The 72,089-nt window shown below is 39.0% G+C and overlaps 3 protein-coding genes and 1 non-coding gene across 4 annotated transcripts in view; 1 reads left to right on the top strand and 3 right to left on the bottom strand.

The window, feature by feature from the left end:
- The window catches only part of LOC149833919 (phosphatidylinositol/phosphatidylcholine transfer protein SFH6-like), a 13,450-nt gene extending 9,018 nt beyond the window's left edge, over positions 1-4,432 (top strand). The window contains exons 13-15 of the mRNA XM_090011102.1: positions 3,344-3,747; positions 3,949-4,023; positions 4,237-4,432. Of these exons, the coding sequence (XP_089867228.1) occupies positions 3,344-3,747; positions 3,949-4,023; positions 4,237-4,257 (500 nt within the window). The 3' untranslated portion in view covers positions 4,258-4,432. The remainder of the gene's footprint in view (positions 1-3,343; positions 3,748-3,948; positions 4,024-4,236) is intronic.
- A 10,832-nt stretch (positions 4,433-15,264) lies between these two features.
- LOC149833918 (small nucleolar RNA Z195/SNORD33/SNORD32 family) lies at positions 15,265-15,345 on the bottom strand. The gene has a single exon (XR_016432911.1). It is a non-coding gene; the product is annotated as a small nucleolar RNA Z195/SNORD33/SNORD32 family (small nucleolar RNA).
- A 1,640-nt stretch (positions 15,346-16,985) lies between these two features.
- On the bottom strand, positions 16,986-29,761 carry LOC149833917 (ras-related protein RABB1c-like). Its single transcript, XM_090011101.1, has 7 exons — positions 29,628-29,761; positions 28,203-28,302; positions 27,144-27,283; positions 19,085-19,167; positions 18,770-18,974; positions 18,553-18,621; positions 16,986-17,396 (listed from the first exon to the last, which is right to left on the bottom strand). The coding sequence occupies exons 2-7, from the start codon at positions 28,246-28,248 to the stop codon at positions 17,307-17,309; spliced, it is 633 nt and encodes a 210-aa protein (XP_089867227.1). The 5' UTR covers positions 28,249-28,302; positions 29,628-29,761; the 3' UTR covers positions 16,986-17,306.
- Positions 29,762-42,382: 12,621 nt separating this feature from the next.
- LOC149833916 (phosphatidylinositol/phosphatidylcholine transfer protein SFH12-like) lies at positions 42,383-63,990 on the bottom strand. Its single transcript, XM_090009233.1, has 13 exons — positions 63,850-63,990; positions 63,721-63,808; positions 62,997-63,288; positions 57,902-58,001; positions 48,877-49,143; positions 48,712-48,789; positions 48,502-48,603; positions 48,364-48,413; positions 45,629-45,728; positions 45,428-45,523; positions 44,250-44,379; positions 43,071-43,456; positions 42,383-42,484 (listed from the first exon to the last, which is right to left on the bottom strand). The coding sequence occupies exons 1-13, from the start codon at positions 63,988-63,990 to the stop codon at positions 42,383-42,385; spliced, it is 1,932 nt and encodes a 643-aa protein (XP_089865359.1).
- Positions 63,991-72,089: the final 8,099 nt, after the last annotated feature.

The raw sequence follows: 72,089 nt of genomic DNA, 5'->3' as shown, positions 1-72,089 counted from the left end.
ATTCATAAATTATTGATATGCTGCCTTATTGGACCTTTGGTTCTCAAGTACTCTGGCCTTTCAGTGTTTGTTTCCCAAAATGGCTTCACTGACTTGAGGAGATGATATGTGATGAAATTGCTTGATGAGTCCCCACTCTGCAACTGGGAAATGTTGCAATGCCTGACATCAAGTCTCTTCTGTATACCCTTGATGTGAATAACATCCTGCAACCCAAATAGTTACTCTATTTTCATTACCAAGTGTAATTTTCTTAGACATGGCTGAAGTGGCATCATTTCACGATTACAAAAGCCAGATATCTGTGATGTGTTCAGAATATAATTCAATTAATAGCCTCTAGCTGTGTACCTAAACACTGATACTGCCATCGATGTTGGGTATGGGTACAAATGATAAACACTTGGTTTAGGAAGAGGGAGTGTCACCTAGTAACATTTAAAAGTGGGGTTAATACGAGTCAGATAGATTTTTTCCTACTTAGAAAGAGAGATAGGGGTTGTTGCATCGATTGTAAGGTTATACCGGGAGAAAGTGTAGCTACACAACATAGAGTCTTAATTTTAGATCTTAGAATTAAACAATACCGCAAAAGGGATAGACATATGATAGATCCTAGAATTAAGTGGTGGGCACTAAAAAAAGCTAAACAAGGAATGTTTGTAGAGCGGGTAGTTAAGAAAGTTGATTGGTGTCTCGAGGAGGATTCGGAATCTATGTGGAATAAGATAGCGGGTGGCATGAGAAAGGTGACTAAGGAGGTATTGGGTGAGTCTAAAGGCGGTGCACCGCTAGGTAAGGATACATCGTGGTGGAACAAGGATGTCAAATTAGCTATTAAGGTTAAAAGAGAGTGTTATAGAAATCTAAGTAAAAATCGTGATAATGAGAATTTGGAGAAGTATGTGATAGCAAAGAAGGAAGCTAAAAAAGTAGTTCGGAACGCGAGGGATAAGGTATATAAGGAGGTTTATGACAAGTTGGATACCAAAGAGGGTGAGAAGGATATTTATAGGCTTGCAAAGATGAGAGATAGGAAATCGAGGGATCTGAGTATGGTTAGATGTATCAAAGATGAAACGCAAAGGGTTTTAGTCAAAGATGAGGAGATTAAAGAGAGATGGAAAGATTATTTTGATAAGCTATTTAATGAAAGTCATGCTCAGGATCTTGGAGACTTTTCAATTCCTTTTCATGAGATGAATCGTGACTTCATGCGCAAGATTCAAAAGAAAGAAATTGCAGAGGCTTTGAAGAAAATGAAATCAAGAAGGGCAGTTGGCCCGGATGGTATACCTATCGAGGCTTGGAAATGCTTGGGAGAGAAAGGTTTAGAATGGTTGACAAATCTTTTTAACAAGATTTGGCAGACAAATAAGATGTCTAATGAGTGGAGGAAGAGTACTTTGGTGCCTCTATATAAGAATAAGGGTGATATACAAGATTGCACAAACTATCGTGGCATAAAACTCATGAGTGATACTATGAAACTTTGGGAGAGGGTGATTGAGTCTAGGTTGAGGAAGATTGTCATGATATCGGAGAATCAATTTGGTTTTATGCCTGGAAGATCAACTATGGAAGCTATATATCTTCTTAGACAACTTATTGAGAGAAATAGAGAGAGGAACAAAGATTTGCATATGGTTTTTATTGATTTGGAGAAGGCTTACGATAGAGTACCTAGGGACGTTCTCTGGTGGACAATGATGAAGAAAGGTGTTTCTCTCAAGTACATTAGTATAATTAAAGATATGTATGAAGGAGTAGTAACCAATGTCCGCACTTGTGGAGGGGTGACAACCAATTTTCCTATAACGGTTGGGTTACATCAAGGATCTGCTTTAAGCCCTTTCCTATTTGCTATAGTGATGGATGAGCTTACGAGATCAATTCAAGAAAATGTGCCGTGGTGTATGTTGTTTGCTGATGATATTGTTTTGATTGATGAGTCTAGAGCTGGGGTTAATGCTAAGTTAGAATTATGGAGACAAACATTGGAAGCAAGAGGTTTTAAGTTGAGTAAGAGTAAGACAGAATACATGGAATGTCGTTTTAGTAAGCAACGAAGTAGTGATGGGAGTGTAGTGAAGTTTGGTGAGCACGAAATACCGGTGGATGATTCTTTCAAATATTTGGGATCTATCATTCAAAAGTATGGAGAAATTGATGTAGATGTAAATCATAGGATAAAGGTTGGGTGGATGAAATGGAAGAGTGCAACTGGAGTGTTGTGCGATCGTAGAATGCCATTGCGGTTGAAGGGAAAGTTTTATAGGACGACTATTAGGCCCGCTTTACTATATAGTACGGAATGTTGGGCTGCCAAGAGACATCATATTCAAAAAATGAGTGTAGCTGAGATGCGTATGCTGAGATGGATGTGTGGAAATACAATAAAAGATAAGATTCAGAACGAGGAGATACGTAAGAAGGTAGGCGTTGCACCCATTGAAAATAAGATGAGAGAGAATCATTTACGGTGGTTTGGACATATTCGATGAAGGCCTAATGATGCTCCAGTTAGAAGGATGGAGAAATGGGAAAATATATTAGTTAAAAGAGGTCGGGGTAGGCCTAGGAAGACATGGATGGAGGTGATAAGAAAGGATATGAATGCTTTGAACCTCACCGAGGACATGGCATTGGATAGAAATGAATGGAGGAGAAGGATTCATGTGGAAGACCCATAATGATTTTCTTTGTTGGTTCATATCGCCGACCCCAATTGTTTTGGGATGAAGGCGTAGTTGTTGTTGTTGTGTGTATATATATATATATATATATATATATATATATATATATATATATATATATATATATATATATATATATATATAGCATTTCTTGATTGAAAAGTAATGGAAAACGGGTATTTTTAAATTCCTTGGAATTTATATGGAAAATGTCTTGCCTTTTTTGAAAAACAAAACTCGAGTTCTTTTGGTGCTAGATGGTCATCCATGGTATATAATTGGAACTTTGAGAAACGATAAAAATGTCATCTACAAAGTATTGATCACTTGCTTAACATCCATAAACTACACATGGAGCATCTGATACTTTACACTATACATGTCCAGTCTGGCATGTCCAACAGTGTCAGATACTTTGAACATTGAAACAACCATGCCATCACGAGGAGTGACGATGTCAATGTTGGAGACACCAATATGCTGGACCTTTAATAGCGTCCAGGTATTGAGATATCAATCATATTTGAAACTTTTTACCGTCTCACAGATTCAGTTATTTCAATTTTAGCATTTCATATGTAACTTGCTTTTATTATGGCTTTCTGGGTATACACTCAAGTAGAATCTAATAATTCCAATAATTCCAGGTATCCTTCCTCTGACTGATACAAACAAGCCTGCAACCAGGATCCATGGTCAAGTTTTTGCTTGGATCATGGCCGTCCTCATGATGTTTATTTCTCTGATCCGATCTGTCACCTGCCAAATGACCAAGAAGCTTCCAAACAGAAGAATGGAACAGGATGACCATGACGTTTTTATCCCGCTCGACCTGTTGCCAAAGGCAGAATTCTGTCCCCCTTCATCATCTCGAGGATTCACAGAGAATGACCTCATGACCTCTGTATTGAAGCGGCTTGGAGAGCTTGAGGAAAAGGTTGATGCATTGCAAGCAAAGCCTTCTGAAATGCCACCTGAAAAAGAGGAGTTGCTGAATGCTGCGGTCTGCCGTGTGGAAGCATTGGAGGCGGAGCTGATTGCCACAAAAAAGGTACTAAAAAAATAGACAAAAAGTAACATTTTCCAAATATTAGATCTCAAAGCATGAATTTCTTTCAAAGGCGATTGCAAACCAGTATATGGAGATACCTCGTCTGGTTGCTAATGCTAAATAGAGATGGATGGGACAAAACATAGTAATTGAACTAAACTAGTCACAAGATTCTGAATTTATTTGTTATTTCTTGATCAGGCTTTGTATGAAGCTCTGATAAAGCAAGAGGAGCTACTTGCTTACATGGACCATCAAATGGAGGCTAAATTTCGGGTAGATCTTTTCTCCTCACTCATTCCAAGTTTTTGTTGTCATTATGCTGATTTTGAAAGCAGGGACTTGGGCCAGAACCTAATTGAGTCACTGACGAGCTCGGGTTCCTTGGCTCACCTATTCTTTTGCAAGCAAGCTGCATTTGACAAGTTGCTGGTTTCTTTGTCCTTTATTTGCAAACTTACAAAATATTTCCTATTTTTGTCTTTGCAGAAAAAGTCGTTCTGTTGGTAAAATGGAGAGCCTCTTCAATAGGATTTTTCAATACCCTCAGCGCTCTCTTTGTAAGTCTGGAATTTTACTATAAACTGATTTGTGAAGTACTTGTCATTTACATGACAATTCTGAGTTGTTTGGTCTTATTTTAATAATACACAAGCGTACATTTTGTAGTCTCTGTAATTATCCATGTTTTTTCCTCAAGTGGGCATGTGTTATTTGTGTATTCTAATAGCTGCTCAGATGATAGTGGACCAGGGGCAGTGATTGTTACTATCTCCATTTTGCATGTTTCAAGGATGGATGTCACTAGACATTGAAAGTGTCCGTCCCTGAAATTGAAATAGTTTGTGTAAGCCGCCCATTCTTCTGTAGATTTGATCAGTCGCTCCATTGTTTTAGTGTCCTTTACAAGGGCTAATCCTTTTTGTTCCTGTTGTACATGTTTCAAAAGAATTGCTCTTGGTTGAAACTGTTGTGTGGCGGTGGTGTTGAGATGGCCATCTTGGGAGTAGGGATTCATTCAAAGATTGGATGTCACACCAAGATCATTTCATGAACGCTGATCTCCTTGTGTGGGTTTCTTTTTCCTTGTATTCAATGTGAGTCTGAGAGACATAGTAACCTGAAAAACAAGCCAAATTGCAACGCGGTCAAATTAAAAAAAAAAATGTGCAAGGAATTAACGGAAGGATGGAGCACTTGGAAACTTAATTTGTTATGTTGGAAACAGATATTTGTTCTTGTTTTCAAGTTCAACACCCAAGTCATTTTACCTTGTCTAAATTGTATTTGCAAAAAGAGGAGCTTCTTCTATATTCATGTATACCCAAACCTGGACGAGCAGGGGCACCCGTGTGCCTATCCAGTAGGCCGTGGCTGTGAAAAACATCAACAGTTTGTATTAGATCGTGTTTGCGTTGGTTAAAAGTGTGTTCCAGGATTTGTATTCTGAGTCTAAAACCTCGGAGTTCCAAGTTTAAACATGCTAACTTTGTTTCACCCTTTTTGTCAATTGGTGGAACTTAGACGTGTCTGTTGTGATTCCACTGTGTTTGGAAACTGAATTCCGCTAGTGACACTTTTTCAGCGGAAATTTTTTCCCTCTGAATCCAATCAAAGGTGTAGCTCTATGTATGCGTCTATTACACAACTCTAATAGCAGCATGATGAGCATTTCTGAGTTTAAGCATCCTTTTCTTAGAGTTCATGGGAGGAGGAGAGTCAACAACTATGTTGGGCTGTGTTTCCCACAACTATAGCATAAAGTAAAAGTATTACATTGGATGGTTGTATGTCTTTAACATGGGTTCGGGATTCCCCTAATCACATTTTAACCTAAATTTTCATCAGAAATGGCAACAATTTGTACAGCCGCAGGGGACCTCTCATAAATTTCTCTTTATTTGACAATGTCATATTTTGATTCTGTTTAAAGAAAGATCATCCGAAGATTAACCTGATACTTGCAATATGTCACTAGTTCTGATTCTGTGACAAAATTGTTATAAACTTTCTTGGACAAAGCTCTATGTATTAAAATGAAATAAATAAATATATATATAATTACCATCAATGATGAAAAACATACAATGGCACAACAAAAAACTAATCAAAATTTATTGCAATTTTCACTTTCTGTGAATTTCTTGAAGCATAACAAGACAGTGAGATTCGTGAAATACTATTGGAATTCATGTCATTCTAAAGCTATCGAGGACCTGCACCAAGATCCAAGGCTAGTCAGCGACGCTCTCACCCCTCTTTTGAGTCTTTTAAGGGATTCTCTTATAGATGGATCCTAAATGTGTGTGATCTAATTCCTAAATGCTTAGCTTTGATGGGTGCACTGGGAAGTAATCGGGCATGAAGGATAAACTCACCCTTAGTTTCCTTCCCTCACTTTGATTTGAACTGCTGCTAAATCGTGTACCTTGTTGGGGTCTCCCTAACCTGACTATCCCCAAAAAAACAAAAAAATAGTTTTGGGGATGGAGTTGCATTTCCCATTCCATATTTTTTAGGAAGGCATGTACTCCCAAACAAAGGACGACATCAGGGAATCCACATCACAATTTTGACGCCCTTGGATGCATGGCTCATTCATAGAGCCTGTCTTGATTATTCCCGCTCTTACTTTTGAGTGAATATATAAGAGATCATGTTTCCATACCACATGGAAGAAGTTTTTGGCAACTCTACACTGACGCATCTTCGGCATGCCCTCTCTCTGTCTCTCTCTCAGTGGCAAGATGATCCTTGCTCTTGTGTGTTTGTGTATGAGAAAATATTTGCTCAACGCCCACTTGACTATCCAACCCAGCTGAAAATAATAAGTGCAAGCCATATTGACCCAAGCCGACCACATGATGCGCAGCTTGGTCTACACCTTGGATCGTTCTTTCCCCACATAAAAACATGATTTGAAAAACCGTGAAAATTTTGAACATTTAGAAATTCTGATTTTTTCAGCCCAAGAAAAACTCGTTTAAGCATTGTTATGATATGACTTGAAACTAGCTTCCTACCAAACAACAACTATGTAGTATCATATCCCTAGCGTTTGATCTACTAAAAATAAAAAAGAACGTTGAAAAATGGCATTTTCAGCTCATTATAACATAATGGCTTGACCAACACACACACACACACACACACACACACTATATATATATATATATATATATATATATATATATATATATATATATATATATATATATATATATATATATATATATATATATATATAGTGTGTGTGTGTGTGGTAGCTGCTTAATCCATACATGCTTGATGAAAACGCACTCATGCTGAGCAACATTTTTTTAGCGCAAAAAACACTTAGTGGTGCTTTTGAAGCACTGCTACAACAACAACAACTACGCCTTCATCCCAAAATAATTGGGGTCGGCGATATGAACCAAAAAAGAAAATCATTCTGAGTCTTCCACATGAATCCTTCTCCTCCAATCATTTCTATTCAATGCCATGTCCTCGGTGAGGTTCAAAGCATTCATATCCTTTCCTATCACCTCCATCCATGTCTTCCTAGGCCTACCCCGACCTCTTTTAACTAATATATTTTTCCATTTCTCCATCCTTCTAACTGGAGCATCATTAGGCCTTCACCGAATATGTCCAAACCACCGTAAATGATTCTCTCTCATCTTATTTTCAATGGGTGAAACGCCTACCTTCTTACGTATCTCCTCATTCCGAATCTTATCTTTTATTGTATTTCCACACATCCATCTCAGCATACGCATCTCAGCTACACTCATTTTTTAATATGATGTCTCTTGGCAGCCCAACATTCCGTACCATATAGTAAAGCGGGCCTAATAGTCATCCTATAAAACTTTCCCTTCAACCGTAATGGCATTCTACGATCGCACAACCAGTTGCACTTTTCTATTTCATCCACCCAACCTTTATCCTATGATTTACATCTCCATCAATTTCTCCATACTTTTGAATGATAGATCCCAAATATTTGAAACAATCATCCACCGGTATTTCTTGCTCACCAAGCTTCACTACACTCCCATCACTACTTTGTTGCTTACTAAACCGACATTCCATGTATTCTGTCTTACTCTTACTCAACTTAAAACTTCTTGCTTCCAATGTTTGTCTCCATAATTCTAACTTAGCATTAACCCCAACTCTAGACTCATCAATCAAAACAATATCATCAGCAAACAACATACACCACGACACAATGGATGCTCAGCCAATGAATGTGTGCACCCTACTGAGCCATTTAGCTGCGTTTTGAAGTGCTGCTAAAAGCTTGTTTTTGCATTTTTTGCGCACTGACGTCCATCACTCGTGCACAATGGATGGTCAACCAATGAATAATTAAAGGAAAATTGATGGTAGAAAGATCCCAAAAAGTATAAGTTTTAAGAAGGTGATAGTTAACTTTGATCACGCGAAAATACCTCTAATTGAAGGCAATAATCAATATCATGCTTCAACTTAACATCCTGATTTCTAACTTTATATTGGCAGCACCAGGACCAATTAAAATAAACGCCATCCAAATCCAAAATTATAAGAAAAAAACAAAACCAAGCATCACAAAAAGATGAGGTAAGTTTGCTAATAGTGAAAAGAAAGTGAACCTGCACCAATCAAAGTGATTCTTTGCTGCCCGTGAGTATGTGCAGAGGCCCCACAATGAAATAAAAAGATTGGAAATGATGATCATTTGCCATTTTATTTATTGAGGTTTTTGATGTTTAACTGTGCATGGAAGAGAGAGAGAGAGAACATTCACCATTCAACATTACCAAAATACATCCAACATAATATTGGATGAGAGAGAAACATAGGAGTAAGACAGCCACAATCTAGGTGGTGACTGTGCACGGTTCAGAGTACAAGCAGATCAAACCCCGTCTCTACTATGTAATTGAAGAGCCAGATACACATCAGACATGACTCGTTGGCGAAGCTTTCTGAAATTGAATTTGATGCGCCTGAAGAAGATGTCATTTTTTTCAGTACAGATCACCCACCATGCTGAAAACAACCATACCCGCCACAATAATCTCTATTTTTTTGTGTCGTAAATTCATGGCACCAAGCAAGAGGTCCTGAATAATGGAACTCAAACGAGTTTGAATAGACGGTACACCCCAAGTTTGAAAAAATAAGTCTAGAACGACCGGGCAGAGCCAAAATAGGTGATTCGTGTTCTCTACTACCTTCTCGTAAAGAACACACATGTTGGAAAATTGAATCCCCCTTTTCTGACATTAATCTGGGTTTGAACACAATCCAGAGCCATGGCCATGCCAAAGCTTTTGCCCTTGCAGCGGGCCCCTTACCCCATATACAATCAGTAGAAAACCAGTCCATCCCGGATGACAACAAGGAATGATAAACTTGCTTAATGGAGAACCTATCTTCGCTTGCCATGGCCCAATGAAGCCACAGGCGGCTATGGATAGGCCTAAGATCTCTGTCATTGAAGGACCAAAGTGTCTTCCGCCACTCCAGCCAGAGGGACGAATGACACACTGAATTGAGCGTCGAAAAAAGGGAGTCATGTAGACTACCATATTTTTGCCTAACAAACGTAGCCCAAGGATATTGAGATGTGGAAGCTACCCAGACCCACTTCAAGACTAAAATGATGCTCCTCTTTCTTAGAGCTGGAATCTCCAAGCCACCTCGCTGCCTCGGGAGAATGATCCGTTGCCAAGAAACAAGAGGGTACTTTTTGTGAGACACATTCCCAGACCAAAAGAAGTGCGAACACAAACAGTTAATCGTTTGTTCTACTGTTGTCGATATAATGGACATGCTCATACAAAACTCTGTTAATAGGGCCAAAACATGGTGAATTAGTGTCAATCGTTCCACAAAAGATAAATATCGGGCCTTCCAAGACTACAATCTCCCTTGCACCCGCTCTATAGTAGACATCCAAGATGACATTCCCGCCGGCTGTAGTGAGTGCAATGATAGACCCAAGAAATTGACAGGAAGGTCGAATATTGGGCAGTTGAAAATCCTTGCAGCAACCGATTGGAGAAGAGGGTCAGCATTGAGTAAGACCAAAGAGCACTTACTCTCGTTCAAACGAAGGCCTGAAATTGCAGCAAAGACTTTAATAATGAAGCACAACCTGAACATCTGATTAACATTCGCATGACCAAATATTATAGTATCGTCTGCATATTGAATTGTGTGACCAACAAAACCAAGAATGCCCAAAGAATCCAAGAAGCCTGTTTGTTCTGCCCTTTTTATGAGAATAGGTAAACCATCTGCCGCAATATTAAAAAGAATAGGGGCTAGGGGACAACCCTGTCGCACACCTCTAGCCAACTTGAATTCTTCCCCTCTTAGTCCGTTGATGCAAACCGACGATACGGATTTCGTGACCAACTCCTTAACCCATGCTATAAACCAGCTGCCAAACCCCATGTTTGTTAGACATTCAATAAGAAAATCACATGCCAGACTATCATAAGCCTTGTGAAAATCCAATTTTAACAAGAAGTACGGTGCTCCAGTTGACTATAAAGAGTGAAGAAGCTCAGTTGCACAAATAAAAGACCCTTGCAAACTTTGACTTAGAATAAAAGCTCACTGGTTCGGAGAGACAAGTTGATTAATGATAGTGCGCAACCGATTAGCCAACACCTTAGATATAATGTGATACAGAGCACCCATCACCAAAATCGGCCTGAAGTTGGATATGTCTGATGCCCCTTGTCTCTTAGGAATCAAAGAGATGACTGCCACATGATATGGTTTAGGCAGCTTTGCATTACGATAAAATTTATCGAACAAGTAGAGCAGGTCAGTTTTAATAATTGACCAAAAAGCTTTGAAGAAGTCGACGTAAAAATCATCAAGGCCTGAGGCCTTCCATCCCGAGAGTCCTCTAATAGCATTAGAAATCTTAACTTCGGTGAATCGAGCCTGCAGAGGAACAAATTGGTTTGCCGCCAACTGCTTATAGCCCATATCGCTGATGCCCCCCCTCTGATGCCTAAGTCAGGCGAATACAGCCTGGAGAAATAAGAAGTAATAGCTGACAGACAATTTTGCTGACCAAACTAGCATCCATCGATCTCGACCGAGAGTAAACGGTTCTTACTGTATTTATTTGATGCGTTCATGTGAAAAAATCATGTATTATCATTGCCATTAGCCAACCATGCAATTCTGGCCTTCAACTTCCATCTAAGCTCATCTCGTGCTCTCCATTCTGCAATGAGGGCAGAGAGGACAACTATACGCTTCTGCAACTGAAGCACTTGACCCTCCGACACACCAACAAGATCGACCTGACGTTGGGTCAAATAGGAGAGCTCAGCTTCCCACTGGCTGATGAACCTAAACTTGTTCAGGTTATTAAAGCTAAGTCATTCCTTAATACATTGCCGAAGACGAAGACGCTTTGCATGGATGCGGATGGCTGCCCAAGATCCCGTATCAGGTTGAGCCCACGATTGTCTGACCAACTGCTGAAAGTCTGGCACACGAAGTCATCACTCCTCAAAGAAGAACCTACGACATGCTTTGAAGCCTGCACTCCAAGAAATAGTTAATTGTCTATGATCGGACAGGGTCCATGACAGCAGGCATGCAGTGGCATCTGGACCGCGTGAAATAGTTTTGGGGAGAAAAAAACATGATCAAGTATCCGCAAGCAAGGGCGAGACCTTATATTTGACCACAAAAATTGCTCCCCCATATGAGGTACCGAGTAAAGCTGGTTCTGTCGAACAAACTCCTGAAACCCCCTTATGGAGGGGTTGAGAAGAACCGGTAGACTAGAATCCTGCGTGGACAATAGGCAATTAAAATCTCCTCTTAAACACTGAAGAGCTCTAAATGTAACCAAAACTCGATCCAAATCATCCCAAAACGTTTGTCGCGAGGCTGACACAACAAAGCTATACACAAAGGTGAAGACGACATCTTGTAGCGACAACAATAATTTTGCAGAAAGAGAGATGAAATAATGACCAATATTCACTATTGCCACCTTAAGAGAAGCTTTTCAAAGAACCAGGATGCCCCCAACAAACCCAACGACTGGTTTAAAAGCATATGTTGCACCTCTTCATAAGTAAGATACCACTGATAACAGAATATCCTCCATTTTGGTTTCACAAAATGCAACGACGTCCAAACTTTCATACCTAATCCAATTAGTTAAAAACAAGAGCTTACAGGGGCAATTCATGCCCCTAATATTTCAAATACACATCTTCATGATAAATAATCAGGCAGCACCCTAGTACGCCTTTGCCTGGTTGAGCGTCGAACTGAGCTGGAGCCATGTTTTTGAAGCTGGGATTGCGAACGGGCCAATGATTTAGCTCTACGAAGACTATTTGTGACCCTAGTCGTCGATCGTACCCGAGGAACAATCTGTTGCTGGATCGAAGAAAGTTGCTCGGATGAAATCTACACTCCTAGTGCCTGCGCAGCCACCCCCCGAACCTAACGAATTTGAGCAAGGTTGTGGATGCACGGGTTGCAAGCAGGAGACCTCCAAGGCCCCCTGAACAGATGCTCTGAGAACCTCCATGGGACATCTCCCGTCTTGATCAGGCAAGCAGACCGCCGAACACAGAAAGTGGGTTTGTTGTAGCATGCAAGGTGAAAACGAGACCATATAGGTAAAACCCAAAAAACACATTGGGGCGGACCCCATGCACACTAGGACGCCTTCGCACGGTAGGAATATTGTCAGAATACGAAGTATAGAATCGACAGAACAAAAGATTCCACGATCATCAAAAAATGAACGGGCCCAGGATCCATCATGGGCAATAAATGCAACACAACTCCCAAAAGCAAGATCATGTTGGCGGCCCAATAGTCTAAGAGGCAAATCAGATGAACGTATAAAGCCCAAAGAATTTTCAACGCAAGTGGACCCACACTCCATCTCGAGAACAGTCATACTCATTAACTCGTCAGGGCGAATGCGACAGCTTGTCGACTTAGAAAGACACTTCCCGATGGCCACTTCGGGATACGAGCGGTAGAACTTCGACAAACGGTCAACCTTGCGGGATGAACAGATAGCACCAGATATCTTCAACGGTACCCAGAGCGATCCTATCTTTACCGCCAAAAACAGAGAGGTACCTGCCTCCAAGGTACACACCTGCGCCACATCACAGAAAGATACAACAAGTCGATGAGGAGCAGAGACTCGGTGATATCAACCAAAGAAAACTTGGCAAGTAACCTCTCTCTTTGCCTCTCAGAAGGGAGAGAGAGAGAGAGAGAAAGAGAGGGGGGGGGGGAAGGGAATGGGTTGCATGTTCAATAAAAACGTGAAAATGAGAGAGAGATGCTCATAATGAGAGTTTTATAAAAATTAAAAGATAAAACATTAAATGGGTGACCAAGTAGCATGAAATTAATATTTATTAAAGAAATTATTTTTATTAAAATAAAATTTGTTTAGCTTATTAGTAGAGAGAGAGAGAGCATTAAAAAATCAATTGGTTATGTGGAGGGGATGGTGCGAGTGCATTGGGAAAGCGAGGGGTTAAGTGTGGATGGAATAAGAAAAGACTTACATTGAGTGACCAAGTGAGAGAAGGGACATTAGAAAATGTATTTAAGGTGACTAAATGGAGAGAGAAGAAATGTATTGAAAAAAGAGGAAGAGAGGTTACTTGCCAAGTTTTCTTTGGTTGATAGCAAGGGTCATTAAATATGAGAGAGACACTCATTAAAAGAGGAAAAGGGTTGGTAACTAAAGATGGCAGTGGACCGAGGTGGGGGACAAGGTCTCCACCCCCGCCCCGTTTCAAAATTTGAACCTTCATCCCCGCCTCCATCCCCACACGGGGATGGATTTTAACCTCCACCCCCACCTCCATCCCCGTTTCATGTCCTCCATCCCCAGTCCAAACAGGGTGAGGCAGGGCGGGGCCCGTTTTCCCTCGGTCTATAGTTATCCCTTAAAGGATTGGGGATGAGGCGAGGCAGAGAAAGGCGGGGATTGAAACAGGGATGGGGCAGGGGAAAGCGTAAGTCCATTCCCACCTCCATCCCTGCACGGGGATAGATTTTAACCATCATCCTTGTTTCATGCCCTTCATCCCCGGTCCAAACGAAGCAAGGCGGGGTGGGGCCCCGTCATCCCCCGGTCTACTGCCATCCCTATTGGTAACTTAGTAGGGCCATAGAGAGAGCTAAAAATAGCAAGCAGTAATGTAGTTATAAGAGGATAAAATAAGCATTAAACAAAAATGAATAAACAAGTATAAGTAAATACAATAAAATTATTTGACTGTGAATGGTTGCAAAAAGGCTTGGGTCACTTTGATTTTTGTGATTCACTCCAAAAGATTCACACACACACACACACACACACACACACACACACACACACACACACACACACACACACACACATATATATATATATATATATATATATATATATATATAATCATTGCTAAATTAAACATGCTAAATGAGTTTGTGAGGCCTTTTTCATTTTATTTTGAAATTTTGACCACAGACGTGTAGGGATGGCAGTGGACTGGGGCGGGGGCGGGGGACAAGGTCTCCACCCCCACCCCATTTCAAATTTTAACTTCATCCCCGGTCCATCCCCGTGGCAGGGGAGACTTTGGACCTCCACCCCCGCCCCGTCTCAAAATAATAATCCCCACCCCGCCCCGTTTCCGTCCCCATCCCCGTCCAGATGAAGATTGCATTTTCCTTGCCATTTTTAATAAAAAAATATGCAATGTCCAAAAATATTTGCTTCTCTGTTTGATCAAGTCCATCATAACTTATTTTTAAACTCTGATGAATATCTTTTCCTTGATTCTTTAAGGTCTCCAAGATGCTTTCCCATTCCTCTATATTGTTCTTATCAAAAAACAGTGAGCCTAATACTTCAAGTGTTAATGGTAGCCCACCAGTACTCTGCACAACTTTCTTAGATAATTTTTTCAAAAAAAATGAGTTTATTTTTAATCAAACGCTACAATATTTGCTAATTGAGAGTAGAAAACAAATTTTAAATAATGTGATCATGACTTTATGAAAGCTTTTTAAGATTTTCAGTGAAAAACAACCCACAAAATACCAGAATTTCATTACTTGAAAATTTGTATATTTATGTCAAGAAAAAGATGATCTAACAAACTATGCAGATTTGGTTGAAGCAATTAACAGGAAAAGCAAAATAGTAGTAGTTCCACCATAATCTTAACCTAGAACAGATAAAAATCAGATAAAAAAAAAATTTTATGTGCAACCTGAGCCAAAAGATGGTGAATGATTAATGAATAATCATTGTCACGCTCAATAACAAAATTCGATATCATCATTGATTACACCAACATAAAAAATCAGACAAGAAAACTTTAAGTCACAATTGGTTGCACACATTTATCGTACCGACAAATAGAAATCTTGATCCAATGCAATTTTAAAGAAAATGGGCGCAACCAGATAGACCCTTCAAAATCCCACAGAAGCAACAAAAACAAATTAACGTAGAGAGAGAGAGAGAGATCAGATGGTAGTGCATGTTATAGATTCATCACTCTGTTATAAATTTGATTGGGTTTAACCATCATCACGTCTCCCCAATTCAGTACCCCAAATTGAAAAAGATTTAACGTACGAAATGAAGAAACTCGCACAAAGAAATAGAAAAGGGCGAAACAAAAAAAGAGTGAGATACGGTAATCCTTTCAAATGTACAGAACTTAGGGCTAGATTTTCTACTTCTACCGAACAAAAAGGGCTTCTGGCTGCAGCTTCTCAAAGATGTTATAAAAGAAGAAAACAAAAATTTACCTTCTCTCTCTCCTTTGGGCGGCGACGGTGAGTAGGGATGATACCGTATTTTGTCTAATAAGATGTAGGGTTAGGGTTAGTAAGTTAGTAGTATATATAAACATGGTTGTTTTATAATTTTATTACTTAACTTAGGGTATTTTAGTAATATTATTAATGGGGCGGGGGCGGGTGGGGGAAAGTGTAAGTCCATCCCCGCCTCCATCCCCACATGGAGATGAATTTTAACCTTCATCCCTGCCTCCATCCCTGTTTCATTCCATTCATCCCCGGTCCAAACGGGGTGAGGCGGGGCAGAGCCCCGTTGTCCCCCGGTCCACTGCCATCCCTACAGACGTGACTATATGTGATCTATGGACTTGATTTTATAGGGATAAGCTTTTTTGATGTGTTCGATTACAATAAATAGGTGAGTTTTTATAAGGTTTAAAAAATCAACGGTCCAAAATCTTTGTAAAATTTTTAGGCTGCAAATATCAATTTTTCCAACGAAAACACATAATTCAGGTGTTGATCCCTACTAAATAGACCATGTCCAACACATTTATGGGGTCAGAACCCCCAAAAAAAACCAAAAAAGCCATTTAGCATTTTTCATTTAGCACATATATATATATATATATATATATATATATATAGAGAGAGAGAGAGAGAGAGAGAGAGAGAGAGAGAGAGTAATGGGTAGGTGCGAAATGAAATGTGCTAAATGAGTTTTTCTGCTCTTCTAGTGTTTTTTTTTACAGTTTTGACCCCATAAATGTGTTGGGCATTGTCAATTTGCAAGGAATCTAAACCTGGATCATGTGTTTTCTATATAAAAAAATGATATTTAGAGCCTTGAAAATTTACAAAGATTTTGAACCGTTGATTTTTTGAAACTTATAAAAACCCACCCATGTGTTGGGATCGAACACTTTAAGAGTTGATCCCTATAAAATCAAGTACATAGATCTCGGAATTTAAAAATAAAATGAAAAAAACCTGAAAAAACCTATTTAACATGTATCATTTAGCACAACACTGAACCCCCTTTCACGTGAACAAGTTGGACAATTGGTGAGAGACCGATTTGCATAAAAAACATGCAAAAATGACCTTTAGCAGAGGTCGCTGACCACCACTAAAAACCTGTTTTCTGCCCATTTTGCGCGTGCCGCGATCAGCAGTGTGCTTGTCCGATGTAATGTCCAACATTCTGCTTGTTTGACTTTACACCATATATATATATATATATATATATATATATATATATATATATATGGTTCATTATTCCATAGCACCGTAAGGAAATATATCAACCCAATCAATGTTTATCTTCTTTAAAACAGGGGCATGCATCAACCAATGCAAAGACGCATACTTTATGCTGCAGAGAAGAGTTTAATACTTCGGAGATGAATACCGATACAAAGTGGGACACTGGAAAATAACGAGAACATTGTGTGATGCACATTAACATTACGCCTTAATCAAGAAGTACAGTTGAACTTTTCTTTCAAAAAATCACAGTTGGACTTCAGCTAATCTACACAATTTTCAGCAAACTTGATTACCACACAAAACACCTTCATTTGGATAAAGGGCCACAATTGAACAGATGGAGCTTACAAATTTACTGTCAAATGCACAAAAAACAAAGATAAGGATGTTACAATGAGTTCTTAACTAAAAAGAAGCTGCTGATTCAATTTAGACAACAAGATCAAAACAAAAAATAAAAAACTGTGAAGTATGTATCTGAAATGGCATCAACCACAGCAGCCCCCACTTTGTGAAACAGCGCCATCCCTCCCATTTGCAGGAATCCCTCCTCCATATCCGACTTTAATTCCATATGACTAAAAATAAGACAACAAGAATCCAAAGATTTAGATGCCTGATATACAAAATCAATAAAATTAGAACTGCGTGCCTGTGCGTGTGTGCACTCTGGGAATACCTACACCCACCTAGTAAAAAACCATAAATTTTTGAATTTTTTTATCGATAGAACCCCACATATATGACCTACATACATTTTTTAGTAGATCCCAAGTTTTGGATCACGTGATATGATGTGCATGTAGGTTTTTAAGATCTTCAAACATCAACAGTCCACAATGTACCAAAATTTCATGACTTAAAAAATTATATTTTTATGTCCACAAAACATGGGCCAAAGTATGATTCCTATCAAATAAACTATGCTGAATACATCTATGAGATCTGATTGAGAAGATGCAGCGAGCACACAATTGATTTCTATTAGTAGGTGTAGGTGCTCCTAAATCACCCTATCATCACATATATGTAAAATCTAAAAATGCACTAGGCCAACATGCACAATATCCCATCTTCAAAGCATCATAACAAACTCCATCAATACCACAAATCAAGATGAAGCTTACTTCAATGGGAAAAGAAATGTCCTAATAATCAAATGATGCAATTTTAGACATTTTTCTATTTGTCATCATCTAAAAAATATCATTTGTCTGGAATATGGTCATCATCGTTAATGGTTCCTAACATTTTTCTATCAGATTTTCTCAAACGTGTCTTATTTCTTATGTTATATCAGAAAAATAGGAAAATATGCCAGACCCAGTACCAGGATATGCCCAGAGCATTAGGTATTTCATATCAACCAAAATGCTTTTTGTGTTTTTTGACCGTAAGTTACATGAAAACAAACTTATAGCAAGACTATATATAATTCGAGCCTTTTCAAAACACGACAATAAAATAGGAAAGTAAAAAGCTACCACATGCCATTGTATGCTATATCCATAGAGAACCATGTAGAAGATTAAGATCTGGCCCACTCAATAGGCAAAATATGCTTCCTACTAATCATCCAATTTAAAACCTTTATATCACTATAAGCCTTTAAAGAACTGCAGACAATTCCCCATTATGGAAGGTTAGGTTTTCTCTTCAGTCGAAGCATACTCAGCCAAGCAAGAGATTTGACACTGGCATCCAGCAATGCACCAACAGAGATTTTTATCTCACCTCATTGGAAACATCAAAGACACCCTCTTGTATCTTTTTGTAAATAGTGGCAGCTGTACTAATAAAGGCCTGGAGAGAGAGAGAGAGAGAGAGAGAGAGAGAGAGAGAGAGAGAGAGACGTTAATGGGGTGTATTTGAAGAAAGACTCAACAAACAAATCAACACATAAATGGGTGAATCCAAGAGAATGAAATTTGGCATGCAAATAATGTATGACCTCTTCAACATTCTGAGAAGTTTTTGCAGATGCTTCCATAAATATCAATCCATGCTCCTTTGCAAACTGTTCGCCTTCTTCAGTGCTGACAGCTCTTCTGTGAGCAAGATCACATTTGTTACCGATCAGCATGATTGTCATATTTGCATTTGCGTGTTGCCTTGCATCCTTCAACCAACTTGCCAGATGGTTAAAAGTTTCTCTCCTAAAGGAAGAGGAAAAAGAAGGATTAAGTTTTGGAATGCTTTTGTGCTCTAATGTTCTTATCACATAAAGTACATGGGAGAAAAATAGAAAGAAATACCATAGCATTACCTTGTAATATCATACACTAAGAGTGCACCAGCTGCTCCTCTATAATAAGATCTAGTAATCGATCTGAAAGATTCTTGCCCAGCCTGTAATAACAGCACAACCACAATAACAGTTAACCTTCACCAATGGAAAATACCTACATGCATCTAATCCTGTTGAAAGGAAACAATAGATCTTCCCAGAAAAGATTTTGCAGTTCAAAAGTGAAATTTCTTTCCATTTCTACCATGGTACTCAGGCTTGAAAGATATGCATAAAATGGCTGAATGATAACATCTACCATACATTTCTCTAGAAGCAAAAGAATTAGGGGTCATTTGGATGACACACAAAACGAAATCTTGGAAACTACTCTTTGCGAAAATACTATTTTCCATGTGTTCGAGTGACAGTTATAAGAAAATGTGCTTCAAAACATTTTTTTGTGATCCCAACATATATACTTCTGAAAAAAACAGCTCTTAATTTTATTCAGAACTCAAAGCCTTTTTAATTTTGAGGGTCACCCTCTTTGGCTCTTCCTTTTCCCCTCCTCTGCTTCCTCACACCTGCACATCACCAGCACCCTCCCATCACCACCAGCCTCCGCTGTGCATCCTCATACACATCATGATTAGCATCATTCATACATCTAAATATGCACACAAAACAGTAATTACACCATATCCAAAACCGATTTGCATCTAACCATATGAAACTATACAATTTTCCAAAACTGTTTTTGGTTAAAAACACGAAACAAACATGGTTTTTGAAGAAATCGTATTTTTTGAAAACCCCTAAACATGAGGTATTTCAAATCCAGACATTTAAAATCTCCCTCATGTTAGTTCTATGGCTAATCCAATCAAGGATAGAAATAGTACCCACGAATGCATACTCTATGCACCCAAAATCCCTTTTCGATCCTATACGATAGAGGTACCTACCTCGTAACGGTTCTCGGTTCCATCACCTCCATCTACCCATAACCAGATGCCCTTCTCGGAGCCATGACATATACTCGCTGCTCAACACCCTCCCTGCACCACTGGTGGTCTCCACTGTTTGGTACTACCACCTACCATAGCAGACTCACCTCAACACCATAAAATACTCCCACTGTCCAGCACCACCTCCAGGGCTGTTACGGCCCTCGGGGTCGTAATGGCAATTGTGCAAGAACGGAGAAAATGTAGAGAGAAAGATGAAGTGAAATGCTTCAATTCAAGGTGAAGCAGCCTCCCAAAACCCAAAAGAGAGCTATTTCTCATCAACTGTGATCATGGGAAAATGATTATAATGCAAGACTTCTATTTATAACCCCTCTTACAAGCATTTGATCCCAAACTGGATCTTATTTCTTTAGACCCAACCCAAAGCAAGTAAGTCCTACACAAATGCTTGCGAAGGTGAGGAGTGTAACATTCCCCGCCCCTTCAAAACTCGCCTTGTCCCCAAGGTGAGAAACCACAGAAAGTGTGCAAATATAGTTTCTTTATATACTTGAATCTTTTAATGGTTTCTGCTGGGCCACTTGTGAATGCTACCTTCCATTGTCATGCTGAGCCAAATTATATTGCAGTTTTCTTAGCTCCTTAGCCATTTTTCCCATGCCTTAATAGAGTCTAGCTGCATTTTTAAACGTTGTCCAAAGCCTCAAAGAGGTAAACTCAGGTGTCACCATAGCATTGCTGACACAGGGGCTGTATCTTCTCAAATACATTCTCAGCCTTATGCTTTCTGTCCATATTTAGATCACTAGATCCACGTGATTTCAGCAATTTCATCATCATGAGTTGCACAGCCAGCCATCCAAACATCTTGTCCAACACCACATAAGGTGCTAAATCTGGTATCGTCCTAACAATAACCAAAATGGCAACCTCAACAGTTGCAATGTGTTTACTGTTAAATATTCCAATACCAGCCTCTGCAAGGTCTATAGTTACCCCGTGCTGAGCTTGAGGAACCACAAATACTTGAAGAACTTTATGCCCATAAACCTGTTGATGGTAGAGTTGTTGGGCGTTTTTTGAACAATTGTGGCTGTTGGAGATAAGAATGAGCGTGAACCTGCGGAAGCAACAAAAGGGAAGAGATTGCAAGTGCTTTAGAGAAGCTGGCACTGGATGAAAATGCTGTGCATGGCTTTATGTGTCTCTCCAAATTGGTTACTTCCTTTTCTTCCAACACTTTGCAATAAAACTGTCATTGCTACAATCTACCACAAAAGTTCGACTTTAAATCACCCTAGTGCATAAAACTGATCTATAGAGGCAAGCTGCCTTCTATCAAATTCAATGTCATCATCACCATCTTCTGCATATGCTCGCTTTTGGAGTGACTTCTTCATGTGTTCTATCATTGAAGTCCTATGAACCATTCACTTCTGTCCACATCAATCATTCTCATTGCTACCCTTTCACGATCATCAATTTTTCTGGCCTTACTAAAAGTCCGTACTTCAGTAGGTTCAACTATGTGCTCAAGGGACTTCACTAGTTTGCTTACTACTTGCAGTTTAAATTCTTTTATGGCTCTTTCTTGCACATTGTCTTCAAAACCATAATCAAAAGAAGGTGAAGCCTCCACGTGCCCGTCTACAATATCTGAACTTGGTTGATCACAAGGTGGATCACAATTTCTGAACATTTTATCCACATCAACAAAGTTCCTAAAACTAAGCCATCCATAACCAAGAGAGTTAGTACTCTTTCTGTCCTGAAGCTCACTTCCAAATAATTTAATATTAGTCTTTGTTGGAGAGATATCATTAAATGAGGAGTAAAATAGGTTAGAGCAATTCACAGAATTCCAATCCCTTTGAAGAGGACTGCCATTAGAGAGTTTAGAAATAAAGGCACCATTCACTGTGTCCTTATGGTCAGACATTTTTTTCGCTCTTTTAGCAATTAGTTTCACTTTGTCAGCATAGTCGTTGATGCATGGACCCATAAGTACATATAAATTCACAACAACATAAAGGGTTCCATTTGGTCATTGAATGTTTAGATGACTTTCCTTTAACACTTTGTAGATTCGGATCAATTTTTCACCTTCTAAATCTTGAACACTAAGGTTGGTGGGATCACTTTCAACTTCATGAAAAACTGTTCCTGAATTGCTTCTATACACTTCCACAATTAAACTTTTGTTGTTATTACAATGAAGGTGCATGTCACCTCCACATTCTGCATGTTGTAATTGAGCAGGTCTACGGTCGATTCATACTACTGACTGCAACAACCTGTTAAAATGTATTCTTCAATCATTGTAATCATATATATTTTATATATATATATATAAAGGATGATACATATACATATATGATATATATGTATATGTATCTTCCTAATTATATATATAAAATATATATTTCTCTATTATTAGCCGTAGGGGTAGTTTAGTCATTTCACTTATTTTTACGCATATTTCACTTGGAATATGATTGTAATTTTCCTTTTATTTTTATTTTTTCTTTTCTTTTATTCTTCTTGTGGTTTGCACCACCTAGGGAGGCTCCCCAAAAGAGTCGTTGGGGAGCCCCCAACAGTCACAAATGTAACCGTTGGGGGCTCCCAACGACTCCTTTGGGAGCCCCCTATGTGGCTCCTCTAAGGTGTTATAAATAGGGGTCTTCCCCTTGTATTTTGATTATTCTATAGGGAGCTTTAGCTCCATTGTAAAAGAGTTTTTACCTTATTTTTCATAATAAAGAGATATTCTTTTAGCGTTTTGGCTTAACCCCTTTATGGGTTTAGCACTTTATGTGCTTTTGGTTGCCCCTTAGTGGGTTTGTGTATTTGCACCTTAAGTGTGCATTTATGGGTTCATTATCGAACCCTTTGTTTTCTAACACAATCATCATTCAAATATTGAATGAATTGTTAGGGCCTACATCAAGCCCCTTGTTTCTTGCCACTTACAGAACAAAATAGCCTCCCGCTACAAGTGTTTTACTTGCAACATCAAATGGCATTTGAAGTTTTGTTGCTTCCTTCTCTTGGTCTCCCAAGAAAACTTGTTCTTTGTTGAACCTATTCTCACAGCAGCTATAGTTAATGTACGGTGTGATTCACACACTTATGTCACCAATGCCAGCCTGATCACCCAAGCAACATCCATTCCACATGTTAAAAAAATCGATAAATTTGAAACCAGTTCAAGTGTTATCTGGAATCTTAACACCTCATTTGCCTTAAGAATGCTGAATGTGACTATTGCCAGACCAATGACATCATGCATGGGCTATTTGTTGGTGTCCCTCATTTTCCAATGCTGAGTAATTGTTTCCAAAGAGAAGGGACTCATCAGGCCAGTTGTAGTTTCAGGTAGCCCAGCTGCTGAATTACTATCAGCGGTATCCAACTGAGTGGCAACCTGAACCGCAGCCACCATCCATTGTGCACTATGTTACAGGTTCAAGAGCCAATAAGCAAGTCGAAGTTAGTGCAAAGAGATAGATCTGATGCTTCAGTTCTTGACCAGCCACTGCAAGGGTAATATCTTGGTTTGGTTCGCTTGTACTCTTAGTCCTAATTAAATTCCATTGAGATACAATTTGATTCCCCTGTTCAGTGGGCTCCTCTTCAATCAGTTGGTGGTTACTACTATGCCGGTGTGGTGTTCTTTAAAACAGTTTGCATGTACACACCATGAGACTTGGAACTAAACAAAGACTTTGCAGAGAAATTTCTTCATATATTTTGCTAGTGAATCCTAAGAGGTTAAAATTTGCATACCTGAGAGTGTATAACCTGTTCGGTACTTCCTGTGGTTGTGAGGCATTCCACTAAACAGTTGGCTTGCACCATCTAAATCTCCATGTCTCACTTGTGTTGTCATTCTAATATCCAACAAGCTATGTCATAGGGATTCGGCCAGCCGGGTGCCGCACCCGCGTCGAAGCGACTTGGGTGCGGCACCCGGTGCGGTCAAACTGACACTGGGTGCGGTTAACGCACCCAGGGTCTTAATTGTCCAATTTTGAACTTAAAAAAAAAATCCCGATGAAATGGGGTTGGGAGGGGGATTAGGGCAAAAAAAATTCCCTCCCCCGTCCCGAACCCGACGCCTCCTCTTCTCCGTCTCCAACCCAACGGCGCGGCGACTCCGGCCCGACGACTCCAGCGCGATGACTCCAGGTCTCTCTCTCTCTCTCTCTCTCTCTCTCTCTCTCCATAAAAATGTTTTGATGGGTTTATTACGTGTGGTCGTCATCTTCAATGGAGAGAATGAGGAGAATCAGGTGGATGGTCAATCCTGAGTTGGGGAGTTTTGAGGAAGAAATTAGGGAAAGCAATGATAATTTCTCATTTGATTTTTCTTTTTCCTATGGTGCTTTTGATAGGTATTTATGTTTATAATCGGATGGTTCTTATTATTTCAAAAAATACGTGCTGTTTTAATTGGACATTTTATGCAAACAGGGATTTGATGGTAGGCAATTTTCATGTTGAACAGAGATCATCCGTAATCGGGTGTAAGCTCACTAGAGTGCATATATTTCAGTAATTATGGTGACGTCCACAAGGCTCAAGTGAAGCCATAAAAGGTTCCCGTCAGAGTGTATATGATTTCCGTTCGAGGGGTTCATGGTTTCGTCTGCATTTTCCAGAGAACAATGAAAGATGAGAGGAGCGAGAGGTTGCTGTCAGGTAAGCCTAAAATGTTTGCTGGTATATCTGCAGCGTGGTTTAGTTTGGAAGAAAGTTTAGTAACGAATGGTTATTTTTGACATTTTCATCATATAACCTGAAAAAGAATAGCTTCACTTAGGTGGTTGGTTGATTAGACATCCCAAAGGTTTTTATTTCATTAGTGTTACTGTTAACTGTTAAAAATTATATATATATATATATCCTCCCGCACCCAAGTTTTTTTAAAGTGCCGCATCGCCGCACCCACACCTATGTGACATAGCCAACAAGCTATTGTTGCAAAGCAAAATCGCATTGAATAGTGAAATGGCAAGCTCTGTGCCATCCAATTTTTCATATCCAAGCATCATGTCTATCCATGTATGTGCATCTCTCAGGTACATCTTCTTGAACATTTTCTCTGTGTACACCATACAACACCACACAAAATAATTCTCCACCAGAGTTGTCACAAGAGATAAAATCGGTTCACATTCAAGCCCTATTCCTTTGCCTCCTGAGTTGAAAGCCATCTTGGTTGAGCCCTTCAATCCATCAAGTTCAATAGTATGCTGACAAGTGAGTTGCCCGTCATCCAAAACTACGATAGTGTTCTGTTTAGGGTTGAGCCAGTTTTCGGAGAAGATGCATGTCCTCATTGGAATCTTGATGATGGACCTTTCATCTTGGTTCATGTCAAGAGGGCTCTAACCACAGAACTCGGGCTTCATGTCTGCCAAGAATCCATTGTGTTTAGGTTCAACATGGTGAAGGAGCATTATGTCAAACACTTGATGGCTTGCCTTGGCATCGTGAAAACCAATGTTTGAAACCTCAAAAAAGGCACCCAGATTTCTTTCGGTTAACAAACGATCCATGGTAGCACACAATTCACAGGGACCAGCGAAAAATAATGCAAGATTTTCCTTCTCTAACACTAGATCTGCAGCCCTTTGTGCAATTATGTCCTCCAATTCCCGTTTTCTTGTAGAATACTACTCGTTATCATATATTAACAACTTTGCTGCCATTTCTTTGTGACTATGCTCGAGAAGCGGTATGGAAGTTTCAAGTTCCATAATGGGCATGCTAGTGAGAATCCAATGGAGATCTTCCAATGTTGTGTTTGTGATCCCAATAAGTGCAGACTCCAATGGCTTGATTCTTGCAGTGAGACGTTATTTTACAAACACATAAAGAACCCAAATCTTCTCTATAAAGGTTTCCATTTCCTTTATCTTTGCATCCATCTGTGTGACCATTTTCATGAGCATAATCCACAATTGTGATTCCAACTCTCGGAATGTGGCCAATAGTCATGAATGCTCGATGATCCCAAATGGTCATCTCCTTCCCACGAATCGTCTGCTCTAATACGAATTGTTACTGCCCTCGGGATCGTAACGATAATTTTGCAAGAAAGGAGAAAATGAAGAGAGAAATATGAAGTGAAATGCTTCAATTTGAGGTAAAGCAGCCCCTCAAAACCCAAAAGAAAGGCTATTTTTCATTAACTGTGATCATGGAAAAATGATTACAATGCAAGACTTCTATTAATACCTCCTTACAAGCATTTGATCCCAAACGGGATATTATTTCTTTAGACCCAACCCAAAGCAAGTAAGTCCTATACAAATGCTTATGATGGTGCAAAAGTGAAGAGTGTGACTTGGGAATTGTTTGAGACCTTCCCCTTTCTCGCTAGAGTAGATGACTCGATACTGCTGCTAGGCACAATCAACTTATGGTTTTATCTTTTCCGTTTCCCTCTGGATGGGCATGAGCCTCTGCAGATCACGGCTAGATCAAGGAGCACAAGAAACTGCATATGATGGTTTGCACATCCATGTCGTTAAGGTCTGAGATCTGGTTTGCATATCCATGTTGAGGTATGAGATCTTATCACACAGGTCACATCACATCCCCCATTGGATGTTGTCACTCACACTCAGTCTCTCCAATCTCTCCAATGTTGAGCTCTCTACTTTCTATCAGAAGCGCATGCCCCAAAGGGCCCAGCTTCAACGACATTGACTTCTACTCCACATTGCAATATGTGAATAGCAAACATTTTTGTTACCCAAACATTGTCGAATACAAAATTTAGTTTTTAAAAACTTTTCTCAATAAATTTGGTTTCAAAATATTCTTTGGAAAAGCACCATCCAAAGAGGCCCTTAACTTTGGTCTGCAAATTGAATCATTTAATTTTAAAGCAAATGCAAAAAGCTAGATGATTTTTCCTTTATAAGAAACCTACCAATAAATAGTTGCCAACGATACTAGTAAATGGGGACAAATTGCAAGTTTCAATCAACAAATTAAGGAAGCATACGACATGTTGAAGTTAGAAGCAATGATAAAGAGGAATACCTATAGGCTTCCCATCAGCAAACCTCCAAAGACTCACTAGTAAGTAATTGAAACTATAAACTTACTGTGTCCCATATCTGGAGCTTGAGTGGCTTATTGTCAACTGTTATCATCCGAGCACCAAACTCAACACCAATAGTTAAGTCATGCACAGGTTGGAAGCGCTTGTCCGTAAATTGCAGGAGAAGGCATGATTTTCCTACTCCTATAAGAACACAAAATAAACAACTCTCAACCAACCAGAACACAATAAATAAAAGCAATATCACTACATTAACCACATGAAGGGAGGAATCATAACATGAAACAAAACTGGGTTTGAAAAAATCATCCTCACCTCGTTAGACTCATGCAAAAAATCACACACAACAGGATGAAACAATGAGAAATCAAAAGCAAAAGTCACATAAAAGACTGTCAGCAAAGCGGGTTTGCACGAAGGCCTAAGAACAACATACAATCGCATAACTTTACACAGCATTAAATTTTGATGCAGGAGCAAGCCTTACAAGATGAACCATGAGAGTCCTCACTTTGTGAACCAGAAGGCACTTTGAGCAAGATGGAGAGTCCCCATCCTGAACGAATCTGGCGAGTCCAAATAAATTTGGTACAGTGCTCATGACAATAAGTCATGAAAACTATTCATGCTGCCTAGAGAAATCTATCTCAGTTTGTTTTTGCTTTTTCATGGTTTCAACTTTCAAATAAAAGGATAACCAGAAAACTGTCAAATTCCCATCAAGAAGTTCGCCACTAATGGAATTAAACTGTAGCATAAAGAATAGCAGTGCAGATGAAATAGAAGAACAGCAATAGAAAAATCGTATCAAATGATTACCAAATCAAAAAGTACCCAAACCGAGATTCTGAAAGAGAAAAACTGAAAATGATGTGCATAAAAAAAGCTGAAATGAAATAACCCATCATAAAATTTCTAGTTCAAATATTGACAAAAAGGCAGCTCCATGACGATCAAAAGAAAAAAGGTACAAAGAAACACATCTAGAACACCAGACAACACCAGAATAGAAAAATTCAGAGCTGAAAATTGGTGGCTTGATTCAGCCATCTTGCATATTGAAATACAATTACCAGAAGGAATTGGAAAGCAAAGCACTCACCAGTATCTCCAATGATTATGTACTTGAATAAGTAAGCGTATGACATGGTTGTTCAGGTTCTAAGCCTTAAAAGTTTTCAACTCGTCAAGCTACCAATACTGCAAATAAATAAAAAGCAGAAAAGATTAAAAAAAGAAAAGGTGAAGCTAGCTTATTAGAAGTACCCAGGCAAGAGAACACCTGCATATTCAGAGTAAAAATCAATAGGGCAACAAATTCCTTAAAAAACTGAAAGCATATCAAGTAACTATACTATTGTGCAGATGATAAAATATGCTCATGTTCAAATTCGAAGTTCAGGACCCATTAGCCAGACACGCCTCAGTTCTCACATGATGTAAAATAGGAAAGTCAGAGGAAAGTACAGTTCCCGTGGACAAAGTTAGTGAAGCTTAATAATGAAATAGTAAAATGCATGGATTTTCAAGAATCCAGTGCCCTCTACTTGAGACCTCTGTCCAAATCATTAGAGGAATTCTTAATCAGACAAACTATAGGAGCACAGAGTCACATAGAACTACATGAACAAGTCATAAACTAATGAATAAGTCATAAACTGGCGCAATGGTACATGAAGTTCGCTATCTTCAATAATCTGCCTCAAACTAAACTGAACTGGATAAGCTAGTATTGAATTGTCTCAATATGTACACAAGTTAGTTGGCGGTGGTGGAGAGTTTGTGTAGTCATTAAGTTAGGGATGGTAACAGAACAACCATTTCTTGACTGTGGAGGAGATATGGCCGCCGTCCATGTTGCTTCCTCAAACATTTATGGTTTCTCGTCCAAATGCCTTATCTTCCCTTTTCTTTAGATTCCAAAATTAGTTTCAAGAAAAATCCTTTCTCTTCATTCTCTTCCATCTTTTTGTTTTTTAGTTAAATTCATAGAGAATCCAATAAGTATTTTCTCAATGATCAGACAAATAGGAAAGTTTTAACCTATCATGGTCTTGGTACCTTATAAATATTAGTAAGATAGATGAAAACGGACGAGAGAATAAATAAAATATACTGACTCCCATTAAAACAATTGCGGCCATCCCAAAAGAAGATGAAATCTTCTAATTTCCCTCCTTATGATGGCTAATTTTCTTAATTTCGAATGACCCAAAAGAGATTAATGAAGGAAGGAAGAGAAGACCACTTTCTGAAACCCACCTTAAAGAAGATTATGTACTGTCCGTAATCAAAACCCAACTAAGAAATTCCAGAATGAAACCATTCAAGTTCGACGTTTCTAACATCCTCGCCCTCCAATCATTGAAACCCAACCCCAAGTGCTAAAAGATTTAAACATTTCTCCCAAGTACGATCGAATCCCATCCAAGTAACTAGCAGCTCATCGTTTCTTCCGAGATAGCGACCAACATGATAAATGAATCCAGAAAAAGAATAAACAACAAGAGAGAGAGAGAGAGAGACTATTATTTAGCAGGACGAGCAGCAAGAGGGTCACAGAGACGTCGCCAGACCCCTGAACGAATCAGCCACTGCTTCAATCTAACTGTATGAGCTTGGTGAAGAACAGACTAGAGGGAGAGGGGGGGGGGGTCTCTGGTTGTTGCTTACACTTCTTGGAGACGTGTTTTCACCATTGATGGAGACGCGGACACAAGGAGAGGCCTTTAGTTAGGTAAACGGGAAGGAGGTCAACAGAGAGAAACCGAGAGAGACGGGTTGGCCGAAATAATGAGGTACGAATTTGGAAGAGATGGGCCAAAAAGTATGGTCGGTATAGTAAATGAACAGACCTATATTAAAATTTGTATCATCTTAATAACCACAATATAGTTAAGATAAATAAATAACTTTTGTTTCACTTAAATGAAGAAAACTGTGGAAAAGAATAATTCTACAGAGAAAAAGAGAAAAAAAGAAAAGAACGTCAATCGTAAAATATAATTACCATGGCTTTTAGGAAGGGATTAGAGAAACCTTTTTGCTATAAAATAAAAAAGGCTGTCCTTATAATATATTTTAGGATGCTTTAACTAAACTAAACCATTTTATGTTAAGTGGGATTTGATAGGATCGTGCACTTTATTAAAGGATTCAGCAATATTTGCAAAAAATAATTTAAAGAGATCAAAGAGACCATTAAAAAAAATTTCTTTTAAAATACCAAAACATTTCATTTAATTTATCTCACGTTTGGCTTTTCTTAAGCGAATTCGTTGTCATCTTTGGCTTCTTTCTCATCATCTTTTTCGTCATCCTCTATCAAAGTCTAAATCAATAGTCAGTTTGAGTAATGCGTGTGAGTAACATATTTTCCATGATAGTATTAAAGTCAAAACAAAGTTAAAAAAAAATTTAAGTATCCTTTCAAGTATCATGTCATTTCAAAAATGTATTAAAGGTATAATATTTTGTCTTTTTTTAGGAAAAAGGTATAATATTTTGTCATTGTCACCCTTTCTTTTTAATACATAAGATATGAACAAACAGGACAAGTAAACTTCACCCCAAAAAAATCAGCAACATATTAATATTTTTCACAAGACATGATCTGCCTTCTGTTTATTGACATAAAGTTTGTATACAGTGTCAAGTTAGAAATCAAAAGGAGGAGGAAGAGAGAATGCCAACTGGATACTGCTGAAAAATTAGTTTTAGGAGACAAGTGGGATAAGTAGATGAGAAGAATGGCCTGGGAGGGCCAAACAATGATACAGTATTATATCTTTCCCAAATAAAAGACACATGTACAGTGCCCAAATTTACCAAGAGGGTGGCATTTTGTGATCTCCTTAGACTGAGGGCGATCCAACCTGGAACATTAAGGCAGAGTTTCGATGCACCCAGCAGTCGAAAAGATTGAGACAAGTTGGAATACTCATACAATCTTCCAACTCATCTCAGTTTTCTTTGTATAACTTGGAGTGACTCAGTCCCCATGTGTCAGTTATCCCCACATCCACATGCCAGGGTTAGTGTAAAAAAACACACTGTTTTTTTGTTTGCCAAGTCAATACAAAAGAAAGAGAGAGAGAGAGAGAGAGAGAGAGAGAGATTCATGTGGAAGACAAAAACAGCCGATGAAGTAGAGGTGGGTGTCTTCAGAAATTTATCAAGACAAGTCCCATAAAAGAGAATTCATCGATCAGTCTCCATAAGAAATGGGGGTATGGCTGGGAAACAAGGAGAGTCGCTCATGACTCAATATGACTTATTTTTTGAAATGTCCTGCAATTTTTGTTATTCTCCTCATGTCCAAAATTGTAAATACCTAATTTTACTATAACCCTTGCATGTGCAAAATTGGTGAAGTTTGCGTGATATATATATCGCTCTGCTCCTTGGTTAACGCAAACTCAAAACTTAAAAGAAGTTTCACACATTTTTTCTTGCTGACATCATGAATATCCCATAAAATTTATGTGTGAACTTTGTGTTAATCTTGAACTTAAGAACATCACACATATGTCACGAAGTTCACACATAATTTTATGCGAACCACATTTTACTCTTAAACTTCAGAACACCGCACGTATGTCATGAAGTTCACACAAAATTATGTCTGAACTTTATGATTATAAAAACCTGAACAAGTATAAATTTTTAGGGTTATTTATGGTCTCCAACCAGCGGTCCCCAACCAGTGGTCTTCAACCTGCTTTTCGGCGGCCACTTTTCTGGCTGCACTTCATCCTCAAGTTTTTTGGAATCTTCGACGATGATTTTTTCTGGTAAGCACATATTTTATTTAACGGTTGAACAAGTTAAATTTTTTTAAACATGGTTTTTTTGAAATACAATTTAATGACTTTGAGTATAAATCATGTCCTATTATATAATGAAGAAATAAATACCTCCAACAACACCAACATCTCAACCATACCTTTTATTTCACTCCTCGCACTACTCAAACTTGCATATAGGTGTGCAAGTGAAGTTGCTCCCCATGCATATTGATCGACGCGATTTAGGTCTTACAAAAACTGCATGTACGATATATGGATCGACTTTTTATCAGTGTCAATAAATAAGTATATCCCAAAGAAGTAGAGCAAGAATGCACTTACTTCATTCTCCACCCTACTACAGGTCTTATCTTCCAAACATGGTAGCTTCTCCTTCTTAGCACCCCTCCCCCCATTCTAGGGTTAAAAAGGTCTCACAATCATAACAACTTAATTCTTTCTTTGCCGAACACATCCTCGTTCGGTCTTAAATGAATATCACATAACTGCTTGAAATGTAATGCCCCAAAATCCAGGACTTGAAACTTTTTATGAAAAGTTTGAAAGCCTTGAAGTCATACGTTTATTAGAGCTTTTAAATAATGGTTTAGCGGAAAAGGCTAATCAAAAGACCTTGAGCGCATTACCATGTGAATAAGCCCTTTTTGAACTCTGAACCTTTATTGAAAGCAAAAAGCTTAAAAATGCAGTTTTAGAATTTGAGCAATAGATTTGTAATTCACAATATTTATTGAAACCAAAAGAAGGAATTTAGTAATACAGTTTTAATAATTCAAAGTTTGATTAAAGAGACTTTCAAAAGATACTCTTATATTAATTTTACCAAAATGTCCTTAAGAGCTCAACATCAGGGAAAGAACATCATCTTGATCTCATCACGTCATTGTGTCATTGCAAAATGTATCACTTATACAACACTTGCCCATGAAATGGTTCAGTTTCGCGAGAAACTAGTAGGGGTGCCAAAGACAAGAAAGAACAAAGACTACAATAAGCAAAGATAATTACTAAACCAAACAGCATAGGCAAAACCAGCAAAGCTAAACATACATACTGTCAAGTACTGCAAGCAAAACTCAAATAAAGCAAGTAGCTAAATACGAGAGCAGTAAGGACCAAAGCGTTAAACAAGTCAAATAAGCAACTATAGTAGTCCAACTAATTCTACCAGTAGGGAGTAACTAACTCCACCAAGCAATCAAGCATAACAAGCCGAGTAACGAAATAAGACAAGCATTCATAACAAAGCTCACAATGATGCATTTACCAATGAATTCTTCATTTCACCAATAAGAAAATACATTAATCATAAGGTGTAAGTCATTGCACAACAACCAATTTATAAGCTACACGCAATAAGCAATCACACGATAGCAGTTATAACAGAATGTAGGTAGCTTATAAAACAAGCAGCTACATTAATCTAAGTGGTAAACAGTTCATAGATTATGAGCTGTAAGCAATCACATCAATCATAAGAGACGCAAGCCAACAAGTGCTACATTACAATAAGCACCAAGTGGTAAAGCAAGTCATATGCTAATATATTGCAACTAGCATAATGCTATCATTATAAGCATTTAACTAGTATGAGAAGCTAGTTATTACTTAGCAAAGAACTGCGTAAGCAGTTTAACCAACTAGAGTAATACCTCGATAGGCGTGCATAGCTCAACGAGTAGCATATTGAACTACTGAGCAAGCAAGCAAGCAATTCCCGTAACAGCACGCATATCTCATAATCATGTGCGTAGGTTATATTTTGTTCTCATTATTAGCTGGTCATTGTGGGTATGCATAAGGCACAAAACATAGAAACAATCGAGATCGATTTGGAGGTCCATTATGCTATGTATTTTATGCTACCCCGAATGACTCACTCAGTCTGCTGCTAAGGAGACAGCCAGTGACCAAGAGAGTAAGTTCCCAAAGGCATTCAAAGGCTTATGGATGCATCCGAACTTCTGCAGAAGTGACTATCTTTGTAGCATTTTTCCTAACCTCCAATGACTGGGGAAGTCAGATCTTTTGCCCGTGATTGTCATTAATGGCTTGTCCATCAAAGTTTTGTACCATCCATCCTCTCTCTTAGTGAACCATGTCGAACTGGCACGACAGGGGTTTCTTAATCGTCGTCACATTCTACATGCTCTGGTCTTTCAACTCACTCGAGCATCTTGCCTGTGAAGGCGCATAATTATCATTATGTGAATTACACGTGCCATTTCACATTCGAGGCAACCACACACCTCTCATCTCACTCACCGCAGTATGCAAACACGCTTGTTCAAAAGTACAACCATGATAAGAGGGGTAAGGATTTCTCACAGGAAATCCCTAAACACATCTACTTTACAGAAGTCCACTGCAAAAATTATTCGAGTTTCTACTTATCTTGCTCAGGTCCTTTAGACAATCATGAGCCTCTTGCCTATTAGGCGAATATTAGCATTACATGATTACCTTAAAGTGTGAATACATCTTTCAAGGTTACTACAAACCTCTCATCCTGCTCTTCGTAATCCAAACATATCGTACATGACTAAGAGTACGACTACAGAGGGAGGAGCATGGATTTCTCAAAAGAAATCCATTAACAATAATCTCGCAAAAGAAGGAAGTGCACCAACTATCTTAGTTTGACCAGAAAGCCTAGAAACTAGGTCTCTCATCAGAGGTGATGTAGCGCCGATCTAGCAATGGTGTAGGTTCCTCAATAGAACTCTCACTCGACTCATACACATGCTCCAAAATAGGGTTATCTGAGTCGTATCGGATACACGAACTAAAGTAGTAACACACTTCTCCCAAATACATCGATTTGGGAGATTCAATCGCTATCTCGCAAAAAGGCTTTCGAAATCTACTTAACATAGCTATACATTTTTTAAAATAGGTTTGCACCTAAAAACCATCATTTTTGGAGAACCGAAGTGCATAAGTGTGTGTCATGACTTTTAAAACAAATAAGTGAAACAGTATACACTATACACTCGAGGCTGCACTCAGAGAGTGCAAGCTGACAAGGGGCAAACCCATGCACGTTATAGTGTAATGGCAAAATGAGAAGCAAGACTCGATGTGCAAAGCTGCACCTCAAGCGTAAAACGCACAAGCTACACACGAGGTATGAAATCATACCTCGACCATCGAAACACACAAGCAGACAGATACGTAAGCAACTCACGAGGTACGAAATCGTACCCTAACTAAGCAAGTATAAAAGGTGGCTTGCGAGGCACGAAGTCGTATCTCGATTAAATGATAAGCGTAAGCAAGTAAAATACAAGAGCACACGACAAAGAGAAGAACAACAAATGCACGAGCAAAGCATATGCACGAAGTGCGACAGCAAAGTAAAGACAAACAATACATACATAAAGTAAGTGCAAAACCAAGCATGATGACAGCAGGAAAGTAAAGTACGAAGAGCAAAAGCAAGAAATAAAGCCATGGCTCATAAAGCACAGGGCAACAGAAAAGTCAAGACAGAAAGTAAAAGCCAAGGCGCATAAAATGTGAGGCAACAAAAAGACAATGCAAAAAATAAATGCTGAAAGTAAAGTGAAAAAATGTAAAGAAGGACCAGGATTGCGAAACTGCGTCCTGGAAGTAAAGCAGGAACATAAAAGACTGTAATTAAAAAGCCTGGGCACATATAGCGCGGCAACAAACAAGAAAGTAAAATGCAGAAAATAAAAAGGACCAGGTTCGCGAAACCGCATCCTGGAGTAAAGCAGAAACAAAAAAGATTGTAATTAAAAGGCTTGGACATATATAGCATGGCGACAAACAGGAAAGTAAAATGCAGAAATTAAAAAGGGCCAGGTTCGCGAAACTGCATCCTGGAGTTAAAAGCATACGTATATATATTATATGCATATGTATATACTCATTTCCCAGATTTTAATTATCTTTTATTATTTTAGTGTTCATTTGCTCATTGTCCTTTTACGCAATAATCCCCTACCTTGAGGGGTTGTGGTTCCCCGTACGCCTGCGGCATAGATAATTACGAGCTCGAGCTACAAAAAGGGTGAGCTGGTTCCACTGTTCAACTTACCATGCTTAAAGACATTAGTATGATATGATAAAAAACAACAGGCAGGTTCGATGAGACCCGTAATGGTCACCGAACCGGACCCCGATACATGGCTAGGCAAGGAGCTCAACTCCCTACAAGAGAGCAGTAGAGGCTTTCTGCCTGCAGGCTATAGAGGCAGGAACTTTGTACCCTGCCAACAAGGGTGCCAGAGGTAGGGGCCTCACCCCTGCCTGACAAAAAGCAGTAGAGGCAGGGAGCCCACGACAGAGTAGGCAGGGGAGGGAGCAGAGGCTCCCTGCCGAACCTGCCACAACAAGACAGGGGGACACCCCCTTGTTGAAACATAAATCAAGACAGAGGGCACAACCCTTTGCTGGAAACAAGACAGGCAGAGGCTCTGCCCTTGCCGACAACAAGAACAAGGCGGGGGAAAAGCCCCCTGCCAGAAAACAAACGAGATGCAGAGAGCTTTGCCCCCTGCTCAAAAACAGGAAGAAGGCAGGGAGGCTTTACCCCCTGCTGGAAACCAATGGAGGCAGGGGGAGCTTCGCCCCCTGCCGGCAAAACACAGGAGGCAAGGGGGGAGAAACCCCTTACCGAGAAGCAACAGGAGAGCAGGGGGGCTTCGCCCCCTGCTGAGAAACATAAGAAAGCTGGGGGTGAAGCCCCCTACCAGAAAATAAAATGAGGGCAGGGGGTCTCGCCGCCTGCCAAGAAACACAATAAGGCAGAGGGCGAAGCCCTATGTCGGAAAACAAAATAAAGGCAGGGGGAGCCTCGCCCCCTGCCAGGAAACATAAGAAGGCTGAGGGGCGAAGCCCTCTGCCAAAGACAAAACAAAGGCAGGGGGGTCTCGCCCCCTACCGGGAAACACAAGACAAGGAGGCAAAGTCCCCTGCCGGAAATAGGATGGGGGCAAGGGGGGCAGAACCCCCTGCCGAAAAACAATAGAAGGTAGAGGGCTTTGTTCCCTGCCGAAAAACCTACAAGGGGCAGGGGGCGGAGCGCCCTGCTGGAAAGTTGAGCCGACACAGAGAGCTCTGCCCCCTACTGGCGATAGGAAGGAAAAAAGAAGGGGAGAAAGGTCAATACTTGCGAACGCCGGCCGAGGGCTGACAATGTCGTCGACGACTAACAGAGAGAACACGGGGGAGAAGGAGAAGGGCGGTGACTCAGGCGGATGCCAATAGACATAGAGAGGAGAGAGATGGCGGTGAGGACGCCGGCGAACGAGGTCGGAGAGAGATGGTGTCATGGAGGGGGTGGCTCACTAGAGCTCCAGTGCGGTTCGCTGGTGGCCGCAGGGGAAGCGAAAAGAGACACAGAGAGGGGGGGTTCTCGAGGTCGTCGAGGTGTCTGCCAGACACAGGGAGGAAGTGGTGGCCGGACGGGATTGGTCGCCGGCAGCTCCGATCACCGGCAGCAGCACGGGAGAGGCTGGGAGGAGAGAGAAAAAGGGGAGGGCTTTTTGCCCTTCACCAACCCAGCCTGCGTCTTTTAAAGATGCAGGCTCAAAGCTTCTTGAATCCGGGTCTGGGTCAGGCCTAGATCTGATCCGGGTCCAGCACGACAGACTGGCCTCGGACACGTGTTCGACGCATGCCCGACACATGTCTGACACGTGCGGGACACATTTTTTTTTTGAACTTTATAGAAATCTCTCTATCGTTGTTCATTCAATGACTCTCCATGACACTTTAATCTGGTGATTCGTGCTGCATCCTTCAACATGATGGTCATCTCAAAATTTTTGAAATGAAATGTATTGGTTGTCGGATTTCAGAACTGCACAATGCCCTCTAAGAGGGGACGATCGATGTTCCATGGTTTGATCTAGAAGAATGTCAGAAATGCATCTCATGCAGCAACTCCTTTACTTCTTCCATTAGTCTTACGAACCACTTGTGTGCTTTGAACCAATAGAACTAGGGTGTGTGAGATGATGAATTGTTTACATCTTTTGGTTGTGGATCTTGCAATTACAATTAATTTTGTTAGAATAAGTCAAATGAGTCATTTTATAGAAAATGCTTTATATATATATAACATTTTACATATCGTACTACAATAATCAAACTAGTTATCCTAACATGTTTCACACATACATGAATCAACGAGAAAATAATAGTTTATACTTTACACACACACACATTATATTTATATATAGCATTAATCAAACTAGAAGATAAATATAATCAATACTTGTCTAGAAGCACCAAACCTTGTTCTCCACTGCAAATCTTCTTCGAAACTTGCACTTTCTCTTGCAGGATCAGATGCTCTGACTTGTGAGGTTGATTCTCCATATGATCGTTCAATGCACTTTTCTTCTCAACCTAAAAATCGCCCTTAGCATCTGAAATAGCCACAAGACCCTGTGATACATTCACTTCCTAAAACTCAACCTTAGGTTTCTCATCATCCACTTGGTGAGGTACCTTCATCCTTATCTCGCCACTGCCACTGCAGCTGGCCACATCTTCAATGTTATTTATCCGAGCATTCAGACATCTAATAACATCAGTCACCCTCTCACTCTTCAGATACTTTCAGAATGAGAGACAAGATTGTGGCTACAAACCCAACTTTTTTTACATTCTTTCTTAGATATGGGACATTGTGAAATGACTAGTTATTGTTTGGCCAACTTGCTTTGCATTTTCTATTAAGTTTTTTAGTGCAATTTTCTGTGTTTACAAAGGATACCTTTTCCATGTAAAATGTCGAACACCCAAACTCTTAGTATTGGATGTGGCGCCCTCTCTCTCTATTTATCTAGCAAGCTCCTTGCTTCATAGTACAAAGGATGATACAATTCATATTTTTTTCTTTGGCTTCTTTTGTTGTGCAATAATAGTAGAAGATGATTCGGGTGTGGACCCTTCCAACATATTCTTTTCAGTTTACACATTGTGTTAAACAAATTAATTTTTTTTATAATACCAAGATATGGAATATAGGTAAACATGTGCAACAGAGACACAAGACAAGAAACCTAAATAGTTAAGATAACAAAAACAAACAAACATTGTGCCAACATACTATGTTTATTATGCAAGATTCACAAAATATAAACAACAAAACTGGAGAACAAAATATAAGCATTCAAATCGTCAAAACAAATAAAAAAATTATGTTTAAAAAAAATTGGTTCAATCGTTGAATATGTGCTTATCGAAAAAATCATCGTTGAAGATTCTTGAATACTTGAGGATGAAGTATCGCCGAAATAGTAGCCATCGAGAAGCAGGTTGGGGACCGCAAATAACCCTAAAATTTATGCTCACGAAGTTCGCAGATAGTCTGGGTTGTGGTGTTTCAATTTTTATACTCACGAAGTTCACACATAATTTTATGTGAACTTTGTGACATATGTGCGATGTTTTAAAATTTGAGAGTAAAACGAGGTTCACATAAAATTATGTGCAAACTTCATGACGTGCTAATTTTGTGACATATGTGTGATGTTTCGAAGTTCAAAATTAACACGAAGTTCACACATAAATTTTATGCGACTTTCATGATGTATGAAAGAAAAAACGTGCAGAACTCCTTTTAAGTGGGAGTTTGCATGAGCTGAGCGATATATGGCGCGAACTTAGCAAGTTCTGCACATGTGATAGTTAAAAAAGTTACAGTTTGAGTATTTACGATTTTGGACATGGGGAGAATAACGAAAATTGAAGAGCATTTCGAAAAACAAGTCATGTTTTTCATATAGTATGGTCGTTTTCCTTTAATTTATGTCTTTTCCGAGCATGGCCTCACCATTTCTAGGTATTCAAAGGGGTCGGATCTAGGCTGAACTGATATTGGTTCCAACTTTTTATGAGTGGGCCCTTATTGGATCAGGATCCGACTTAGGTCACATAGTAGGGTTCTGGGTTTGGATGTGATCTGACCACCATCGACACTGGATCCACAGAAAACTTGTGAACGGTATTGATTTTTTCTATATAATAAATAAAAGAGGTTGGGTCAGACTTTGTTCTGATCTGGATCTGAATCTATTTGTTTTTCCTGTACCAACTTGGATCAGGATGATTCGGGCATTAATTGTTCGAAACTAAGCCTGTTTATAAGACCGACCTCATTTGAATAGACCAGGTCGGCCAAATAAGGATCTAAACCTGCTAATTACCAAAAGAGCCTCTGAATTTAATACACCTGGCAGCTGAAAATGACGTTTGAGTTCTAACCGGGTCAGACATGACTACCATAAACACAGACCTACTTCTAGGGTTTCCACAATAGGCCTTTCAAACAGGTCTTACCCTGATCCAACTTTTAGGTGTCGGTACCCGGTCCAGGTTTGATCCAAACGTCTCTTCAACAAGAGTAGATATGGGTCTGGGTTCCGATAGCAAGAACCAAACCTAGTAAGGTTTCTGCTTTAAAAAAAATATTTTACAATTAAAAATTCCATATTTTAAATCAGATACCAAGTCCTATTCTGGCCAAACCAAGCTCAAGCCCACCAACTAACTAATCAGACCCTGTGGGTCTGACCCTATTAACTAATCGGGCCCACCTTAGTAACTAATTAACCATCGACCCTCTATCTGGTTGGTGTCACGTGTGGTTGGGTAAGACCCAGCCAGCGGACGGGCCTAGTTCTTGGTCTAACATTTAGCCCAGACTGCACCATGTAAGGCCAATAATGGGTTGGATTCGTGTCTCACGACCGACCCAATCCATACCTGAATATCTGCGTATGTGCATGAAAAGTTTAGACCTGAATATTATTCAGGTCGACTCAATTCACTTGTCTTGTGTTTGGGACTTAATCTTGCCTGGATCTGACCTGATCCGGCTAAACCGATGCATTTTAAATATCGTTTAATTCATATGGGTCGGGTTTGGAATCCATTTTCTCCACCTCACATAATCTGGGTCAGGTACCCAAACCTGATTGGTTGCTTAGTGCGAGCTCGAGCTAGTTGCCAATCAGCAACAGCCAGCAATCTGACCTGAGCTTAAGTTAATCACCAGTGCTAAATTATGCAAATATTACAGGATACCAACATAAAACCAAAACACCTCTGCTGCTTGCAAGTTGCAACCAATGTCAGAATAGAACAGAATTGGCCGATTTGAATCTAATCAGCCCTTCATTGTTTTTCTTGAAAATCGACTAAATTGGTTTTCTTTTTATTTTTTTATGATACTTATAATATTTATTGGCTATTTGATTGTTCAGACATTACATGTATATTGTAGAATTTGATTGGACCCTGTAAGTCATCATGTACTTTATTCCTGTACTTTCATCATTTTTCTTTTTCAACATTTTTTCATAAAATTGAAAATTTAAAAAGGCCAATTCAAAACAATAATTGTGAATCAGCCAATGTTGTCAGAATCGGTTTCCGAAACGAATAGTTTTCCAAAAGAAAGTACACATTCCGAATGTATAGATGTTTTTCAAACTCTGCCAAAATATAATGTTTCATTTTATTGAAGCCTTTGAAGCAATGAGAGAATTCAAATGTAACAAAAGAAGAGCGGTTTCCATAGTGAAATGAGACGGTCATCAAGGCAAGATACAAAAATCAAGAGGGTTGCAACAACCAGGTATCTCTCACATGACTGAGCTTCTGCCTTATTGATCCCGCAAGCAATAAATGCAGCTTACCAGAACAGACTCTGCAAATATAAAAGAAGATTAGTATGAACTATGGAACACAACAACATCGATACAATTTCTCAAAAGATAAAAAACAAGAAGTTACTAGTAGGAGGCAGTACACAGTATGCAGAAGTACCGGAGGCACTCAGATGGGGACTGAATTTTCAACAAAAAGAATGCTACACCATTAGTTTGAAGACAGGAATATGTGCGGATTTGACTCAATAATCAGCACAAGAAAATGAACAAGTGAACAAGGAAAACAAAAGTAGCATTTTGTCACTTTTTTTTCTCAAGTTTTAACCAAATGAAGAAAGCTTAAGGTGTCAGTTAACCATGACAGCAATTTATGATCTTGAACATGGAGAGGATTAAAAAAATTGCGCAACAAAAAGAACAGAAAATATTTGCCTATATGTAATATTGTACATAAAAAAAGCAAATGGTTTCTCAAAGAACAAACAAAAAGATGTTCCCTTTTTTTACTTTTTAAAGCAAGAAAACTTCTAGAATATCAAAGTACTTAATCTGAAAAAGACCAATAGTCCAACCAATTGGAGATTACAGTTATTTTAACAACCCAATTTGCTCCATTAACACATGAAAAACTGACAAGAGGCTGCTAAATATATGTATGTCTGAGAACCCAGGTCATTTGGCAACCTAACTTACTCCCACAATAAATGGAAAACTGACAGGAAGCTACTAAATGGAACGTACATGCATCTCCTCTTGTTTTAATGAGTACAAGTTGAAAACTAATGAGCATGTATCCTCTTGCAAATTCTAGTAATGTACCATCAGTTCTGGAATGTGTAGCACAGACATACCTTCGACTTTTTCTTCTTCTTCTCAACATATGCAAGCAGCTCCTCTTGTTTTGCAAGAGCTTCTTGAAGAGCCTGAAACCAAACATCAAATTCAGAAAGGAATAAGGCATCAGCAAAGATAGACGTTAAAGAACATACAAAAGCAAGCAAGTAAAAAAGTATGCAAGGCGATATACACCAAATATGCATGCACAAAATGACTACCCTATGTTACATAGGTGCGGATGCAGATGCAGATGCGGGTGCAGGTTCGAAGGGTGCGACACATCAACTTCAAAAAATTTAAGTGCGGGGTGCAGATATATATATATATATATATATATATATATATATATATATATATATATATATATATATATATATATATATATATATATATATATATATATATATTGTTTGGGTGTGTACATATTTATGTATATAGTATAGATGAAACTGAACTTGGTTAGGGTTAACCGTCCAGTTTTCTGTCTGGTTGACTGCACCTGACATTTCAGAAGCCGTGTATCCAGGTGTCGCACCAGCACCATCTCGCGACATGGGTGTGTACGCCCATTTAGAAGTGTCCATGTTACATAGGTACTACCCAAGGCACAAAAAGTCTCTTGTTCTAACTAGCTTCTCATTATCACTGATGAGCAAGAACTTGTATGCTAACCTTCTTAGTTTCCATGAGTTCAGCTTCCAGGGCATCAACTCGTTTCACAGCAGTGTTTAGTAATTCCTCTTTCTCAGATGGCATTGCTGCAGGTTTCATGTTAAGACTGCTAACCTGATCTTCCAACTCGCTCAAGCGTCTTGTAACAGATGCATACTCAGCACCAGGAAAAGCGCAAGGTATTTTCTGACCTTTCTTCATTGAGTCGACACATAAGGCAGGATTAGCATAATCAAGTGCTGCCTCTGTGATCATCTTTGGCATTGAATTAGTAAAACGAACAACAGCAGCAACACCCATAGCAAAGGTCATGACTCCAGTAAAGATTTGTCTGCTGAATCCTTCAGGAGCCACAGGAACATCCACCGGAGAGAAAGCACCTTTTACTAAATAAACAATTTAACGAAATCTGTAAGGAAAAGGCAAGAGGATGCAAGCTGCATGAAACAGTTCACTGATTTCAGTAAATGCCATCCATCCCCATGTGGTTAAAGAAAAACAAGTCAAAGACAACAATGCAAGAAGACCGGATGTCATGTTGTCAATACTAGTAACTGTGTTCATCCAGTATACCCTTCACTTCTTGTGCTCCAATTTGGCAAATTGTAAAACAGCTATTTTCAGTGGGAAGGGTGGGGATGGGAGCCATAATATGGAAGTTACTCTGATGCCAGGTTAGGTTCAGAGTGATGATCTAATTAAAAGTTTAGTTTGGAAAAATGAAAGAAAGGGAGGAAATGTATCAAACTAGAACACCAAATATAAATGCAGGTAGAAGACAGACAAAATCATATTTCTCCAAGTTAAAACTTGAAAGCAAAAACATTTTTCTTTAGCCTTCAAGTTCTTCCAGCATGTTCAATTAAAAAAATGCTCTACACTCTCGAAACTTGACCCAACACCAAACATATAATCTTGGAGAATCAAAACAGTATCAGCTAAACATTCAGTCTACTTTACACCTATGTAATGAAGTTTGTCCACTACAAATTTATAAATGCACCAAGGACAAAAACGTTGATGCAGTCCAGAAAGCAATTTCAGCCAGAGTTGAATGTGGTTGAACTATGAATGTGGCTGACCATGGGATTAAGTGAATGAGATTCCAACCACCCAAACCCACTTCAGCATTCCCTGCTTGTATACAGCTTGAGAATCAACAGAGATATGCTTCCTTACCCTTAGAGAGCACACATTTCTCATCTTTTTGTGCTTCTTTCATCCAGTTGCCATATACAGTCTTATCAACCATCGGGATATGATCAGCATATTCACAATCTTTTTGGAAATTCCCTTTCTCTAGTTGAGCCTATAGAATGTTAAACAATTGGAACAGATAAATAAAAACTTTAGATATTAAACAAAGAGAAGGAAAAAGAAAAAAGAGGAAAATCTCAAATAGTATCAAGCTCATGGCTGGAAGAAAACTAACAAAATAGATGGTTCCTAAAACGAATGCAGTATTGTATATTTCAAAATGATAACACAGTTTCCATAGGCTAGAATGCTTTCCTAAATTAAACTTTGACTTATTGTTACAATAGTCACATGCACCTTCTGTTTTGTTGGCATTTACGTACTTTAACAGCAAAATGATGAAACGACACCTTAAAAGATAACATAATTCAAGGAACATGAAGTTCGAGGATATGCACCTTTTGTTTGTTGGTATTTATATACTTTCACGGCAAAATGATGAAACAACACGTTAAAAGATAACATAACTCGAGGAAAATGAAGTATAATCCTTTATGTTCCTTATTTTCAAAAGGGTGGAACAGAGAATTGGTTTTCACTAATCCATTTTTCTTTAAATTTCAGAAGTGATTTTTCAAGATCATTTCCTGGTTGTCCACAACCAGTCTAATCAGTTTGACTAAGGCCACAATCCAGGCAGGGGATAAATTGCTTCGCAACCTGTATGGAATGCTATATGAGCTTCAAAAGACCAGCAATAAAAATAACCGACGAAAACAATCTGTTTATGGCTAAAGTGATGAATATGGTGTGTAACCTAGTGTTCATGGAATTTCCATCTAGAAATGGCAACAGTCAAAAGCTGCTAATCTCAAAATAAAGAAAAGTTAAAATAAATAGGAAACACATTTGCTTACTTTTTCATGGACAGGCGATAGATGAGGATGCTCAAAATCCCTTGGACCTGGAGACTGCATGCTTTCAGCTTTGTGTAGAGGCTCCCCGCTAAAGGTATCAAAACCCTTCTTAGAATGATAAGGGAGCAAGTAAATGATGAGTAGTATAACTATATAAACAGTACTTGTGCTGAAAATTTGATAACATAGGAAAATTTAGATACTACAAGGGAGATACTGAAAATATTCATAGACAATAACAACCTTAGGACACACTATATCAGTTTGAGAAATAATCTTTTCCTCACTGCCTGAAACAGAAATGATTTTCTTGGAACACTTGCCTTCTCCCTGAAGTACCTGCCAAATAATAAAAGCAGTCAATGAAAATTCCTTGAAATATCAGTTAAAAGCATTGCTAGTAATTAGAATGCTCTCAAATATGGATAAAGAAGCAATCAAAACCTTCAATAGTTCAGGATCATTCCATGGGCCTTTGTCTGATATTAGGCAACCACCTTGATCTGCACAAGTACAGGTCCCTCCCAGAAACTCGGGCAATTCACTAATATAAGACCAGTGCAGTCACGTGGTGAATGGAAGAATAGAAGATCAGCCATTGGAATGATTTCTAAGAATAATAAATATAACATTCAAAAGGGTGCATGAACAGGCCTACATGTCATTTGACAAAGAAAGAACAAACACTACATGCAGACATGGAACACATCCGCAGAAGCACACATTAGCAGACACACACAGAATAGAAGGAGCATGAAGAAAATCTCTCTTTCGAAGATTAAAACTAAATGTTGTGGACGGTATTTGTAACATCTGTGATTTTTATCGATATATTATCATAGCTAACCCGTTAAATTCATTAATGAATTAGGTGTATGCGTGTTTAAATCATTAGTTATGGTGGAACTTAATGAATATTCCAATTAGATTAGTCAGTTCATTTGGATCCAGATATCATATAGGATCCAATTATGGATTTTGTGTCGTGCTTTTGGGGATCCGGTTATAACTAATTGGATCCGGGTATTGTGAGATCCGTTGGATCAAAGCATGTGCACGCTCTAGAGGATGGGATGTCCCCACCTCTCTTGGATAAATGTATATATCATATTCACAAATATCGGTATCCGCTATATCTCGGTGAGCTACTTCTCACAATAATATAGTTTGGTGATAAATCTCAGGAAAATATAGGGACTTAAAAATATAAAAAAGAACCAAAAAGTAAGAAAATATCATGTTTAGAAAAAAAAATACATAAATAATAAAAGAAATAAGTAAAAAATGTAAAGGAAAGAAGAAAACCAAATAAAAAATAAAACAGAAAATATTTGATATTATCCCGATATTATCAGGATATTATCATGATATATAAATTCTTGATATTTTGAAAATATCATGATATTTTGCGTTTAATATCATTTTTCCATTGTATCACGTTAATATCACGATATTTTCAAAATATCGACGATATTTGTGACTATGGTGTATTTATTATAACCAACATTAATGAAGATGAAATGTAAAGTTTATAAGATAAAAGGAAATAAGAGAGGAAGATTAGGAAAGAAAAGGAAAAAGTTTGGGAAGGAGACTCTCATATGGTAGGAGCCCCTTCGTTCTAAGAGAGTGAGAGAGATTATATAAACCCCTCTCATGTTCCTCTCCTCTCTCATTCACTCTTTTTTTTTTGTCTCTTCTCTCTTCGTGTGTGAGCATTAGAGTTCTAGAGCTTCCCTTTCCTTCTTCCTTCTTCCTTCTTCCTTTCCTCTCTCACGTCCAAAGAGGCTGATTGCTGTCATTGGAGTTGCAACAAGGAGGTGGCATTCGTAGAGTTGCTGATTCCGTACAAGAAGGCAAGAACAAAGGTTTTTTTCGTGATTCAGAGGTAGGATACCTAAACCAGGTGTGTGTGTGTAGATGTAGGCATGCTTGATCAACAGACTCCTCATGATTAATGTGTGTTTTATGATTTTGTGAGAAAAAAACTAGATTTCTATGTTTTTGAAAAAGGTTGTTATGCATTTTATAAAAACTGTGATTTTGTCACTAAAGAAAGCACGTTCGTTAAATCTTAAATTTGTTTACAGATGTTTATTCCAAACTGATTAGAGAAGGTTTTGTCATCTGATCAGATTTGAGAAGTTTATTATAAATTGATTTGTTTCCTATCTCTCTCGACTGGATTGTCCGTCACCTAGAACCTGGATTAGATGTGCAAGGCCAGGGTAATAAGACACAAATTGATTGAATTCACCTCCTGGTTTGTGCTTCCAATCCGGTTATTATTTGTATTGTACTCATAGAGTATTGAAAGATAAACAAAAGTGAGATTGTGCATTATGGCATGACATGCATCATTCAAATAAAAAAAATGTAAAGAAAAGAATTATAAATTATTCATGTCATGGTGGATACTTTGATTGCATTGGTAAGTCATACATGAATTAAATGTTCATGCATTAATGAGATTGGTGCATATGATTTTTTCATGTTATATAACAATTATTAATGAAATTAGTTATGCACTGATATTGCTTTATTGATGTTATATGTATGAAAAGAATGTTGTTTCATGTATGTTTATTTCTATGCATATATGCTTTGTCTTTGTATTCCTACTAGGGTTGTTCTGACCCTCTGCTAAAACATTTTAGATACCGAGTAGTTGAGCTAGAGCGGTTGCGGGATGTCAGAGCGGGTCAAAAGAGCCAGTCAATTTCTCTTTCTCGGGCGCTGAATTTTCGAGACACATTTCATTTATTATTTTGAAAACATTTGTTAGAATAGTTTTGACTCTGGTTATGGATATTGAATTATTTCAAATAAGAATGTGATCCGCCTTAAATTCAGTAATATTGTTATCGATTGATTGTTCTGTAACCCACCTAAGGTTGTACCCAAAGCTTTCCGCTGATGTTAAAAGAAAAAAAATCATGTGTTTTTAGGTTTAAAATCTTGGGGCATTTTAGTATTTATTTATTCAAGTAGGCAACAACAAGATGAAACATAGTACTCAGCAATGAAGATCTCTTCATTTAAAACTTTTTCAGAGTAAGCATCAAATCTTAGTATGTAAATGCAAGTGCGGGAAATAACTGAGATTCTAGCATTTTTTTCAGAGCCGCAACCAAGAAAAAAAATCTGAAATCCTTATAGAAGCAAAATTAAAACCGAACCTGGCATCAATGACTTCAAGCAACTTGCTCTCATACTTGTTTCCAAGAACCTAACAAGAAGGAATACATCAATAACAATGAATGTATTACACTATAACATAATTATGCTGAAATTATATAAAATATATTTCAACTTACGTGGATCTTAGCAGTTGTTTTGGGATCAAGAAAAGACTTTATTGTGTTCCAGAGCATTCTGAATCCAGAACCTGCATTAATGATGAACATGCGATGCAAGGTCTGCAGCAACATGGAAAAAGTGATTGAAATCAAAGTTCCCTTAGTCCATGCGGAAAGACAAACACTAAGTCCTATATCTATAAGTAAGCAAGTAATAAAAAGGAATACCTCAGGGTAGTTATCACCATCAATTTTCTGGAGCCTCGTAATTAGATCCCTTGCTGTCTTATTAAAATTTTTAAGGCCCTGAGCAACACGTCACAGTTTACAGAAAGAAATAATCCGAATAGGTGAACATTTCAAAGAATTAAAAGGAAACTAAGAGCCACATACAACACCCTGCACGTCCAGGATTGTTGTGCTGGAATCAATATGTTTTTTTGCTGCAATAGAGCAAGCTGGGAACTTGACGGCAAAGATCTTCTCAAATTCCTGCACATGGTATTTCACATACCGCTCCATGTTTGTAACTTGCATCAATTTATTAGCATCAACTTTTCCCAATTGCTCTATGTAAACAGGCCTCCCTTCTTTATCAACCCCATGATGTCCTTGGGGGTAGTACTTCCGAACCTCTTCAATTTCTTTGAAATCAAAATCCTATCAAAGAAGAAGCAATCAAAAGCTATAAGAAAAATATGACAATCAAAGAAAATGCTCCTAAGAGTCTAGTCAAGCAGCATATAGAAATATGCTTATTCAATAAATCAACAAATGTATAACCCCAGAATAATTTTTTCTTTTGAATACGAGGCTCTAAACATTTGAAAATGTGATTGACATGAAAGAGACTGCAGCCAAGATACACTACAATCTCACATTTATGCAAATGGGACAGCTTGCATTTCACATGGACTGCTGCAAGTTTGACAAGGGTCTCAATTTCAATGGTTTCATGGTGGACAAGCAAATGCTGCAGGTTAAATAAAATAAGGTAATGTTTTGACTTTCTTCTAGAAATTCAGGTCCAGTATTTAACATTCTAAAGAATATGCATTGTGCATGTATTTTCCTTATACATATTGTGCCACTATGCATGTGCTCATACGTGCAGTGAAACAAATATACAAAATTAATAGCCTGCAGAAGTGATGCATTTTTCAATAAGAGGAGCTGGGAGAGAGCCCCCCGTGAAAAAGTGATGCTTTATACTAAGACATTCTAAAGGATCTTAATATGCATTGCGCTTGTCTTGGTGACTCAACGAGTCAACCCAGATCAGTCATTTACTGGTTCAATCTAGTGAATGACCCAGATTTAATACAAGACTTGGCAGAGTCATACATATATTTTTCATACACATACAGAGACAAACACATATTATGTACATACATACATGTATAACCAAATAAATAAATATGTATATGTACACGTATTAGATATTCCATATATAACCATGTGTTATAAATGATATATAATATACATACATATAAAATAAAATCACTATATATATGTGATGATTTTTTGGTGCTAATGAAGGTACAAAACTATTTAGAAATAAATCTTTAATATTTTTTAGATTTTTTTGTAGATCAGATCCTATGGTTGTAATCTACAAGGTTTGTTTAGTAGAAAATAAGTTTTGAATCATGTGATTGTGACACCTAAGCAGGTTCTCATATTTGGAAGAGAGAAAAACTCTCATAGGAAAAAAAAGTTTTGCCTATGAGATTTTTCTATATGAGAAGTTCTCCAAAAAAAAAAAAATCGCTTGTTTGTGAAGCATGAGAAAAAAAAAGTGGAAAAATGTGAAAAAATGAGAGAGGAGGGTGGTGGTGGTTAGATGGATCGTTGTTGTGATGATGAGATGGTGGGTGGTTGTTGTGGTGGTGAGATGGGTGGTGGGGTGTGAAAATAAATTTTTTCTTGGTAGGAAACATTCCTCCACCACACCCCCCATGGAGGAATGTTTCCTATCAAAAAGTGTACTTTTTAGAAAAAACTCTCTCTCTCTCTCTCTCTCTCTCTCTCTCTCTCGTTTGGAAGGGTCAAAAAATCCGTACGGATTTTCTATTTTGCATCACTTTTCCTACATCTTTCTCACTTTCAAACGTGCCCTAAGGGCTTCAAAAATAATGGCCTACAATGTACCAAAATTTTATGACTCAAAAACATCATATTTTTAAATCAAAAAACATGATCCAGGGTTTAATTTTAGCATGCTGAGCACATCTATATGGTCAGATTGAGTCAATACAACTTGAACTTATGATTTCCAGCTATAGTTCTTGATACAGAGCAGAACTGACCCGGATCCATACCGCATGACCCAGGCACGGTCAGGGAACCTGGCTCCAATGGGATGGACGATCAAACCCAGGTGATGGATCTGATCGCGAGTCCAGCACCACGATGCAGGGACGTGCCCCTACTCCCTTACGCCAGGCGAGCGAAGAATGGAAACTGTGCAGCCCACGTCAACAACCCCAACAAGAGTTGAGAGCATCGGGTCTTAGTCCCAGGTCCGGATCCGAGATCCAGACCCTGTGTGCAGCCTATTAAGTGCCTAGCTCTAGGGTTATGTGGGGTGGAAGAAGTTGAAGATTTGCTCTTTTCTTTTATTGTTTTATGTTTTCTGCTTTGCTGCCAGCATTTGTTCTTCTGCAACCATTATTTTCATTCTCTATTTTCTCCATTATTCTTCATTGTAATTTGTTCCTTTCAATAAAAAAATTAAGTAGCATCGGAACTCCAATCCTCGCTGCATCAAAGTGGTATCAGAGCACCAACCCTCCTCCTTGGTCAACGACATGGCGCAAGAAGCGAGAAACGATCCTACGAGTGGGATATAGCGGAAGAAAATCGACAACGAGGATCCGATGATGCGGATGATAGACATGATGACCAAGATCCAAGAAAATCCGCTATGCGTGAGCAAAGACATTGCCGACATGTCAAAATGTATGGACGAGATCGAAGGCCGGATTGTCGCCCTTGAGTTGCCGATGGAGCAATGGCAACGTTAATGCAAAGAACATGAGCGGAGCTGGATGACGGCGCAATCGATCATGTGAATGCAATACTCACAGAATCAGTCCAGCCGACGCACCCTCAGTCTGTCTACGCCACCATTTCGCATCTGGTACCCTCTCTCCATCCAGAATCGGTAGCGGCTGTGAATCACACAGTCGGTACTTTCCAGCCGAACCAGGGGATCACGGCAAGACCCCCCCACGTCTCGGGTGTGCTATAACTCTGGCCACGAGCCACAATGGCTGTGTCGCAGACCGAGCCTGGTCTGCAGGACCCCAGCGTCATGCTGGGCCCTGCTGCAGGCCCAGGTTCGTCAGTCCGACTCGGGAAGGAACTCTCCTTCCCTCCTGAGCCCGTGCGTGGAGGCCCTATGGCAGCACACCCGTGAGCGGGAGCAGAGGGATCCCTGTGGATGGGTCCGAACCCGAGAGGGTCTGGACCAGAGTTTGTGACAGCGAGACCCATACCTGGATCCTGAGGACCATCCTTTGGGTCCCAAGGAGCGGGTCCGAGTCTTGAACCCCCATACTCGACCTACCCAGTTAGGTTTGGTTTGCGCTTCGCCCCGAATCAAACCCAACCCCCTAATCTTGAGCCCCAAAATATATCTAATATCGACTCAAACCTATATCGGACCCGGATGGAGCTCCAGTTTGAATTTGAGTCGGGTCAAAACCAGACCCATCCTGTTATGGATCAAGGATCAAGTTTTAACCAGGCCTTTTCACACCACAACTCGATCCCTGATCCTACCTGCTATTTATGATGATTTCAGTTGTGTCACAGTCTAGTCATTGGATCATGCCAGCAATTATGCAATGAATGTGGAGGAAATTTTGAAAAGGAGACAGGAGTATAGAGTCTCCAGGAGTGACCAGTTCAGTCGACTCAAGTCGAGTCTCCCAACCAGGGGAGTGATCTCCCCAAGGTAGGAAGAGTCAAAGTTTACCCCAAGAGCAGACTCTAGCAAGCCTGACCAGTCTGGACTAGCCTACCATACCAGGTCCAAGTCCAAACCTAGTGAGTCAACCATCTGTTATTTTAGGTGTTAGGAGTTAGAGCACGTAGCGTCCAAGTGCCCCACCGTGAACAAGAACGCCCATTTCATCGAGGGTATTGTTAAGTTCGCATCCGATAGTGAGAGTGAGTGTGAGTCGCCGGTTGAGGGAGAGAATGAGAAGGAAGTCGTAGAGTTCAACGGTAACATCAAAAATTTGTTGTCCATCCGTCATGTTTTGACCGTACCCCGAGAGTCGACCCTTGCAAGATGGTTGTGGAATAACATTTTTAGGACCCGGTGCAACTGTGAGGGGCATGCGATGCTAGCATCGATACTGGGGCTTGTGAGAATATGGTTTTCGAGAGTGTTGTGTCCACCCTGAACCATAAATGAAAAAATTGTCTCAGTCATACAAGATGGCATGGTTCAAAAGAGGAAATGAGGTTTCCATTACCCAACGTTGTTTAGTTCGGTTCTCCATGGGGGAGCATTACCATGATGAGGTGTGGTGTAATGTAGCCCCTATGAGTGTGTGCCATATTCTTTTGGGACGTCCTTGGCAGTTTGATCACAAGATAATTCACAATAGCCGTAGGAACACGTACTCATTTATTTTTAAGGGGCATAAAATAGTCATCCTCCCTATCAAGGACACCGGTTTTCCCACTGTGGATAAGCCCGAGCGAGTTTCCTGACTCGCGAGCCTATCATACTGGACTTTCTTGAGCCGTTGTAGGGAGGATGGTTATTGTTATGCCCTGGTGGCTAAGCCGTCTATGAGTACGTTGTTACCCGTTCTGGCGGACATCGCGCCCCTTGTTGAGGAATTTTGCGACATTATACCATACGACCTTCCTGATGGCCTACCTTCGATGAGGGTGGTGCAACATGCCATTGATTAAGTCCCCGCCTAACCTCCCCGCCTATCGAATGAACTCATCCGAGCATGCCGAGTTGTTGAGGCAGGTACAAGAGTTACTACAAAAGGGTTTTATTCGTGAGAGTGTGAGCCCTTGTGTAATGCCCGCCCTGCTCACTCCTAAGAAAGATGTGTCCATGTGCATGTGTGTCGACAGTAGAGAGATCAATCGCATCACTATCAAGTATCGTTTCTCCATTCTCCGGTTGGATGACATGTTCGATATGTTGGCTGGTGCTTCTATTTTCTCTAAAACCGATTTAAAAAGTGGGTACCATCAAATCCGTATCTGAGATGGGGTTAAATGAAAAACGGCATTCAAGACACGTGATGGGTTGTATGAGTGGTTAGTCATGCCATTTGGGTTATCAAATGCCTCGAGTACTTTCATGAACATGATGACCCAAGTGTTGCATTCGTGTATAGAGAAGTTCATAATAGTATAATTCGATGATATCTTGGTCTATAGTTCTTCGTTGTCTGATCATTTGAATCATTTGCGCCAAGTCCTAGAGATTTTAAGGAAGGAGAAGTTGTATGTCAATGCCAAAAAGTGTGAGTTTATGACATTAAGTGTGGTATTTTTGGGTTTTATTGTGTCGTCTGATGGAGTTAAGGTGGATCCCGCCAAAGTCCGTGCGATTGTAAAATGGCCTACCCCAAGGACTATAGGAGAGGTCCGTAGTTTTCACGGGCTAGCCACTTTCTATCGTCGTTTTATGAGAAACTTTAGCACTCTCATGGCCTCTATCACGGAATGCCTAAAGGGTAGTAGTTTATATTGGACTTCGGCCATGGGCAAAGCTTTCACGTTCATCAAAGAGAAAATGACTAGTGCCCCCGTCCTAGCCCTTCCTGATTTTAGCGCGGTCTTTGAGGTTGAGTGTGATGCCTCTGAAGTAAGAATTGGTGCCGTCTTAAGTCAGAACCGCAAGCCCATTGCTTTCTTTAGTGAAAAGCTGACTCAGGCGAGGTGTCAGTACTCCACTTATGATGTCGAGTTCTATGCTGTTGTGCAAGACCTTCGTTATTAGAGGCATTATCTCATTTATAAAGAGTTTGTCTTGTACACGGATCATGAGGCATTAAAGTATTTAAATAGCCAAAAGAAGTTGAGTGCTAGACATGCCAAGTTGGTCAATTTTTTGCAAGAGTACACTTTTATGATTCGCCATCAATCAGGTACTCAGAACAAGGTAGCTGACACACTTAGAAGGAAAAATAGTCTTTTAATGACTATGTTCGTGAAAGTCATTGGGTTTGAGCAATGCAAGGAGTTGTACGCAATGGACCCTGATTTTCAGTCGGTCTGGAAATGGTGCCTCTCCTCTACCAGCACAACAGACCCACAATTCGTTATACATAACGGTTACCTCTTTCGAGGTAATAAGTTATGTGTGTCAGCATTCTCTCTTAGGCTACAATTGATTTTCGAGTTACATGAAGAGGCACTAGCTGGGCATTTTGGACATGATAAGACGTTCGCTCTGTTAGATGAACGCTACTTTTGGCCCAAAATGCGCAAAAATATTGTCAAGTTTGTCCAGAGTTGTTGAGTATGTCAAGTGTCCAATGGTCGACGTCAGAATAGTGGTTTGTACACTCCTTTGCCCATCCCTGAGAGGCCTTGGAAACACGTTTCCATGGATTTTATTGTGGGTCTTCTCAGAACCTCGCATCATTTTGATTTCATCTTAGTTGTGGTTGACCGATTTCTAAAATAGCTATCTTTGTCCTGTGTAAGCGAACCATTGATGCCTCGTACTACTTCAAGGACGCGACTCGCTTTCATGGATTGCTTCACATGATCACCTCAGATCGTGACACTCGCTTCATGAGTCATTTTTGGAAATCATTATGGGCCTTATTGAAAACCAAACTCCAGTTCAACAGTGCATACCACTCGCAGACCGATGGCCAAACCGAAGTCATGAACCGCACCTTAGGGAACCTACTCAGGAGTCTAGTTAGGGAGAATGTCAGAACTTGGGACCTAGTCTTACCGCAAGCCGAGTTCGCCTACAATAGTTCCATCAACAGGTCCACGGGCAAGTCTCATTTTCAAGTGGTTTATGGTCGTTCACCAATCCATGTAGTAGATTTAGCACATGTGCCTAGTCTCCAAGACCCAGCCCCAGACACATTTGATATCATTGAGTACATGTGTGATATTCACAAACAAGTCAGAGCCAAGCTTGTTGAAAGTTACGAAGCTTACAAAGCCTTTGTGGACCAGGGTCATCGAGATGTCCAGCTTCAAGTAGGACAATTAGTGTGGGTTTACCTGCATCCTGAGCATTTCCCAATAGGTACTTATGGTAAGTTGAGTCCTAAGAAGCATGGGCCCTTCAAGATCCTCCAGCGATTGGGTCTGAATGCCTACCTCCTTGAATTGTCCGAAGATTGACACATTTTGCCTATCTTCAATGTGTTTGATCTATATGCTTACTGTGGTGACAACAAGTCGTCAGAGCCGACTTCTTCCCAACCAGGGGAGAATGATGCAGAGCAGGACCAACCCGGATCCATACCGCATGACTCAGGCACGACTAGGGAACCCGGCTCCAATGGGATGGACGATCGAACCCAGGTGATGGATCTGATCGTGAGTCCGGCACCACGATGCAGGGACGTGCCCCTGCACACTTAGGCCTGGCGAGCGAAGAATGGAAACTGTGTAGCCCACGTCAATTAGTAGAAATCGGTGCTTGGATCATGTTATTCCAACATGTATATAAGATCGGTGCTTGGATCATGTTATTCCAACATGTATATAAGATTTTGTAGGGATTGAAAAATCAATGACCTACAGTATATCTTATTTTCACACTCATAAAATAGCTTTTTACATCCAAAAGTCAATTCCTACTATTTTGACCATGTGAGCATGCCCATGGGGTTAGATTTGGTCAAAACAACCTCCCACTATGAGTTCCAACCAGAGGCGGAGCTGGGGGGAGGGGGGGCAGCCCAGTCCTACCTCCCGAAAGAGTTATTTTTTTTTTTAAAAGCCCAGTCCTAGCCCAGACCTGATTCCATATGAAATAGGTTTTTATCCATTTTTTTAGCCCAGTCCTAGCCCAGCCCTGACTGCAGCAAATAGTTTGATTTGTCCATATGAAATAGTTTTTTATTAATAATTGTAGCCATTTTTTATTTTATCTAAAAAAAAAAATTTCCGGGGGCGCTGCCCCCAAACCACCCCCCACCCCCCCACCATTTTTTTTTTTTTTGCTACACCCCTGTTTGCCCCCCCCCCCCCCAACACATGAATCCTAGCTACGCCACTGGTTCCAACTAAGGGGTTCCTTACCCATGAGGGTACCAAATACTTTCCCAAATATATAAGCATCTACAGGCATCTGGTAGAAGCTATAATTTTTCAAAATTCTCTAGTTTTTTTTTTGTTAATCAGACATTACATGTATAATCTACGTGCATTTTTTAGCAGAAAACAAGCTTTTGATCATGTGATTGTGACATATATGTAGATTTTTTGAGATCTTCAAAATGAACAGCATATAATGTTCCAAAATTTCACGGCATAGAAACACCTATTTTTATGTCCAAAAAGCATGATCCAGGTTATCTGGGGCATGATTCCGATCAAATAAACTATGTTGACTACATCTATGAGGTCTGATTAAGAAGATGCAACTTACACGGTGGCTTCTACTAGGTGGGGGTAGGTGTCCATTTATTGCACTCTCAAATCTGATATTTAATGTTGATTGTTATCAAGTGGCCAGCCTTCAGTTTTGTTTATTTCTTGCAGATAAGTAGTCCTGTTGACAATGTGACTACATCATTGTTATTGCTTATTGATTCTGATTACCTTTAATCTTAATATCATGACCTTGTGTTATTTGTTGCATGTTACAGATTTGTCATTCTGTATTGCTTCCTCACATAGTTTTTTTTTTCTTTTTCTGTGCTTATTTCTTTTTGTTTGGCATCCAAAATTTATTATTGATTTTCAAATACTTAAAGACCTAACTAAAGACCAAAAGGAGAGATAATAAATGGCCTCCAAAAATGAAAATACCCGCAGAAACAAATGAGAGTCTGAAACACCAAGATACATCAATATACCTTATACATAAATGCATAAATGCTGGCTAAAAGCCATATCCATTATAAGTTCAAGAAGACAAAACTCACATGACTAAAGAAACAACAATGTGATAAACACCTCTCTTTGTTAATGTCTCACTAATGCTACCAAGCATGAGCAACATACAAGAGCAAGAAAAGAAAAGAAAAAACTTGGCCTTCAAAATACCAATATTACCTCCATAATAAACACCGAGATATATTAATACATATAATAGTGACTAATAAAACAACTAGGTGATAAACGCATTTCTTGGTTAAATATCCCACAAATAATACCAAGCATGAGCGACATACAAGAGCAAGAAAAGGACAGGAAAAAAAAAACTTGACTTTCAATTTGCCAATATTACCTCCATAATCGTGTCAGTACCGAACTCCTTCCTCCATTGGAGCATATCAGACCACATTTGTTTTGTCTTCTCAATATCAAATTTCCTTGCCTTCAAAAACCTACATCATGAAAGCAATGCATTTGGATAAATTTGTTAAAGAATAGTAACACCAACCTGTATCAAGGATTCACCTTGAAAGTAATCCAGAAACAAGATGCATGTGATATTTATGTGTCTATACATTCAGAAATACATAGTTAAAACATGTATACATACACACACATAATACATACATATATATGTATATATGTATATATATACACATACAGAAAAATTAGTAGCTCCTAAACATCCTAAGCACTTCAAACAAGTTATAGATATTTTATGCTTAATCAAAACTTGTAGATGTGCTTATCATTGTTACTCACTCAAAATTGTGCTTTGAATCAAACCAATTTGACCAGAAATTTTGATTTTCTTTTATCATCAAGTTTTAGTGCGCCACTGATTTTGTATCTCTCTAAAAACATATTTAACACACACACACAATATATATATATATATATATATATATATATATATATATATATATATATATATATATATATATATATATATATATATATATACTGCTTATAAAGGAGCAATCATGGGCATTAGGGAGCCAAAAGTTAATTAGTTGTATTGTAACATTTTAAAAATGATAGGGTCTTGGGTTGAATGTCATTTATTAAATTGTTGACCTTTTCATTTTTATACGAGTCAACCACGTCACACAACGTTTTGCAAAATGACATGGTGAGTGGTGTAGTTTTTATGGTAATTTACTAAATTGAATGTTTTTTTTTTGTTTGAAAGGCAAGATGGGGTTAGGCAGACCCCTACCAGTTACACAACTATACCATTGGGTTTTGAACCTTCAACGTCCCAACACAAGGTAACGTGCACTAGCTGCTCCTACCAGACAAGGGGAGTCCCCGTTAGTTAATAAATTGAATGTGCTTAAATGTATTTTAGTAGAAAGAGAGAAATTAAGAAAGCTATCATATGGGGAAGTTAAAGAGGGAGAATAGGGAAGCCATTTACGTGGAATCCTATGGGGGAGAGAAATTAGGAAAGTTAGTTAAAATGGGGATCTTACCACGACGAGAGAGAGAGAGAGATTAGGTTACCAACATGGAGACTAGGGGTGTAACCAGAGATTAGGATTCTTGAATCAAGTCTAGCAATTAGACCTAAAGTTGACCTAATTTTATTCGGGTTTGGGTATGGGTAAATTTGAAGACCCACATGGTTTAATGGGTTCAAGTGTAAATTAGTTCGGGTCCAAAACGTTTCAAGTCTTAAGTATACTTGTTTTTTAATCAGGTCTACAGATAGACCCAAACCAGACCTAATTTGATTCTGGTCCGGTTTCAATTTTGAGTATGGATTCTAAGTTCAAGTATGACTGCAAATTATTTGGACACATATGGGTTAAGATGTTTAATAAAAAAAACAGGTCGGTTATGAATGGGTCAAGTCTAAATATTACTAAGATTCAGACTTGAAAGAGTTAATCAGTTCAGGTGTAAATTATGACGAATATAAATGAGTGGGTTTGTTTTAATACAAGTTCTATTAGGATTTTTAACCTTTTAGAGTTAGAAAAGTTACTATCATAAAGGAAGACTATTGAATTAATGATAATTATATTTTTCTTAATGATGATTATATTTAAATTTCTCATGATTGGTATATATGATGTTCAGTTAGGATTCAAAATGGGTCGGATATAAAACTGTTTTGGGTACATAGTGGGTTCGGATATAAACCTTGGGTCAGATTTGTAGTTTACATACCCAGAACTGACCAATTTGTTAAATGATTCTAAATGGTAGACCTGACCCAAACCCATGGCTCTATCAAAATTGGGTCAGTTCAGATCTAATCTGTTTGGGACATTGGTTCAGTTCGGGTACACCCAACCCAATTACACCCCTAATGGAGATGTTAAATCTTATTACCCTCTCTCTCTCTCTCTTACCTAAAAATATATTTAATTATTTATAAAAGTTGTCTAAATTACTAAATTATACAGATAACTTTTCAAATTGGCAAATTGAAAGTTGAAAATTAGCATTATTATTTGATGCCAAGGTTTACTTATCATGTTCCATCAGTGTATGCATGATGTAAGAAGAAGTTCCCGAGCCCTATTGTTAATCATAGTGAATTACAATTTTCATTAATAGCATTCAACCAATCAAGCAACCATAAGCTTTGATTTTGGATCACCGAAAAAACCTGTATACAGGTTGGATTCCAGTGATCCAAAAGTCCGTTCCCAGTAAATAAGACATGTAAATCACATCTATGGTGTTAGATGTAAGAAAAACAACAAAAGGAGTTCTTTCACTTTGTACAGATAATTATAAATATAAATATATATGATTTATTTAGCATTAAAATATAGTTGTGTTTAACATGAGATCCATTCAACTTATTAAAAAACCAAAAATACCCTTAAAAGTAAAAACATTTTTTAAAATTTCTAGTTATTTTTTGGGGTCAAAAAAGTATTTTTTAACTTTTTCACATTTAAACTTGTATATTTTTACATTTTGAAAAAGTTGTTTGACTTTTATTACCCTCCAAATAAAAAAGACTCATAACGCCCATAAGAGTAACTAGGGCTGGCCATTGGGCCAGGTGCTGGGCGGGCTGCAAAATGCAGCCCTGGCCTGAAAGAACTTGGGCAGTTCGACCCAGTTAAGTAGGGTTGTCAATGGGTAGGGTCAGAGTTGACTTGAACCTGCCCATATAACTAATAGTCGGGTTTGGGTTTTGTCGGGTCAAGAAAATATAATCCCAAACTTGGACCTGCATAATTTTAGAAATATATTTTTATTAAAAATATAGATATAATACTGAGGTCGGGTCGGGTACCCAGCAAAAACAACGGGTTGGGTCAGGTACCCAACAAAAATCATGACCCAAACCCGGCCCACATAGTGCTTGGGTCAGGTTCAGCTCGATCCAAATTTTATTCGGATGGCACTTTTCATGCCCATACCCGGGAATTCAGGTTTGGGTGGGGTCGGGTGCCCGATACAAACCGGACCCATTGACAGCCCTATGGTTAGTAATCGCATAAGGCCCATGTATAAAATACATGGGGCTCGATAGGCTCAGCTCATTAACTGGGTTGGGCCTAAATTAAGGGCTCGGCCCAAGCCTGATTATAATTGAGTTAGTCCGGGCTCGGGCCAGGATGTGGGTCTGGCCTGTTGTGCCCTAATCGGGCTGGGCCAGGCCGGCCGGATGGGCACTCCTAAAAGTAACCATGCATTTTCAAATATGCTATTACTTTTAAGGTCATTTTGATTATTTTAATAGGTTGAATTTATCTAATGTTAAATACTAGTTTAATGTTAGATAAACCCATAAATGTGCATGCATGTGTGTAAATAACACAATCATCTTATTCAGTTATTCCTGGATTACTTTTAAGATGAATTCATGATCCAGGTTGATGTGATTATTCACACACTCAGATAGATAGCGCGTGCATGTGTGTGTATATAACACATGCATCTTATTCAGTTATTCCTGGATTACTTTTAAGATGAATTCATGATCCAGGTTGATGTCATTATTCATATACACTCATAAATAGATAGATGTCAGGCTGTTAGTACTATAGTATATAGCAGGGAGACCTGGATAGGGTGTAACTGGGTTGGGTATACCTGACTTGACCTGACGTCCAGAACCAATTATACCCGACCTGATTTTAATGGACTCATGGGTTCGGTTTGGATTTAAAATATAGATCCCTAATGAAAATAGGCTGGGTCTTGGGTATTGCAAATGAAGACCTGAACCTGCTTAGATCCGACCCACTTTTTATACCCGACTCAAAAGGTTCTCTGTATTGTAAAACCGAGCTGACCCAAATCTAACCCAATTATGTACCCAAACCCATTTTATTCTTGAATTGACCCGAACCTGAACCCGCTTTGTATCCGAACCGACCCAAACCCAAACCAATTATGTACAGAAATTTGTTTATATGTGAACCGACCTCTTTTTATTTCAACTTGAAACGGTTGGTTGGTATATATATATATATATATATATATATATATATATATATATATATATATATATATATATATATATATATATATATATATTGGCATTAATAAACTTCTGGTTTGTTAGCATATAATATTCTTAATAAATAGTTAATTTCTTGTATTTACATATTTTTTATTGGCAAGTAGGTCTAGAATATCAATCATATCAAGACCTAGCTGAAACCTGAACCTGTTAAGACCCAAACCAATCATATCTGAACCCGTTAACTCATATAGGTCTAATTTTTCTGCCATACATAGACCCGAACCCAACCCGAATCAAAACAGGGATCTCTTAAAGACTTGATCGGATACATACCCGAACCCGATAACCCATATGGGTCCACAATTTCTCGCTGAACCCGAACCCGAATTAGATTGGGTCGACTTTGGGTGTTACTTTTAGACTCGCTTGAAAATCAGATCTGATAAGGCCCGAACCGAACTGACTAGTTACACCCCTAGTCGTAGATGCAAACTTTGTTTTCCCAAGCTGACCCACAAGCTGCATCAGGAGTTGTTTGTTTAGCAGGAAACATTCATTGAATCAATACATTTCAATGTAAAACCCTTATTTTTTTCCCATCATGATATTCCATGCATTGTGAAACATTGATTTTTGAAACCCTCGATAAAGTTGCGATTGTGCGATCCTAAACACACATTTCTCACTAAACAAGCTACGTAGATCACATCTTTGGGGCTTGATATAGAATGTATGAAAAAAAAAACAGAAAAGGAAAGTGGGAAAGTGATAAAGTCAGTGGAGCCTACTAGACCGGGGTGCCCTAACAACCCTACCAACTATTTTGTATAGGGGAAGATGAATCTATTTCATAGTCGAGATTAAATACAAGGAAACAAAAGAGGGGAAAAGGAAAAAAGAGCAAACCAAATGTCCTGATCAGATCAGAGAAAGTTCAAGTGAAGGAGAGATTTACTTTCTCAGCCAACCTCTAGCAAGAAATCAAACATAAGTGGGGATTTTTTACCTCAACATCATATGATAATCATCATGCTTTGTGGGTAACAATTCCTCCAGGATAAGCGCTTGGCGGAGCGCATCAACAGCTTGCGACTCCTCCGCATCACGCACATCTTCAATGGAAATAGAATGGACTCTGCTGCTTCTCCTGCTCCTTTTCCAAGAACTTCTGAGCTTGGTGGATGCACTGATGGCTTTCTTTGTAAAAGATCCAACCCTTGCCTTCCTCTCATCCTCTAAGTTTTCAATATCTGATTTTCTCTCTCGACTTTCATCATTGTTGGAGGACACTTCAAGACCTATCCAGAATAAAAAAAAACGTAAAGCAGATGAAGTTACTTTTATACAAACGTTAAAACGGCAGATGTCAGCTTACAAATATTCACACATCAAAGTGGCACATGAAAATTCATAAAACTAATGGTGGATTAAAGGGGCGAATTGAGGGCCCCGGTAATTAGCTGCAAGATCTAGATATCAACAGCCTCCTCATATCTGATGATCTCCAAGTGTAAATAATGCATCAAGAGAGGAGCTTAATATAAGAAAGAAATTTTCCCAGAGAGAAATGGCTCGACTTCCTTTTCTCTTTCTTCTCTTCCCTCCATTTTGGTCTTTTGCTTTTATATTTTAATGACTTTTTTATAATTTTCATTCTTTTTTTTCAAAAAATAAATGGAGGCCTTTTTTTTTTACTACTTACTTTCATTTCACCCCATCAATCCCATCACCACCACCATTATCATCGTCACCATCATCTTCACCACCACCACCATCACCATCCCCACTACCACCATCCATCACCGTTGGCATAACTACCTTTACCACTATTAACACACCATTACTATAATCACAACTACCACCACCATCATCACTGTTACAACCATTGCCACCACCTCCATGCACCATCCACCATCACGACTACCACCATTAACATCACCACCACCACTGCCACCTTCACCATCATCACCACTATCCACCAATCTTCTCTTCTTCTTCATTATAATTTAAACAGTTGTAATCCAAACATTTCACTTAATCAAGTAAAGGCAAGACTCTTCTTTATAAAATGTGCTTAAATTTATATATGTAAACAATAAATAAAAATAGATCCAAACACTATTGGTTCTTTTTTTGCTTTTACTTTTGGTTTGCAGGACACTAATCTCAAGCAGCAGATTTAAGAACAAGACATTAAAACACTAACAACATGTTACATGCATTTACACCAGGAGTCGCCCAAGTGGCAGCGGGCATAGGGAGAAAGAGATGCTGACATCTTCATCCCAGGTTGGAATCGACAGGATGTGCGGGTGCCTTTAACGGGTGGGCTCCATAAGAGATTGGTTATGGATGACCCCACCCAAGGTTTACCCTGAAAAGATCAGGTGCAATATGATTGCACAAATATTTGTGCATTAAGTACTTCTCAGTTGTGGGGCCCAAGGCCTGATGAAGGGCAATCGAGTTTACCTCGCAGGGCCTAAGAAACCCGGCTCTCGGGGAGGGTTCCCCATCATAAAAAAAAGGAAAATAAATTACACACATCTGGCAAGTTACCGGGTCTAGTGAGTTTACCAAGAGGTCCGGACATCCTTGCTTCGCTCATGATGACTTCACGTCAGCTCAAGCAAATGGTAGCAAATTCAAAAACTCATCAAACATCCAAAGAGTTCCTGCATGTCCCCGTAAGAGCCATATACCCATGAGTATTCAGCTCGTTTTTTATCTAAGAAAACTAGTCTCATGTTTAAAGAAACACACACACTTATAATAATCTAAAGTCTTGTTCATGGTAAAATTGTAAATCGAACAGAGAAGGAGAGATGAGATATGACACTTAAAATTTGGCAAGATTTCAAGGATAAGAGCTCCAGAATAAGAAATAAACAACTTGTTTCCCTATTATCAGGTCATCATCATATGTTATTTCCATTAACTGTTGAGAAAAACTATGATCATTGACAGGTTCAATCTGATAATCACGACAAAGAAAATTCCTGAATAATATTAGAATTTGATAAAAATGAGAGAGAACCCCTTAACATTTCCGTTGGGTTTAGATTACAGTGGTAATTTCTCCTGAAACAGAAAGAATGTGCCAAGTTAGAACTCTGAAATGAAACAGAAGACTATTCCAAGTTTCCCAAAAGCGACAGAAACAACCGAATGCTGAAAAAAAAAACGTGATATATATCATCAAACATCAAAAGTCACCCACCTACACACAGAGAGAAGAAGAAGAAGCCTATAAAACCCACAACAATACAGAAAATACCTGGACAGAAGTCTGGAGAAATTGGGCAATGTGGGTAGGAAGGGAGAGAGATGGATGGAGAGGGAAAGGAAAAGAATGGGTTGAGATTAAGAGCTGATGGGGAGCGCAGGGGTTGATATACGTCCCCTGCAATTTCGAGGAGGGATACAAGGAACCGCTTACCCCGTTTGACACCGTCGTCCATTGAGAGAGAGAGAGAGAGAGTCTTTGTGCCAATTTTAGTTGGTTTTGAGGAGGAAGTCTTCGACCAACCGAAATGCGCGCCAATCCATAGGAATTCTGGACGCACCACCTCTTTCTCTCTCCTCGTTGATGCAAATGCAACTGCCCTTTTTTATTTTTTTACTGAGAGTCAGAGAAACTGCTCCAGGCGCATAGACCTAGCAGCGCTGGACTGGAGACCCCCCCTCCTTCCCAAGAATTTAAAACTCTCGTTGGAGCCCGCTCTCCCAACATACCTAAAAAAAAAATCTGAGCCCTCAATTGCCATTCCTTGTTCTTTATGTTTAAACTGAACATTCTCTCTTATTGTGGTTGGGCGAATCAGAAACAACGTGTGATTTCAGAAAGCCTGTTATATCAATCAACTTTTTCATCAAGGTCATGTCTGCCACGGCCTTTGAATGGTTTTTATTTATTTTAAGTGTTTGTACTCGAACACTTGCTCTAGAGAGAGGAGTGGAACACTGAGGATTACCTAAAAGGTGTCTCGTTGGACGTGCAGGACACCGTTTTCCAGGCATCACGAGCATCTGTCGTTTGTGTTGGGCACATGCAGCATGAACAGCAGCTACCCATTGTCTGCCAATCAAACGCTTAGGGGAGTCTGCTAACCTCAGATCTCATATTCTAGCTAGGGTCTAATGTGGAATGGAGCGTGTTGATTGATGTGACACGGGCCCCATGCCAAATATGAGATCCTTGCTTTTTGAGAATCTCAAATGCACAAAGAGGCCTTAATTCGAGGAGGGGTTGAGCCAAAGATCCATCGTTCTCAATATGTATCACATGGCCGTGGATCCACTTGTTAGTGAAAAAGCTGAAGCTGTAAAAAGACGGACCTTATGAAATCATGCTTGCAGGAAATTTCAGGTTGATGGGTGGTACAAATTCATTTGACACAAGGATCGATCATTTGTTGAGAGCTTTGTGGGTTGCATTTATATATGGCTGCAGGGAACAAGCTCCTTACTCAAGATAGGATGAAGAAATTTGGCTACTCATTTGCTAATAGACTTTTCTTTTGTCACCTAGACAAAGAATCTCGTGAGCACTTATTTTTTAGATGCAATATTGCTACTGGTATATGGAGAGTAGTGAGTAGACTAGACTTGAGGGCTCCTTGCACCTCTTTCATTCAAGAAATCAAATGATAGAACAGTATTAAGTTTGATATTCTTTGGGTTCAGCATTGCTGGAATGTGGCGTTTACCATTGTGATCTGGAGTATATGGGAAAAATGAGGACCTCTGTGTCACGTGATAAGGAATCACTCTCAGTTGGTATTAGGAGAAAAATAGTGCGGAGCAACTGCAGTGAAATTTTTCTTAATGATTTCCTGGTGAGTTTAGGTTTTAAATCCAGTCTACGTGTGGGTCGCAGATGGTCCTATAGCAGATAAATGGCAATTTCCTCCACATGGCACCATTTGTGTTTCTATGGCTTCCTGGGCTGTGGTTGAAGGAAGCAAAGTGGTTTTCTCCATTAAGAACCGTCACGTTGAGATTTCATAATTTTTCTGGTGGTATTTATGTGCCTGAGGCTCTACTCTACCCAGAGATTTCAGTGATGGGGATTATCATCAGGGATCTTGAGAGCATGCAAGATAACACACACGTTCAGTCCAATTCATGAAAATGGTGTTCTGCATTGGGAGAGAGACAACTTTATCTAAGTTGACAGTCTTCGTCATGATGGCTTTCATGTTTGAAGTGCCTACCCTGTTTTAGCCCAGTTTTTTTTCCATTACTAAAGAATGTCAGTGACTGTTTATATTGGACACATAAACCTCCTGATTAGTTTCTTTTGAATGAGACAATCATGTATCGACCGTGCTGTATTAATTTTGAATGGTTAATAAGAGGAGGGGCCTGAATCTCCCAGCTTGTTGTTCCAAAAGGGAAAAAAAGAGTGCCCAATGTTCTTCCTCATTCAAATTCATCTTAGTTCTAATTGCAACATGAATTACTATACTTTTGGTTGAAAGTTTCTTTAATTTAATTTTTAGGAGACGTTCGAGGCACCCCCCCCCCCCATGAACTATTCCAAATCGCATGAGATTTGGAATCTTGCAATTTGGAATTGCTAGGAGACTCTTGCGAATCCAAATTTCATGCAAATGAGAGAACACCTCTGATTTGCCACCACAAATGAGAATTATACTCTCATGACTCCATTCCCTCGCATTTGATTTGATGTGAGGGAATGAATGGAGCCGATGAGAATCGTTTTCTCATTTGGATGAGAGTGATTGATAACAATTCTCATTGGATGTAAACAAACACACCCTTAATTGTAGAAGAGAACCCTCGGAATAATGGAAAAAATGAAATCAAATCCATCAACCCATCTTCCAATGGTTTCTTTCTTTCAAATAGGTTGGATGTATTGAATGGTTTGTGCTGCCAGAAAGGAAATCGTGATTTATCAACCGGATTGTATGTAGTCATCATAGGATAATTTAGGCTTTATTTATTTATCTACATGTGAAGGAAAAATTTTCTGAACTTGTAGACTTGTTTTCCCATATGCAACAATGTGAATTTTTCGAGGTAACAACTAATACTTGCAGTTCCTCTTCCAAAGTGTGAAGCCATACAATTTATAATTTAACTCATGAATTAAGGTTATATATACTTTCAAGAAGTATTACGTAATTATTATTTTTGCTTTTTTCTTTGGGGCTAGGACAAGGGAAAAAGCCCCCCATCACTGACTGTACATTGGCAAGGCTCTGGTTGGTAAAATCCATGAGGTCCCCCTTTCCCAATGGGGAGTAAATCCAGCTTCAACCTTGTGACAAGGGGTGCCTCTGCGTGTTTTGAGATTGTGACGTCCTGTCAACTCCGTGACTTTCACAAAGTCTCCCCTACCAGATTAGCAAATTCAATTAGTGTAGATTACATAAAGCAGCAGTTGATGGGCAATGCATGTCATGCATGCTCTTTTACGTGGAAGTTTTGCCAGTACTTGCATAACATCGACCATGCACTTCATGCAATGGATGACGATCTTTAACACTATTTTCTGCAAATTAAAGAGTATGAAATACCAATGATTGCCATTAGGTAATTCACATGAATACCTAAACTCTCTTACAAAATAGCATAACGATAAAACACCAAATCTAAGAGCTTTTCCAAACTTTGTGTGATCTAATCTAAAACAATAGATCACTTTTTTTGTACATTTACAAGGAGAAACCACTCCCAGGATCAGAGACCTAGCTGCGCTAGCTTTGCATGCTGAACTTATGATGGTCACGGTCCCGACAGGACTTACCCCTTGCCCTCAGGGAGTCACCATGCTTAGGCTTGCCCTAGGTGTGACACTCATGAGATTTGAACCTAGACCACCTGCCTAGTGGCCTGGGACCAATCCCACAATGCCAAACCCATTTGGGGCTAAAACAATAGCTCACTTGCCTTCATGGTTCTCGAGGTGATGAGTTAGCATCATTAGTGGGTAAGGTGAAATATATAGCATTTTCCTTAAGTTGCCAACTGGGAATTGTATGTACCTAATTATTAAGCAGCAGAAAATGTGGTATTAGAAATGATTGTGAATAGTAAGTAGGGATGGCAGTAGACAGGGGAGAAACGGGGCCAGCCCTGCCTCGCCCTGTTTGGATCTAAGATAGAGGACAATCAAAACCTGTGTGGGGGAAGTACTTTAATGTTCCCCCCTTCTGCCCCTATCCTGGATCCTCTTTAGTAAAATAATTAATATACCCTTTGATGGTTCAACCTCTTTCTTTAGGGATGGAGGTTAGACGATGATGAAGGCGGAGATGAAGGTGGGGATGGAGGGCAGAATTTTGAGACGGGGCGGGGTGAAGACCTTGTCCTCCGCATCCGACCCGATCCACTGCCATCCCTAAAAGTAAGGGGGCAGATATTAGCAAGGAGCTGGATCCATAAATTTCAACATGGATTATGACTGTATGATCAGACCGCAGTTATATGTATTGGCAAAATATTGAATTTATATCGATAAGTTCATAATTACATTAAAATCACAATAGATATACTTTATTCTGTTTTTTAAATATATTCACAGTGCCGCTTTTTTTTAACCTAGTGCTCTTATATTTTTATTATTAGTATTTCATACTCATTCTCTCAAGAAAAACATATTCATGTTTTTGGAAAAGACATTTTTTTAAGGGAAAATTGGAAAAGACATTTAGGACCATTATTTTTAAAGAAAGTACCAAATAAAAGATCTAAACGTGGTTTAACTTAGGCTGAATGTACCTACCAGTAAAATGATAATAAAAAAGTTCCAATTGTATAAGAACAAAAGCAAAACACATTTTCTTAGAGCAAAGTTAGAAAAGACATGACACATGCATCTTAAAATCATGAACTTATATTTGTGGGAATTTGGATGATCCTCAAATCTAGGTTTTGCCAAAACCTATGAAAAATAGTGTGCTTAGAAAAGACAGACCTCGGTTCATTTTGTTGAGAATAAATTAAACTTGAACAATGTTTTTAGAATTATTGAGCATGTACAAGCTTTTAAGAGTCTTCTAGAATTATTATGTATGTACAAGTTTCTAAGAGTCTTCTAGAGTTATTAAGTAGGTACAAGTTTCTAAGAGTCTTTTGGAGTCTCAATACATCTAGAAAAGTCTTACTAGCGTTATAAAAGCCTAGTCTAAGAGTCATTGTATGAATCCAAGTGTGAAGAGTCTTTTTGAGTAAAAGTATTAGAAGTCATTCTTCATTATCGTTCTCCATTTTTTCTCTCCATTCTATATTTTATTCTCTTCACATTTGACATCAACTTTTTGTGTTTATTATTTTTCTTACAATCAAATGATAGGAAAACATACATAGATGAAACTATTTCAAAAGCTTTCCAGATACAGTGGCTAAAAAAAATGGACAAAAAATTTACTAGTCACTTGTCCATTTTTTGGCCAATTAATCTGTTGAGAAAAAATGTTGCAATGGTGCCATGCATTCTCATGATTGTTACCATGATCACCAGCGAAGATGTAGCGAATGGTGTGAAGGCAAAAAATGGAGGGCAACGAGTAGAAGTGGGCAATGGGTCAGCCATCCTAGTAGGCCAAATTGATGATATCATGAGTACTCTCCTCTTTCTTCTGATTTGAGTCCCTTGGTATAACCCCAAGGGGGGTGGGGGTGGGTGGCTGTTAGATGGGCAGTCAAGGTTCGATTCTCATGGGTGTCACCTCTCTACCCAAGCTAACACGTAGCATAGGCCTCAGGGGCAGGGGTTGACAACCATAGGTTTGGCAGGCTGAGCCAGTGCGACCATGTCCTCATGCCGGGTGCAGTTTCTTCAGGTTATAAATCCAAAAAAATGTCCCTTGCTATAGGATCCAAGTTGGGTGTACTCCCCATTGGGCAGGGAGACCTCAAGAATTTTTGCCAATCAAAGGTCAGCCAATGTACAGTCAGTGATGGTACGGTTTTTTTAGCTGGATTATCCAAAAAAGAAAAAAATGACAGTTGGTAATACTTTAATATTGTAATGGAACCTCCCAATGAAGAAAGACACAATGTCATTAAACCTTTTAACCTGCTTCAAGTTCAATAAAACATTTTAACCTGCTGCAGTTGAGAGCTTCCCCTAAGCTCATAGGAACCAACTAATTAGCCTTCTGTTGTTCTTCCTGTATTTGCAAGAATCATTTAGTAACTAGTTTGATGGGTTATTGGATCAGCTCCATTGAATTTGGTGATTTTATGAAGTGGATACCATCAACCTTTCCGGAAGTGGATACCATGGTGTACTTTTTCTTCTCTCCATCAATGTTTTTAATATTAGAATTGAGCCCCTTAACTTTGTCAAAGGGTGTTCAAGGCTCTTGATCTTTTATTCAGATTCAATAGATAGCTGCTATGTGGTTGTAGTATGCTACCTCTTTTGCCATCTTCTGGCATCTGGAGGTTGGTCATTCGGTTTAATTCTTCTTATTCTTTGAGCCACCTCTTTTGGAGTCTTAATTTTTCTTGTTCTAGTTCCCTTCTCAATTCTGAGATCTATAAGGACAGCTCATCTTCTTCTCTAGCTTGAGGACATTGGTTGAAGTGGGTCCGATAGTGCAAGGTTTGACTCTCTTTGTAAGAGGACAAGATCCTGGATCAAGGAATGGATCAGATGGCATCAAATCCATACCCAAAACTTATCCACATTCAGAATCATTTGGCGCCAATGAGATGGAGGTGATCACCTCAGATAAGATTCATGAGAATATCCTAATGCAGAAGCGGTTACCTATTATTGCTCCTATCCCTTATTCTAAGGAGATTGTTATGCAAATTGTTGAATTACAATCTCCAAGATTTGTATGCAAGCTTGTTATATATTAAGGGAAACTCCTCACCAAGAGAGTGAGTGAGATCTATCTGTCATGGATGTAGGTTTATACTGAACCACATTAATTTGCTCTGATTTATTTTACTTTTAGGGACTTTTCACTTAACTTCTTGTTCATATAAGATATATCCATCAATGGGGTAAATATTACCTTAACTATTATTAGGTTTGAGGGGCAGCGAATTCGAGTCAACAGAGCCTAAGCTTGCACTCTACTTTCAGAAGAGACATGTGTCTCCTTCCTCT

Source organism: Nuphar pumila, chromosome 6 (genome assembly GCF_984573655.1).
Source record: "Nuphar pumila chromosome 6, dmNupPumi1.hap1.1, whole genome shotgun sequence".
NCBI classification, from domain to species: Eukaryota; Viridiplantae; Streptophyta; class Magnoliopsida; order Nymphaeales; family Nymphaeaceae; genus Nuphar; species Nuphar pumila.
Note: the sequence above shows the minus strand (reverse complement) of the source record. Positions and strands in the feature narration are given on the sequence as shown.

What these genes read in the sequence shown, in the direction of transcription:
- LOC149833916 (XM_090009233.1), bottom strand. Translation starts at nt 63,990, where the DNA reads ATGAAGAAGAAGAGAAGATTGGTGGATAGTGGTGATGATGGTGAAGGT. An exon ending in AAACAACTGCTAAGATCCAC is followed by an intron (nt 48,414 to 48,501) that starts GTAAGTTGAAAT and finishes CCTTCTTGTTAG; the next exon opens with GTTCTTGGAAACAAGTATGA. An exon ending in GAAATGTGTGCTCTCTAAGG is followed by an intron (nt 43,457 to 44,249) that starts GTAAGGAAGCAT and finishes TTGTTTATTTAG; the next exon opens with TAAAAGGTGCTTTCTCTCCG.
- LOC149833917 (XM_090011101.1), bottom strand. Translation starts at nt 28,248, where the DNA reads ATGTCATACGCTTACTTATTCAAGTACATAATCATTGGAGATACTG. An exon ending in CATAATCATTGGAGATACTG is followed by an intron (nt 27,284 to 28,202) that starts GTGAGTGCTTTG and finishes GTGTTCTTATAG; the next exon opens with GAGTAGGAAAATCATGCCTT. An exon ending in AGCTCCAGATATGGGACACA is followed by an intron (nt 19,168 to 27,143) that starts GTAAGTTTATAG and finishes CTGTTATTACAG; the next exon opens with GCTGGGCAAGAATCTTTCAG.